This window comes from Amborella trichopoda, chromosome 13 (assembly GCF_054954075.1).
Source record: "Amborella trichopoda isolate Santa Cruz 75 chromosome 13, AtrichopodaSantaCruz75HAP2 v2.0, whole genome shotgun sequence".
Lineage (NCBI taxonomy): Eukaryota > Viridiplantae > Streptophyta > Magnoliopsida > Amborellales > Amborellaceae > Amborella > Amborella trichopoda.
In genome coordinates this window covers 33,471,940-33,544,028 of record NC_142348.1, presented here as the reverse complement: position 1 = coordinate 33,544,028, position 72,089 = coordinate 33,471,940, and positions in this window count along the sequence as shown.

Sequence of the window (72,089 nt, the reverse complement as noted above, 5' to 3'; positions counted from 1 at the left end):
CACAAGAGAGCTCGGGGTAAAGACTTGATGGAAGATCGAGTCCTTCATCCTCCCTAGCCCTAGATGACTCTAGTCCTTGGCCCTCATCCTTTGCCACACCTGATGGAGACAACTCTCTCATGTGCAAGAAGAGCCAACTAGCCGCAGTCCCGATCACAGTTTTGACATGAGGTCCATCAAAACCTCATAGCTAAACGCAATAGGGGTCTATGAATTCTGACCAAGAAAGTGACAAAGGCAGTCGAGGCAATCACCTCTGATGAACCTCTTCGCCTGAATCCCTCCTATCCTCTTCAGATGACGAAGCCCAAAGAAGAAGTCCAAGAGCCTCGCACTGTGGTTAGCGTCGTACAATACGACCAAGCCACTCAGTAGCCACAGTCCTAAGAACGTCGAGGGTCTTTCCTCAGGCCATCGGCATACAAGAGTTGAGTCTAGTCGGGGCATGATGACCCCATGCTGACCGATCTACAACACGCGACCCGTTAAGTTCGCAAGCCCTCAATTACAACAAAGGCTGACCGCCCTGGAGAAACCGTCAGCATAATGATCATAAATGAACTTGACTCGTAGGAAGACCGTATGAACAAATTCGAAGATATGGTGCGCGCGATGATGGAGAAGATTGATTGTATAAATGCTGCATGACAATCAGCTAACCATGAGGTCAATTCCCACCTTTCAAATGGTGCACCTCCACGACAGCCCCTTCCCTCTACCTCATAGGACAATTCTATCCCCCACCCCGTCTCAAAGGCAAACATCGATGCTATGGTTACCCATAGCTTCAAGAACAGACAAATCTCGGGGATACAAGGTGAAACTCTTATCAAAGGTCGTACCCTTCATACATTGACTAGGTGATGTTTCCCTCAGATTACAGGAAAGGGAAGTTTCCCCTATTCAAGGGACCACGTCATTGAATCAGCATATCGCCCATTTTCAGGCAGCATGTCGAGAAACAACGACTGATGGGAGACTCCTTGTCCGTCAGTTTGTTGAAACCCTTGACGACCCAGCTTTTCATTGGTATGCTCGACCCCCCAAACTCGTTTCATACTTGGGAGGAAATGGAGAAACTCTTTCAGCAGCGCTTTTATGAGGTCGAGAGAGAGGTTCAAATCATTGAACTTCTCACCCTGACCCAAGACCCCGATCAGCTTGTGGACCAATTCATATCAAGATGGAGAATATTAGCTGCTCGCCATCCCAATCCCATGCCAGAGAAGAACGCAATTCAAACTTGTGTGCGGAACATGCGACCCAAAATTTCTCTACATGTCGAGGCCTCCAATCCGACTTCCATGTTAGAGTTGATCTCTAAATCGGTCGGCATAGAAAGCCTATCACGCCACCACGGCGGGTCAAGACAACAGCCTGCAAGCTCAGGGAACAACAGGGGCAATGGTACTTCTCGGATTAACACCCAGGGCAGCCAACAAAAAGGAGTAATCAGTGTAGCCGTCACGATCAGTGATCCAAAGAAGGTTCCCTCCCAAACTTTGGACCTCTCCAAAGGGGTGAGTGGAGCAAAGTTAATGCCTCAGAAAGGCAAGCAACAACAGTCGTACAACTGAGTGCCCCCACATATGAATCTCAATTGGGATGACTATTGGGTCAGGCATAGGAACAAGGTTTACCCCTTTGAGAAGGAATGAGTCCCTGCGTTATTTCAATTATTGCTGGAACAGAACATGATCAAGCTTCCAGAGACCAAGATCCCTGATCAAGTTCGACTTGATACTCAGGCAAATTACTGCGCTTAACTGCTTCACATTAAAGGATATCATTGAGGCCCTGATTCAGAAGGGTGAGATAAAGCTCGAGGACCTAAAGAAGGCATTCGGGGCAGTAGAAGCCTCCCATGCAATAACTGTCTAAGAAGAAGATGAAGCCCCTGGTATCCTTCACGCCTTTTATGTTATAATGCTTCAAGTAGGCCTAATCACACCAAACTGGCAAGACAACCTCGATGTCTTTCCCGGGGAACTGAAGACCATTGGTGCCCATACCACCAGATATGGGGCCACTACCTATGGGAATGCACCAGTTTCCGTAATATACTCGCAAAGAAAATAAGGGAATGCCAAGAGTCTTACGACATCCCAATAAATGCTCCCCAAGTCACTGCTCCATTGGTGTAAGAAGACCTCCCAACACAAGACTCGCATAATAATGATTCAAAGCCTGCTGAAACCTCAGCTTCCCAACCATGAATAGTCCATCATGGGCTAAGTAGACTCAAGTCTTTAAGGAGAGAAGCAGTTCGCTAAGCTATTGCAGTTCACAAGCCTAGCCTGACGAATCAAGCACCACCTCAGAAAACCAGAAGAAGGCAGGCATCAAGGGCTACTCGTCGGAGAATAAGACAGCTCAACCGCCAGTCGAGTAGGAATTTCTCAGGCCTCTTCCCCCACTGCCAACTTTTATGGACTTTATTTCTGGCACGATCCCACTTCCTTCTTCATTCCATCAAGAGGACGTCCCCGAGTCATCTTCTCCTCGGAGCACGTCCAATGAGGGTGACAACATTAAAAGAACTCCCCAATGGTCTCAGCAAGGGAAAGACCTAAAAGACCCCCTTCACATGTCCAATTCTGGTGATCACGTAAAAAGCTACCCAAATCGGTCAAATGAGGGGAGCGACCTTAAAAGTCCCCCACTTTCTAACCTTTCTCCTCCTTCTTCTTTTGCTTCTCATCCTTCCTCTTCTATGTCTCCTACGAGTACAGCCTTGCAATGTCCCGACTTCGGGGCCCTTGATCAAGAATTCAAAGGGATCAACATAAGCAGGACACAACAGAAACGGTTGAAAAAGACCCTGGCCTAAGCAACTGGATTTTTATCAGTTGTTGATGCCTTAGCAACTAAAGTCAAAGCAGAGCCACCTTCTTTAAAGAAGCACAAAAGTCAAAGCCAAGGAAACCTCAGTGACCTTCTGAGCCTGACTTCGAGCAGAGATTGAGAGAATCAAGAGGGAAAAGCCTCTACTCTCAAGAAGCTTTCCACATGGTACAAGTCTATGAAGTGCCAGCCAGCCAGCAAGGGGAAAACACTGCAGTCACCTGTGTAAAGGTAGTGCAATTTGTATGAGGACTCTTCTCACCCCACAATCGCTAAATCTCAATTTCCCTTTAACTTCCAAGTCAAACTCTTGTAGCCTGATATGCAGTCCATGTTTGAGGAAGACCCTTATGTTTTTCAATTCGAGAACAGCACAGAAATTAGGACCCACCCTGGAGCTCTATTGGAGGTATGGATGTCAGGATCATTGGTCTCCGCACTTGAGGTTAATGAAAGGACCTAAGAAGACAATGAGGAAGAGTTGCAAGAGGCCCTAGAAGAATGGGAACAAGGTGGTGAAGCCACATCAGACAAAATCAAGGAAATAAATCTAAGGGATGAAGCCGACCCTAGGCCTACATTCATCTTGACAAATATGTCTACAGAAGAAAAAGAAAATTTCACTACTTTCTTACAAGAAAACTGAGATGTCTTTGCTTGGCATTTTCATGAGATGCCTGGTTTAGACCCTCAAGTCGTTGTTCACCATCTCGGCATTAATACGGCTGTCGAACCTGTCAAGCAGAAATCAAGAAGGTTTAGGCCTGACCTCGAAATGCAAATAGATGCCGAAGTAACCAAACTCATTTGGATTGGTTGATAGAGAATCAAAGTGAATTTTCCAATGAGTCCCGTCTCTTCTCGAGAAACAAAAACAAGTGGGGTATTTCTTAAATAAGAAGGCTTCATTCGTGAGGTCAAGTACCCAAAATGGATAGCAAATGTTGTTCCAGTTAAGAAGAAGAATGCCCAAATCGGGGCCTGCATTGACTTCCGCGACCACAATACTGCTTGCCTTAAGGATGACTTCCCATTGCCATTCACCGAGATGCTCATCAACTCTACGACTCGTTGTCAAATCTTATCCTTCATGGATGGGTACTCTGGGTAGTATAATCAGATACGAATGGCGCCCAAAAACGAGGAAGCCACTGCGTTCTTAACTCCAAACGGGGTCTTATGCTACACAATGATGCCTTTTGGATTGAAGAATGCTGGTGCTACATATCAGAGGGCAATGACAACCATCTTCAGAGATATGATGCACAAAGAGGTGGAGTGTTACGTGGATGACTTGGTGGTTAAATCCGAAGAGAAAGATGGTCACATGAGAGACCTTGAAAACGTATTCGTGCGACTACTTCTTCATCAGCTTAAAATGAACCCACTGAAATGCGCTTTTGGAGTGCATTCGAGAAATTTCTTGGGGTTCATTGTTAGGCACCGAGGACTTGAAGTTGAGCCAGTCAAGATCAAGGCAATCCAAGAAATGCCATCACTAACCATATTGCGAGAGCTATGCACTCTTCAAGGGCAGCTAGCATACATCCAGAGGTTCATATCAAGCCTCTCAGGTCACTGTAAACCCTTTACGCACCTCTTAAAGAAGGATACTCCATTCATCTGGGATGAAGCATGTCAGGCAGCCCTTGATGACATCAAGCAATATTTACTCAACCCTCCAGCGTTCTCTACACCAGTGTTCGGAAATCTCATCCTATATGTGACTGCTCTGGATGAGTCACTCAAGGCAAAACAATGACGAGGGAAAAGAAACGACACTATATTATCACAACCGCAGGATGCAAGGGGTTGAGAAGAATTATCCCCCTATAGAGAAGATGTGCTTGGCCCTGATCTTCGCAGTACAAAAACTCGGGCTCTACTCGCTTGGTCATGAAGTGAAGCTTATGTCAAAAGTAGATCCTGTAAAGTTTCTCATGAAACGCCCATGCTTGTCGAGACGTCTTGCTAAGTGAGCGTTATTCCTGATGGAATTTGACATCACGTATGTCCCACAAAAGGCCATCAAGGGCCAAGCTTTGGCCGATATTCTCGCAGCACACCCTGTACCGACGAAATCTCCTTTATCGAGTGACCTCCTCGACGAAGAAGTATTATCTGTAGAACTTGCTTAGGCGTGGGAGAAGTATTTTGACGAAGCCTTCCAATCAGACCAAGGAGGCACTGGAATGGTATTCCTAACCCCGAAAGGAGGAGTATTGCAACTTTCTTTCTCTCTCGCCGAGGTTGGTTCCCATAACGAGGAAGAATGTCAAGCCCTTATAATTTGGTTAGAGATAGCCTTCAATTTAGACTTGGAGCAGATCAAGATCTATGGCGACTCTGAGTTGGTTATCCGACAGATCTATGACGTGAGAATAGACACTCTCAATATATGGCCCAGTTTGAGGATGTATTCTTAAGTCACATCCTCCGGAGGCTAAACTCGCAAACTGACGTGCTTGCAAAACTTGGGGCTACAATTCAACTATCCTCATCAAGACCCACACTTGTTTGGGTGGTAGAATGGAGACACATTGAATTAAGTACCAAGGCAGATGCGGATGACGAGAGAGTGTCCCCTTTATCCTTCGGAGCACTGTTATCAGCTAAAGAAGTAATTAAGAATGAAAAAGAAATCGCACGGAGTCAAGGAGCTAAGGTTCGAAACTAAGAACTAGAATTCTTCGACCTAATATGCATGGAAATTGAGCAGCTAGAAGATTGGAGAGAGCGCATTACTGGCTTCCTAAAACATGATAGGCTCCCGGAAGATCATGCCGAATGCAATAGTGTACGTTGAATGTCTACGAAGTATACCCTCCATGAAGGAGATGCTCTCTTTAGACAATCATTTGACGGAATTCTTCTCAGATGTGTGGACATGTAAGAGGCAAATAAGGTTTTAGAAGAAGTACACGCAGGCATTTGTGGACTACACTAGTCAGGTGCTAAGCTCTATGAATGGATATGTAGATTGGGGTATTGCTTATTCCTTAAACTATGCTAGAAAGTGACAGGTGTGCCAAATACATTCAAGTCTTGTTCACTAACCTCCAGAGCCATTACAACCTACAGTGGCATCATGGCCCTTTTCACAATGGGGCATGGACATTGTAGGACCCATTGACCCTCCTTCGACAATGGGTCATGTCTTTATTCTGGCTACGATAGATTATTCTCTAAGTGGGCTGAAGCGGTCCCCCTAAAGAAAGTTCCTGGGACAACAGTGGCCAACTTCGTTAGACATCACATCATATACCGGTTTGGATTGCTTGACCGAATTATATCTGACAATGGCCCTCAGTTAGGGAGTCATCACATTGATCGCTTAGTTAACCAGTTCGTTTTCGAATGGAGGTACTCGACTATGTATTGCCCTTGAGCCAACAGATTAGCTGAGGCCTTCAATAAGACTCTGTGCAATGTTTTACGAAAATATGTATCAAAGTCAAAGAGGAACTGACACAAGAAGCTTCCTGAAGCCTTGTGGGCCTATCACATTATCACAACAAGTGTTACTAATTCCACTCCTTATTCCCTGGTTTATGAGGATGAAGCAGTTCTACCTCTCGAAATTCAAATCCCTTCACTGCGAGTCATTATAAATCAAGGGCTCACCGAAGATGAGAAATTCAAACTCTGGTATCAAGAATTGGATGCACTCAATGAAAAGAGGCTAGAGGCTTAGCAGAACCTCGAACTCAACCAAGGGATAATGAAGAGGGCTATTGGCAAGCCAGTCAAGGTCCGCTCATTCGCCCGTGGGGATCTAGTTCTGGCCATCAAGAGGCCAATTGTTATGCATGGCCAACGTAAATGGAAGTTCAAACCCAAGTGGGAAGGTCCCTTTATAGTAAAAAAAGTCTCGCTAAATGGAGCCTACATTCTGGCACATCCTGATGAAGAGGAGGCAATGCCCCATATCAATGGGTAATATTTAAAGAAGTATTATTCGTGATGCATATTCAAGAAAGGAGACTCAATGGAAAGCAAGCAAGACAGTCCCAAAAATTTTTTAACTCTTTTTATTGTAGTAAGAAGCAGTTACAAGTTACAAGCCAAAAAGCCCATTATTAGGGAGATTACAAGTCTCTTCTATTTGAGACTAAGAGGACAGTTACAAACCAAAACCCCGTAATGTTGCTCTTGCATCTAAGGATAAGAGCACAGTTACAGGCTAAAGAAATGCTCTCTTCATGAAGAAGAAGCAAACCCACCAAAGAAACACCCTCATCATGAAGAAGAAGCAAAACCACTTAGAGAGTCAGCTTCAATTCATCTAACGAGCGTCACCAAAGAGGATGGTTACAGGCCAGAAGAAGAAGCCAACCATTTCTAAGTCAGCTTCAATTCATTTGATGAGTATATCAAACATGCAAAGCAAACTTCTCTGGTAAGGAACTGGCCTATGATGAAGAGCATACCCTGTTCATAGGGGATGCCCTTCCACAGAACAACATGGCCTTCACTATTGTGCTGGAGGACTTGGCTTCCAACAGGCATCATAAGCTGGGCTTTACCACTTGCCTACCCAAGGCAACGCTGTACGTGAACATCACCCCACATGACTCATCGTCGTGAGCAACAGTTACCATATGCGACTCATTGCCACACGTGAGCAACGCCGTGCGCATCATGACGCTGACCATCCACTAATAAGCACCGTTTGAGGCCAGTGCCAGTTGTGTCTTCCAAAAGCTAATGCCGACTATGCAACTAATTCCCAATGTCAGCTGTCTTTCTTGAGGATCATCACCAGCTGTGTTTCTAAAAAGGTCAGCATCGGTTGCATCTTTAAAGCTTATCGCCAATCATGTATCTTAAAGGTTAACGCCGGCTTCGTTCATGAGTCAACACCGACTATGTTTTAAGGTCTCTCAGCACTGTGATTGTTCACCTCCCGGTCGCTTTTTCTTTTCCCAGATGTCTCCTAGATTCCCGAGACCCCTCATTTTCAGGCTAAAGTCCCTTCGCCTCCCCGACCGTTGCACAATTTTAAAAGGCCACCGTCCACCTCTAACGACGATTTGTCTCCCCTGACCATTCGGATTCTCACCGAAGCTCTCCTCCACTATTGGAAATCCTCTACAAACATCTCCCCAATACACCGAGAAACCACTTACGCCAGTCCGAAAACCACGAAAATAAGTGGAAACCCCTGGATAACCAACTGTTGCCACAACCGCCTCTTTTTCCCTTCGCCAAAACTCACAAAACTATGGTTGGATTTCCCTGTTTCCCCGAAAAACTCCTTGTGCTAGCCGCAAAACTTCTGCAACTTCAATTGAGCCTGCCTCCTTGCTCGACTGGAACCTCCCCTGCTTACTGGAAACCTCACCCTCACCGTTAAACGTTTTTTTACCTTAAGATTTCTTTCTGTGAAATTAGTAAAAAAGGGGTTTAGCCCCTTTTTATAGCCAACGCTTCCCTCAAATTCCCTTTGCAAACTGAGAATCCCAATCATGTCCAAGAAAGCCAAACATCAATGGGCCGGATCGGGTCGAGTTTTGACCCAAGGCCTGAGCAAGTTTTATCGCCACCCATGAAATTCTTTGGGTTAGGGCCCCGAACACTAACCCACACTCAGCACTAGCTACGTTTTCGATAACCCCACTACCGGTTGTGTTTTTAGTAACTTAAGCATCGGCTGTGTTCTCAGCAAATCAGTGCTGGTTGTGCTAGATAACACAGGCTGTCCTCAGCACTGGTTGTTTTTTTAATAAACCCCAATGTCAGTTGTGTTTTTAATATCTTCAGTGCCGGTTGTGTTCTTAGCAAATCAGCGTCGACTATGCTCAAGAGATAGCACAAGCTGTCCTCAGCACTGGTTGTGTTTTTAATAAACCCCAGCGTCGGCAGTGTTTTCAATAACCCCAGCTTCGATTATGTTTTTAGTAACCTCAGTGTCGACTGTGTTTAAGAGCTAGCATAACCACCCTTAGCGCCACTTTTTTAAACCTCAACGTCGCTCGGGTATTTAAGCGACAGTGGTTGGTTGTCCTCAGCGCCGGCTGTGTTTTCAAAAGGCTCACCACCAGCTGAGTGTTCATGAAGCAGTGTTGATCGTTCTCAGTGCTGGCTGTGTTCAAAATAGTCGATTGCCGCATGCCTCATTCTAAAGTCATGTGTGTCCTACCATTGTTATCCCCAAGTAGAGTTGCACCCTGATTGTGATCTATTATCCCTAGCGGAGTGGTACCCAAGTCGTTCAACTCTGGCCATGACTTCTCATCCCTAGTAGGAGTCATACTCGTATTGCGCCCCATTATCCCCAGTGGGTCTTCCACAAACCTAAGATTCGAGTACCATGTTTCACCTATAAGGGACCCATGCTATGGTCCATGTTGCACGACCTTAACTGCACTGCTTTGGCCCAGGTGCACGACCCTAAACGGTATGGTCCAAACTATATGACCTTAAACTGTAGCAGAGGCCTAGTTGCATGACCTTAAACTGCATGGTCCTAGTGGTATGACTTTGAACTACATAACTACGGTCCAAGCTATATGACCTTAAACCATAGTGCACGTCCTAGCCACATGACGTTAAACTTCTTTGTACAGGTCTAGGAGGCATGACTTTAAACTCGGCCCCTTACACACGCACACACCTTTTTACATGCATTTTCACGCACGTCTTCCCTAACCGACCCATTCATGTGCGCGCATTATCTTCATTACCTACCAAGTGAATCCATTCATTTCATTTCATTATCATTCCCCAGTGAGTCTAATCCGTGCTCACATAGTAGCGAACTATCCCGCCACCCATACTCGTCATAAGCTAGTGGGTCACCATTTTTCACCCACCTTTCATACATCTTCCATCTCTCATAGGTAGCCTTGTGCCATGTCCCCAAAGTGAGCTAAAACCATTACCATAGTCCCTCCATGGCCTCAACAGGCTGCTATCCATCTCCATTTCGGTCTGAATGTATGACCTTAAACTGTAGTGCACATCCTGGCCGCATGACAATAAAAGGCTCTCGTAGGTCCCGGAGGCATGACCCTAAATATTCCTTCACAAAAAAGAAAATAAATAAATAATGGGCATGGTGTATACCTGAATAAGGTAACGCCATCAGTAAAAATAATAGACGGGCATGGTCACGAAACCATGAGTAAGAGAGTTCTATGAAAATGAAAACCCGGGCACGGTGAAATCCTGAAAGGGCATCGTGAGTAAAAATGGATAATAAGGGTGGACATGGCCGAAAGATCATGAGTAAAAGAGCCCCAAATAAAAGGAAGTTAGTGAAAACCATCTCTACTGTACCGCTTCCCAAGTTCAAGTGAAAATCTACGATGGACTCTTGGACTAATAAGTAGGTTGATGCAGTACTCGCCTCAACAGGCAGCTTCAGCCCACATTCAAAGAAAAAAATCCCTGATGCCACAACCTCAGGACTAAAAAATACAATCTTCAAGGAAAAGATTCTGGTAGCCTGAGTCTATTAACGAAAGCGACTCGAAGGATAGAAGACTCGCCAAGAGGGCAAGACAAGTCTCATGAGGAAGAACATTATTCCCACAAGGTCACAAACATATTCCAAAAAAACAAAAGAGTACCACGAAGGTAAGAAACTGACAAAGCCAGGGCGAACCTGTCAGAGACTTTAGTCTTCCTCGCCAGAATTCCCTCTAGCTGACAGGCCCAGACTTTTGGGGTAGGCTAACAAAAAGCCCCCGACTGGACCCAACAGATGGGGCACATAGAGGTATATTGACTGTCAAAAGCAAATCTGGTGTAGCAGCAAATAGCGCCAACCAAAAAAGAAACAAAAGACAAAATGGGAAAAATTCCCTTCACCATGGCACTCAATTGCCAGACGAGCCAGATTCTGATTAACGAGGTCCGTACAAAATCCTCAGCTTTAGAATCACAAACAGCCCACACGAGGGTGAGGACTTGGACAGGATCCCTCAAAAAAGTCTCTTCTTCCCGTTATGTTTCCACTGATGGATATGTACTTTGCATCAAAACGTCTGAGCATCCTAGTTGTAGCATTGCGTGAATCTCCTTGACGTTCATGTGGTCTTGGGGCAAGGAAGAAAAAATTAATAAAGCCGAAGGAAATTTTCTGAATGTTGTCCTTCTTGCTTCTCTCGAAGCACAACATTCGGTAGGCCAAGCTGTTTGAACACATTTTTCGGCACCTTGGTCCACGATGCGAAATAAATAGGAACCGGGTCAATAAAGCCTCAACATACAGTGGAAATTTTGATAGTCTCAAAATGGTACCAGGACTGGTCAAGATCTTCATACGCACTTCAAAAGGCCATCTGCTAAGGTTCATCACAATTAGACATATCTAAGGTAGTGAACACAAAGAAACAATTTAAGCAAAATCGACCTCTAGCACCCTGGAATGGACCCTGTAACTAGAATTGTATTTTTGGCATGTTAAACAGTTGTGGGACCACTGCGATTGGATCTGGCACGGTTGAAAACCCATATGAGTCAAGTTTTGGCTTAATCGGACACTCTAGGACAAAGTTATGGGTAAATTATTGAAAAAGGGTGGGCCACACACTATTCCCGTGTGGCCACCAGACACTAAAACACCATTAACGGCGGTTGTTTTTATAGTCGCGGGTAATGACTTTCGGGGCCTATCGAATTGTGCTAAAATTTTGTGAGCATGTTCGTCTCATCAAGATGAGCGTTTCGATAAGTGGTATGCCCCATGACGACGCCCAAGCAGGGAGAAAAACTAGAGAGAAGTTGCTGATCCATGAATAAAATTACAAAAAAATCAGCAGCAACTAGCCTCGTTCAAGCGGCTAAATCACGATGCTCGCATACCCGATCGACATGAAACCAATTGCATTATGTGCGTAAGGTTTGAGGCTATCTCTAGTCCAAACCCTACGTACAATGGACGATTGGATTTAACACATGGAGGCGTTGAAGGTGCTGTAAATTCTGACAGTTGGATTTCAAGATTCCGGTCAAAGATTTAAGACGAGAAAATCTTCACCTAGACACGAAATCGAGTTGCGTTTGTAGCAACATGATCGTGATGGCATGCTCAGTGTGATTTAACGAAGAAACAGAAGAAAAACATCAACGAATGAACGCACTATCGATCCGAAGTTTTCAAGATTCATCCAAAATTCAGTCTCAAGATCATGACTTAAAAACATGATTCATGGCTCAAAGTTGGTATCAAATCGATCGTCTTGCCGAGCCCTACAAGAAAACAATCATCTTTCGATCAAATGGGCATTAGAGCAATCCCGGATCAGTCATGGAAGATCACGCAAGTTCTCGGGCTGGAGCAAGGACTGTTATGAAATTCCACACATTGTTAGGTAGGGGCAAAATAGTCCTTTTGCACCCATTTTTAGAATTTCTTTTAATTCAATTAAATTTTATTCTTTTTAATTTTAGGTAGTTTTTTAGCATTCACCCATGTTTGGGCCCAATTCTATATAAACATGCAAATCCAAATTGTAAAAAACCAAGAGTTCATTCTTCATCGATTCAATAAAGTTTTCAATTCTCGCTTAAGCTTGTGAGTGCGTCTTGGAGTGAGAGAGAGAGGAGAGAGAAGAAAAGGGTCAGTACCCTTCGATAAGGTAACTTTCTCTCTCCTCTTCCTCTTCTTTTCTCTCTTATTATCTTTTCTTGTCTCTATCTCTCTTTCTGTCTCCTCTATTTTCTCTCTTCTCTTTTCTCGTCTCTATCTCTCTTTCTCTCTCCTCTATTTTCTCTCTTCTCTTTTCTCGTCTCTATCTCTCTTTCTCTCTCCTCTTCCTCCACTTTTCTCTCTCATCCTTTATTTTCATCTTTATCTCTCTTTCTCTCCCCTCCCCTCTTTTTTCTCACCTCTATCTCTCTCCTCTTTTCTCTTTTCCCATCTCTATCTCTTATTTTCTCTCTTTCCTCTCCCTTTCTCTTTCCTGCTTTCATCTTTATCTTTATCTCTTTCTCTTTCTTCCTCCTCTGGTCTATCACATCTCTCTTTCCCTGATCCTCTTTCTTCATTCACTCATGGTGGACCTATCGTCTAGTGTGATGCCTTTCTGATCTTGAGACATGAACGGTGAGCCAAGCCTTAGCCCGATAGGCGGAAGCCTAGCGCCGCTCGGGTTCTCTTTCTTCCTTCTCTTCTATCACACCCGGTGCTAGCCTAGCGTCTCCTGAGTTCCCTTTCTTTCTTCTCTTCTGTCACACCCGACGTAAGCCTAGCACTGCCTGGGTTCTCTTTCTTTCTTGTCTTCTATCATCGATGGTGCAAGCCTAGCGCCGCTTGGGTTCTCTTTCTTTCTTCTCTTCTGTCACAACAGGCACAAGCCTATCGGCGCTTAGGTGCTCTTTCTTTCTTCTCTTCTGTCACAGCCGGCACAAGCCTAGCGTTGCCTAGGTTTCTTTCTTTCTTCTCTTTTGTCACAAGCAACTCAAGCCTAGCACAGCTAAGGTTTTCTTTCTTTCTTTTCTTCTATCACAGCCGACGCAAGCCTAGCACCGACTGGGTTCTCTTTCTTTCTTCTCTCCCGTCACAGCCGACGCGAGCTTATTGCCGCTTGTGTTTCTCTCTCTTTCTTCCCTTCTTTCACAGCTAGTGGGGGCCATCGCTATCTGAGTTTTCCTTCTCCTCTTTCTTCTGAGAGTAGATGTAAGCCCATTGCCGCATGCATTCTTTCTCTCTCTTCTTTCTTTATTTCACAGCCGACGGAAGCCATCACCGTCTGAGTTTCTCCTCTCATTCCTGTCTGCGTCCTTCTCCTCCTTTCCTTCCCTTTTCTCTCCTCTTCTCCTCTCATAGTATTCTCTCTTACTCTGTTTCTTCTTCTTTTTTATCTTCTTCTCATCTTCTTCCTCTATTCTTCTTCCTCTCTTCTCCCTCCTTGTTCTTGTTCTTTCTTTCTCTTACTCTCTCGTTTGATAAAGAAGCGTTGAGACAAGCCATTGTGTATAGCTAGTCAGTATTGATACAATCGTCTAGTTGTAATTCCATTGAGCCGGTCAGAGCTACCAAGCCCATTTTACTCCCATGACAGGTCAATTACTTACTAGTCAGATCACTGGGTCGATCTCACCGCTCGATTAAATTTTTCTCACCCCAATCTTCATCCTCTCATTCTCTTCCTCCTTTTTAATGTGCACGCTTCAGTACATTCACCCAAAGGTAAGGTGGGGTCCTTGACCCACTTGTCTTATAACATTTGTCGTATCTGTGTGATTGCAGAAACAGGAGAATACAAGCCTAGGGACGTGATTTTGAACCAGTTTTACTACTGGGGGGCTTTCTTTGTGATCTAAGAGGGTGCCCATGCGAGCCAACCCGAGTAAGTTCCAAACCCACCTTAAATTCCTCTCTTATCGATTGGTCCACCTGTCCTTGCTCTTGAGCAAGGTTCCCGAGAAAGCGATCCCAAAGTCCCGAGTTCCCCTAATACTCTAGATGTGTGCCGCCCGATCATCCAAATTCGGAGGGCGAGATCGAGGCACCTAACTAATTATAGCTTCAAACTAAGAGCATTCTTTCAGCTCATGGCCCCATACTTGATGATATGGGCGCAAGAGGTTTTCCCTACCCTGGGCAAGGAGTTTAGGCTACCTGGCAGGCTACGTAGTGACGAGACCCTGTTAGAGCATTGTCTCGAAGAGGGCCTGTAGAGGGTCTAGCTCAGTTCTTCTTAGGGCTTGCGTCGGGAGTTCTTTTGGCACTGGTCGAATAGGGACTTGAGAGTGTCCATCTGGGTTACCATGAGCTTCTTGGCATTGCTGCATCTTCTTTACCAAGAGTTCGTGGAAGCCAGTGCATTTGCTCACATCATGGCCTCGTATCAGGTAATACGAGCACTAGAGGTTCTCAGTTCCTAGAGGCATGAACTTGGGTTACCTTGTTGGCTTTGACGCGATATGTCCCTCTTTGAGCATTATGGAAAATAGTGCATGCAGGATAGCTGGTGCCCCATCATCTTCTTGTATTGTCATTATGTGAGAAGCCTCAGTTGCCCCGAACACTTTCTTTAACTCTTTGAACTTTATCTGATCCTTGTTAATAAGGGCTTCGATAGTGTTGTTGAGCTCATAGCAGTCTTGAGTGGGTTGGCCAACTTTCTGTGATAGGCGCAGTACCTCTCATGTGTCTTCTGTCCAGCTTGTTCTGGCATGCTAACCTCTAGTAGCTGGATCCTGTTTTGCTCCAGTAGTAGTCGAAGCAGTGTAGGGACCCACTCCTTGTCAAAGGGTTACACCATATTTTGGTGTTGGATCCAAAAATTGCTTCAATTAATATTTTTGGGAGGAGGGACCTTGTTGTAAGGCTGCTGCTTGCCCTCCGCTTGAGACGTTTGTTCCTTGGAGAGGTATAAGGTTTGAGGAGTGGCTTTGTTAGGGTCAGTCACGGTGACGACTGCACTGATTACTGTTTTTTGCTGGTTGCCCCGATTGTTGGAGCAGGAGTTCGAGCCAGAGGGTTGCTAACAAGACCCTCCATGGTGTTTGGACAAACCCTCAATACGAACTGCTTTAGAGATGAGCTCTGACATGGAGGGTGAATTGGAGGCCTCGACATGTAGGGCAATCTCAGTAAGCATGTTTCATATGTAGGTTTGGAAAGCTTCTTTCTCAGTCATGAGAGTGGCATGAAAGGTTGCCAGCTCTCTCCATTGAGCGATGAACTTGTCAAGTGGCTCACCAGGGTCTTGAGTAAGAGTGAGGAGCTCGATGGTTTCCACATTCCTTTGTACTTCATATATGCATTGGTAAAACAACTGCTCCATTTCCTGCCTAGTGTTCACAAAGTTTGGAGGCAGCCGAGCATACCACTGGAAGGTTGGCCCTTCGAGAGTCTCGACGAACTGAAAGAGGAGGATTCGCCTGTCAGTCACCATCTCACGACAGGCTGCTTGGAAGTGGACAGTATGTTGGTGCAGGAATGTAGTACTGTTGAACATAGGGAGCTTCCCTTTTTTATAGTTTGGGGGAAACAACACTTGGTCAATGTTCGAAGGGTACGACTTCTGGTAGTGCGGCGCCTCTTGCATGCCTAGGACATTATTTTGAGACTGTGGGCCACCTTGGCATCTATGTCGGTTTGGGAAACCCCGTGAGAGGCAGAGCGGTCATGAGAGACCGATGGGGGAGTTTGCCTAGGAACTGTGTCTTCACTAGATGGAGAATCGGTCTCACGGTGAGAAGGGGACCTGGAGGCTTCTAGGCATTCCAACTTTTTGAGGATGGACTGCATCATTACCTCAAATCTGGTCATCTGCTTTTTTTGGGCATCCTTAATCACCATGACACTAACTGTTTCTTCTGAAAGGTCAGAGTCCGGTGCAGTAATGGATGGCCGGGGTTGGCAAGTCGTGCGTGGCAAGACAATTTGCGGGGGCTTAGCATGCCCCTACTGGACTCGAGCCTTGTATGCCGATCTTGTGATGACCACTTCTTGACGGTCTTGGGACCGTGGCTTCTGGGCAGTGATCACCTAATAGTATTCTTGGACTGGCTAAGGCTCTGGGATCTGCAGAGGGAAGAAGGGATTACGAGGTTGGAGTTCACCAAAGGTGGTAACCTCAACTACATTGGGGGCTTATTTTGTCAGAATTTGCAAACCTTTCTTCTTCTTAATCTTGAGGCTGCTATGGACCTCTTTCCATAACCGAGCCTGAGATTTGGACTGCCCCACTTTTCTTGAGCAGGCAAGGGCCGCATAAATTAGCTGAAGCAAAGAATGAGGTCTATGGACAAGGGACAACCTGGGTCACTATGTTTGAGGCTACAGGGTCCTGTTTGACATCAGGTCGTTTCCTCGAATTCCTTTGTGGGGCCCCGTGTGCACCGCTGACCTGAGGCTGGCTCAAGATGGTACTCTTAGGGAGGACCTTTGAGTACCATGTCTCGAGGTGCTTGCCTAGTGAAGGAAGAGTGACAGAAGAAGGAGTTGGTTCATGACTCTACCTGAGTCAAGATCGGGGAGGAACCTGCAAATTCGGTGCATGTGCACCCTTAGTGTTAGCTGCCCGGGTGACTTGAGGGTCTGCCTAAGATTGCTCAACTGGTTTGACCTTAGAAGGTTGAGACTCACAAGCTCGTGTCTATGAGGGACCGGGTAGTAATCTATCTTTCACAGGGTGAAGCTGTGTGTGGTGAGAGGGAAGACGAAGTGGTCGACCCTCATGTGCTCGAGCTGACGCCGAACTGGAGCTGCCCAGAGCTGTGGGATGCATGGCGGGTGTAGGGTGTAGCTCGAGAAGGCCTATCTCTGAATACGAGTTCGAGGCAGCATGAAGGTTTCCCCGAGGTGTGGCTCAAGTGGTAGAACCATGAGATTTTAGGTCTATGCGTGGGGTGGAGACCCTAGGATTTTCGCCTTCGTGTGCCGAGCCTCCAAGTGTAGAGGTTTGGGGTAGTGAAGGAGTTTGAGGGGCAGTCTTGTGACGACCCTCAGAAGCAATGGCAACTTGATTGCCTTTCTCGAGAGTGGGCAGAGCAGCCTTCTGGCATAACCCAGCAATATGAATGGCAAGGGACTTACCAGTAGCAAGTGCATGCTATGTGTGGTAACAAATGTGCTACAAATGTAAGAGGCCTTGGTGGAGGGTCCACCAGGGTGAGGAAGCGGGGAGTTAGAGACCTTTAAGTCCCTTCTCGCACAAACTCAGAAGGAGTGTAAGGAAGGAAGCATGAGTAGTTCACTTTCCTGGGACAGTCATGAGTGCAAGGATGAGAAAATCCCCGACTCGGATGAACGGATTGAATAACCGAGATGTCATAGAAAGTAGTACAGAAAGTGAAAGAAGATACTGATCAAACAAGAGCGAAACCGAGGAAGGGGTAATAAGTCCACAATGGAGTCGCCAAGCTGGTTAGGTGCCTTGATCTCACCTCCCCGGATCGAGGTGATCGGGTGACACGTGTCTCGGGTTTAGAAAACACAGGACCTGAGATCGCTCCCTCGGGAACCTTGTTCAAGAACAAGGGAAGGTATCCAACTACTAAGAGAGGAATTTTTGATGTGAAGTGGGGACCAACCTCACCTTGGTCGATGACTTACTCGGTCTGACTCGAGCTGGAGCCCTCTTAAATCACGATGGAAAGCCCCCCAACTGGTTCAGAATTGCCCCCATTGACCAACAATCTCCGTGTTTTTTGTAAAACACTACTATAGTTAATTTACGAGACAAGTGGGCAGAAAGGTCCACCCTTGTCATAGGGCAATGCACATTTGCATGGCTAAGAATGAGAGAAGTTAGGGTGATGAAGTGGAAGGTTTGAACAGGGAAGAAAAGAAGAGGGTACTCGATGAGGGGACGAGGCTAGCATGATAGTTGGACCAGTGTAATGACCGACTCGGAGTGGTAGCAAGACGAGCATGGCATTTTGGACCAGCACGACGACAATACGACTCGAAACTAAGGCCGACATGACTGTCCTCAACTGGTGTGGCAGCCAGACAGACATAGTACTTGGGACCAGCACAACAGCAATACTGCTCGACAGTCAAACCTCTAGGGCAACACTAGATTGAGTCCACCTTCGGTCAAGTGAGAAGAGAATGGAGAGAATGCATGAGACGGTGAAGAGATGGGGTCCCGACGACACTAGGCATCACCACCCATAACCGTAAAGTAGCAATGTCACGACCCTTAGACGGTGCTAGGCACTACCACTCACGGCTAGAGGGTGACGCTAGGCATCACCGTTGGGCAACACGAGAGAGCAGCACACCCATGCGTGGTAGGAGATAGCCTCTTGTGAAGCTCATGGCGATAGCCATCTGTGGGGCACGTGGTGACAGTTCTTGCCAAGGCACACGACGATAGGCGTGGGGCACAAGAAGAGCCTGCGCACGGCGATAGGCACAGAGCACACAAAGGAAGCTCGCGGACGGTGTTAGGTACCTAACATGGGAAGGAAACTTGCAGATGGTGATAAGTGTTGCCGCAACCTCCAGCGGGCGGCAATAGGCATCGATGTTTGTGATAAGCGTGCAGCAGAGGGATACCCCTTGGGGCGGCAATACGTTTCGTCGTCTGCGTTCTTCACTGAGGCGTCGAGGATACATCTACGGACGGTGATGAAAAGCGCCGTCTGCAAGCCTCGCTGAGCAATAGAGATGAACTAATAGAAGGGGGAAAAGAGCTCGTGCATGGCATTGCCATTGCCATGCGCAACCTGTGAAACCCCATGAAGGGGAAAAATAAGAGAAAGAGGCATGCACGACACTGCCAATGCCGTGTATGGCCTCTGAGGGAGGCTCAGATGAATAAGAAGAAGAAAAAAGAAAGGAAGAGAGAGAAAATTTTCCTTGATCCTAAGGGTACCCATCCAAAAGTTTCTCTCCCCTTTCTCTCTCCAAGGTGACCCAACAATGAGAAGGAAAGGGAATTCTATTGAGTCAAAATTCACTTTTGTGAAGGGTTTTTAAGCCTTTGAGTACAATGATGGTACGTGGTATATATAGAATTGTGCCCAAATATGGGTGGATTGATCAAAATTAAACCTAATTGCTGGAAATTAAGATTTAACTAAATTAAAAGAAATTAGAAAATAGGGTGGAAAATGACAGATTTGCCCATGTCTAAAAAGTTGTGGAATTTCAAGACATTCCCTATGTTGCCCTAGAACGTGCATGATTCTTCATGGATGATTCAGGTTTGTTCTGATGCCCATTTGATCAAAAGATGATTGTTTTCTTGTAGGACTCGGCATGGCGATCGATTTGATACCAACTTCGAGCCATGGATCGTGCTTTTAGGACACAACTATGTGACTTGAAATTTGAATGAATCTTGAAACTTTAGATCTATTTTATGCTCTTTCCTTGATGTTTTTTTGTTATTTCTTCACTGGAACACACTGAGCATGCCATCACGATTGCGAGGCAACAAACGCAGCTCGATTCCGTGCTCGGATGAAGATTTTGCAACTTTGATGTTTTGGCTAGAATCTGGAATTTCGACTACGGAATTTGCAGTCAATTGGTTTCACATCGATCGGGCTCACAAGTGGTGTGACTTGGCCGCTAGAGCGAGGCACGACACTGCTAATTTTCCCGCACTTTCTTCACGGATTAGGAACTTCTCTCTAGCTTTTCTTCGCACTCGGGCATCCTCTCGGGGTGTAGCATTAATCGAAATGCTCGTCCTGACGAGATGAACATGCTTACCAAATTTGAGTGCAATCCAACTTGATACGGGTGAGATATAAGTGTTGAAAATCATTGGTCGTGACTGCCCTTTTAATGGAGTTGAGTTGCAGGGTGGCCGCACGGGAATAGCATGCAGCTCTTACTGTTTCGCTCTTTTGCCTATCACTTCTTGAAATGTTCATTTAAGCTGATATTTGACCCTTGGGGATTTTCAATTGAATCAGATCCAATAGTGGTTGTCCTACAGCAAATTGAGACACCGAAAATATAGCTCTAGTTATAGGGTCCATTTCAGGGTGCTAGAGGTTGATTCTGCTGAAATTGTTTCTCAGTCTGCACTGCCTTAGACATGTCAGAATATGATGAAACTTGGTAGGAGACTTTTGAGAGTCTTTATGAAGATCTTGACCAGTTCTGAGGTTATTATGAGACTGTCAAAAATTTTACTGTTTGTTAGGCTTTATTCATCGGGGACCCATGATGATGGAAAATGTCTTTCAACAACTGATAATATGAGCCACTGTGTTATTTACCACTATACAATGGGACACCCATTGGTAGTGGGTACTTTTATACTATTTTATACTGTGATACTGATACTGTGAGCCACTGTGATACTGACCACTACGCAATGGGATACCCATTAGTAGTGGGTACTGTTATACTATGAAACACTGTTATACTATTATACTGTGATATATTGTGATACTGACCACTACACAATGGAACATCTATTAGTACTTGGATACTGTTAAGTTAGTAATTACTAACTATGCCCCAACCCCAATGATAGAAATGGGGTTGGTAGGTGAAATTGAGTAACAGGGAGGGTCGCACCCCTCATATGTTATGGGCACTACGCAGTGGGACACCCAATGGTAGTGTAATGCCCTTTCGTCAGAAGGACGTAAGGAGAGGGTCGTGTCTTGCAAGGACACCGCCTATTGAAAAGCCCAAAGCATGCTAGGGATGTGTGTGTATGTGTGTGTGAGGACAATATGAAGTGAGTTACCCACTTGTCATTGTCTTGCCTACTGATTGACGGTAGAAGATCCAAGATACATGATTAGATTGGCCTGATCAATGGGGCTTCTACTTCAGGAGTAGGCTACTCTAGCTTCTAGTGTGTGCATTATGTGCTTTGTAGGTGTTTTTGTTATCCTAATGATGAAATGACTGATGGCATATGTATTGTACGTTATTCTGATAACTGAACTGTACTCATTCTTATACTGCTAAAATACTAAAAGGCATGGATAAATATAATCTCATGATGCCTGTGTGAATGATGAACATTGCCTATTTGTTAATATCAATTATAAGTCAGAATGTAATAGTGTGGATCTACTTACTGGGCTATTAGCTCATTCCGTTCATTTTCATCCTTGTAGAGTGAGAGGTTTTGACCCCAGGGAAGAGGGCAGCTGATCGGTGTGTTGGGATGCATAAAACTTGGAGTTGGTGAAGGGACTTTGGAAGCTTTCAATAGTAGGTGTTTGGTAGCAGTGCCACTTTGCTGTTCATTGATGTTTACCTTGTATTTTGTGGGCCATTAATGCCTTGAACTATTTGTAATGAAATTTTGGAGAATGGTTGTATATGGAAATGACTTTGCATTTTGGTTTAATCTTTGTTTTTGATGAATGGATTTTATTTTTCTTTTGTGGTTTGATCTTGATTCCACCTTTTATAATCATTGAGCCACTCCCACCTGAGTGACGTTTTCCACCTCACGTCGTGGTCCCGCACTCTGTCGCCCTCCGGCTCGTACAGTATGGGGTCAAGGGGCGGGGTCGTGATACCTTCACTTTTAGAGAGAGAAAGAACCTATTTCATATGATTCACATCCTCTCTCTGGCTTCCCATTTTATAGGGGGAGGAAGGGGTAACCATTGTATTTCTCCAACGGATCTTGGAGTATCTCCAACAGGTTTCTGAAGGGTTACGTTCATATGGATATGACTGTTAGACGAAGGGTCACGTTCATATGGATATGACCGTTGGATATATGCAATTCCCATAAATGTATACTAAGACACGTAAGGCCTCATAGCCATATGTGTCAACATCTCCCACTTGGCTATGACGGCCGATACGTACTCTCACTTTTGAGTATGACCTTTAAGAAAATATCTTGTCATGAGGTTTTTCTTATGCTTTTGCGAATATGCCTCTCGTAACAAACTTCTATCCTGAGGATTTTCACACTAATGGGGATTTCTCACTCATGAAAAATTGTCTGACTTAAATATTTTTAAGTCCCATTAAGCTAGTGTGCTTAGACAGTAGTTCAACACTTAGACCCTTTGCCAATGGATCAGCTATCATTTCTGATGAGGGCAAGTAACTAATAGTTACTTCACCTTTCTCAACTACATAGTGATATTGGACATCTATATGTCTTCCTTTGGAGCTATTTGCTCCACTTTGAATTAATTTAATAACGGCTTGATTATCACAAAATATTTCGATCAGTCCGTCGATTATTTGCAGCTTCAAGTTTTCTATGAAGCACTTTATCCAGATGACAAAGGTACAAGCCATGCTACATGCAATGTATTTTTTTTCTTATATGTACCTAGGTACACACCCTTGCTTCTTGCTAGACCAAGAAACAACAGCCCCTCCAAAGAGGAAAATATGTCCTGAGGTGGACTTACTATCATCCTTATCCCTAGCAAAATCTACATCTGCATATCCTATAACTTTAAGCTTATCTACTTGAAAGTACAATTTTAGATGCTTTGTTCCCTTAATGTATCTTATAATTCTTTCTACTGCTTTCCAATGAGCTATGCCTAGATTACTTTGTATTTACTAACAAGTCCTGTGGTAAAACTCAAATCTGGCCTTGTACATCGTACTACATATATCAAGCAACTAATAGCTTGTGCATAGGGAACGTTAGGCTTTTTTTGTCCTTTTAGTAAGCAATCCTTCCTATACAACTTTACTCCTTTTTCAACAGGAGTAGACAATGGCTTACAATTTTCCATTTTAAATTTTTTGAGAATAGAGTCAAGATATCTCTCTTAGCTCAAGCACATCTTTTTTTATTTTCTATCTCTAGTTATTTTATGCCTAGGACATAAGATGCTTCTCCCATATCCTTCATCTCAAACCGAGAAGAAAGCCATGACTTAGTCTTATCAATCATTTCTAAGTCATTTCTAACTATTAGAATATCATCTACATATAATGAGAGTATTGTGAATTTACTCCCACTCTTCAAGACATACACACAATGGTCTAATCTAGTTACTTCATATCCCATCTGTAGGATGGCATCAATAAATGTTAAGTATCATTGTCTTGAAGATTGTTTTAAACCATATAAAGACTTATTTAATTTGTAGACTTTATTTTCTTCGCCTTTAATTATGAAGCCCTCAAGTTGCTTCATGCAGATGGTTTCCTTTAATTCACCATTCAGGAATACAGTTGTTTGAACACATTTTACAGTGGAAATTTTGACAGTCTCATAATGGTCCTAGAACTGCTCAAAATCTCCATAAGCACTTCAAAAGGACACCTACCAAGTTTCATCGTAATCAGACATATCTAAGGCAGTGAACACAAAGAAACAATTTCGGTAAAATCGGCCTCTAGCACCCAAAAATGGACCCTGTATCTAGAACTATATTTTTAGTTCATCAAACAATTGTGGGACCACCGCCATTGGATCCGGCATGGTCGAAAACCATTATGGGTCAATTTTCGGCTTAATCGGGTACTTTAGAATAAGGTTATGTGTAAAAACCGCAAAGGGATAGGCCGCACACTATTCTCGTGTGGCAGCACACTATTCTCGTGTGGCCACTCTGCACCAAAACACCATTAAAGGTGGCTGTTTTCACAGTCACAAGTAGTGACTTTTGGGGCCTATATTTTATTATTTCTAAGTCGGATCGCGCTCAAATTTTGTGAGCATGTTCACGTGCATTTTTGTGAGCTTGTTCGTCTCATCGAGTTGAGCGTTTCAATAGGTGGTACGCCCTGTGACGATGCCTGAGCGGGGAGAAAAACTAAAGAGAAGTTGTTGATCCGTGAATAAATTTTAGAAAAACCAACAGTAGCACACGTCATTCAAATGGTTAAATCATGATGCTCGTGAACCCGATCGACACAAAACAAATTGCATTATGTGCGTAAAGTCTGACGCCATCTCTGAGACGAACGCCTCGTATGATGAACAGTTGAATTTTACACACGGAGGCATCAAATTTTCTGTAAATTTCAGCCATCAGATTTCAATATTTTGGCCAAAAGCTCAAGACAACAAAATCTTCGTTCGAACAATAAATCGAGTTGCGTTCGTTACAACGTGATCGTGATGGCATGCTCAGTGCCCTACATCAAAGAAATCACGGAAACATATCAAAGAACGAGTGCACTATCGATCTGAAGTTTTCAAGATTCATCGAAAATTCAAATCTCTTGATCATGACTTAAAAACATGATTAATGGCTCGAAGTTGGTATCAAATAGATCGTCATGCCGAGATCTACAAGAAAACAATCATCTTTCGATCAAATGGTCAGCAGAGTAATCCCGAATCAGTCGTAAAAGATCACGCAAGTTCTCGATCAGTAGTAGGGACTGTTTTGGAATTCCATACATTGTTAGGCAAGGGCAAAACAATCCTTTTGCAACCATTTTTAGAATTTCTTTTAATTAAATTAAATTGTAATTATCTTCAATTTTTGGAAGTTTTTGGGCGTCCACCCATGTTTGGGCCCAATTCTATATAAACATGTAACGCCTAATTGTAAAAAAAGGCTGGTTCATTTTACGCATTGATCAATAAAGTCTTAATTCTTGCTTTTAGTTTGTGGGTGTGTCTTGGAGAGAGAGAGAGGAGAGAGAAGAAAATGGTTGATATCCCTCGATAAGGTAATTTTCTCTCTCTTCCCCTCTTTCTCTCTCCTCTTTTCTCATCTATCTATTTTTTATCTCACCTCTTTCTCTTTCTCTCTCCTCCCCTCTTCTCATATCTATCTCTTTCTTTCTCTTCTTTCCTCATCTTTATCTCTCTTTATCTCTCATCTTTCCTCATCTCTATCTCTTTCTCTCTCCCCTTTTCTCCCTCGTCTCTATCTCTTCTTTTCTTTCTCGTCTCTCCCTTTCTCTTCCTTGCTTTCCTCTTTATTTCTTTCTCTCTCTTCCTTCTCTGGCCTATCATGTCTCTATTCTTCTTTCTTTCCTCCATCCATCCATGGTGTACCTCTTGCCTGGTGTGATGTCTTTTTTTTGTTTCTGAGACACAGGCAGTGGGCCGAGCTCTAGCCAGAATGGCGGGCCGGGTCTATGACAAAATCTCGTCTCTCTCTTTTGTTCCAAACAACGCAAGTCCATCGTCATCTATGCTCTCACTCTCCCATTGCTTCGATCTCAAACAGCGAAACTTTAGTGCCGCTTGAGTTTTTTCATTTCTTCTATCTTAGACGGCGAAATGTTAGCGCCGCTTGAGTTTTCTTATTTCTTCTGTCTCAGATGGCTCAACCTTAGCGTCGCTTGAGTTTTCTCATTTCTTCTGTCTCATATAGCGAAAACTTAGTGCCGCCTAAGTTTTCTCATTTCTTTTGTCTCAGACGGTGAAACCTCAACGCCGACTGAGTTTTCTCATTTCTTCTGTCTCAGACGGTGAAACCTTAGCACCGCCTATGTTTTCTCCCCTCTCTTTCTCCTAGCCCAATAGGCGAATCCTAAGCGCCACCTATGCCATTTCTTTCATCTTCCTTAGGCCAAGCAGATGGAGGTCCATTGTAATCTGAGTTTCTCCCTTCTCCCTATCACATTGCCATTTGTGTCTCTCTTCTCTCTCTTATTTCTCTCTGTTTCTCTCTTCTTTCTTCCATTCTTCTCCCTCACCTTCTCTCATGCTCTTCTTTCCTCTTCTTCCTATTCATATCTTCTTCTTCTCTTATCGTCGTCTGTCTCATCTCTCTCTCTCTGATTTCTCTTCTTTCTTTTATTCTCTCGGTTGATCAAGAAGGGTTGAGAACAAGCCTTCAATGGTAGTCTTGTCATTTAGCTGTAATGTTGTTGTGCCGGTCATAGTTACTGTGCCCGTCATAGTTACTGTACCCGCTTTATTGCCACGACAGACAAGTCATTGTGTCTAGCTTGTCGGTATTGGTACAGTCGTCTAGTAGTAACTCTGTTGAGCCTGTCTGAGCTACCGAACCTATTTTACAAGTCAATTACCTACCAGTCAGGTCACTGTGTCTGTCTCACCACTCGATAAAATTCTTCTCACCCCAATCTTCATCCTCTCATTCATCTCATCTTTTGAATGTGCACACCTGTGTATATTCACCTGAAGGCAAGGTGTGGTCTCTTAACCACCTGTCTTGTAACATTTGTCATATGTGTGTGATTGTAGAAATAGGCGAATACAAGCCAAGGGAGGCCATTTTGAACCAGTTTTACCACTGGGGGCCTTTCTTCGTGATATAAGAGGGCGACCACGTGAGCCATCTCGAGTAAGTTCTGAACCCACCTTAAATTCCTCTCTCATCGATTAGTCCACCTGCCCTTGTTCTTGAGCAAAGTTCTCGAGAGAGCGATCACAAGTCCTGGGTTCCCCTGAAACCTGAGATGCGTGCCGTCAGATCACCTAGATCCAAAGGGTGAGATCGAGGCACCTAACTAGCTTGGCAACTCCACTGAGAACTTACTACCCATTAGTCGGATCATGCTTGTTTGGCTAAGTTTCTCCTTTTATTTTATGTATCTCCACTTATGGCTTCTGGGTTCTGTAACCCATTCATCCGGATCGAGGATTTTCGTATCCCCGCATTCGTAAGTGCCCCCAGGGAACAAGTTCCTCGAACTTCATTCCTAATCCTTCTTTTGAGAAAAGACCCCGGGTCTAGGTCCCAGGTCTTAACCTGGATTGGTGTGAGGAGAGACTTAAAGGTCCCTAACTCTCTGTGTCCTAGCTCTAGTGGAACCTCCAGTAGCACTTTTGTTGCCGCACACAGCATGCAGCCTGCCACCGGCAAGTCACTTGATGATCATATTGCCGAGGTACGCCGGAAGGCTGCCCAGTCCTTTTCTGCGAAAGGAAAACAAATTGTCATTACTTTTGTGAGTCGCGACAAGGCTACCCCCCACATTCTTGCACCACCACGAGTCTATATCCCTAGAGGCTCAACACATCGAGGTGGAGACCCTGGGGCTTCGACCTCTCGCACACATCATAAGGCTCGTGGGTCATCCACTCTAGTCACACCTCGAGACATTATATTATTTCGTGTCTGTGTCTAGGATCAGACCTCCTAAGACCAGGTCCTGTGCACGTTGCTCATATGCATCCCACTGCTCGAGGCAATGCAATCATTGCGCTAACCCAAGTACATAGGAGGCGACCTTCTCACCCTCCTACCCAGCACACACAAGCACACGCTGTAAGGGGCAGGCCTCCACCTGTTCTCTTACAGAAACTTGCTCACATATCTCAACCTCCTACAGCCTGACCACTTGCTCGAGCTCAGGTTGACCCTCAGGTAACCCGTGATTCTTCTTTAGGGTGCGCACAAGCGTCGCTGTCACAAACAGCCCCTCGCCCTCAACTCAGGCATCCTCATGAGTCGACCCTACTCTTGCCTACTCCACCTTGTTTGAGCAAGCCTCTCCAGCCATGGTACACGAAGACCTTCCCCAAGAGTACCATCTTGAACCACCCCCGTCATTTTGGTCTTGTCTTTGGAGCTCATAAGAGAGCTCGGGGCAAAGACCTGATGGAAGATCGACTCCTTCTTCTTCCCGACCTAGGTTAACTTGAGCCCCTGGCCCTCATCCCTTACCACACCAAATGGAGACAACACTCTCTTATGCAAGAAGGGTAGATCAGCCACCGTCCCAATCACAGTTTTGGCGTGAGGTCCATCAAAACCTCAAAGCTAAACACGATAGAGGTCTGCGAATTCTGACTAAGAAAGTGACCAAGGCAGTCGGGGCAACCAGCTCTGATTACCCTCTCCATCTGAATCCCTTCCACTCTCTTCGAATGATGAAGCCTGAAGAAGAAGTACATGCGCCTTGCATTGTGATTAGCATTGTAGAAAATGACCCAGCTACTCAACAGCCATGGTCTAAACACCGTCGAGAACCGGTCCTCACGTGATTGGCATATAAGAATTGAGTCCAGTCGGGGCATGCTAACCGATCTGCCGCGCGTGACATGTCAAGTTTGCAAGCCCTCAACTACAACTAAGGCTGACCTCCTTAAAGAAACCATCAGCGTAATGGTTATAAACAAACCCGACTCGCAAGAAGACCGCATGAACAAGTTCTAAGATATGGTATGCACAATGATGGATAAGATGGATTGTATAGACGTCGCATGACAATCAGCTAACCATGAGGTCAATTCCCAGCACTCAGATGGTGTACCTCCAAGAAAGCCCCTTCCCTCTGCCTCACAGGATAATTCTATACCTTACCCCACCTCACTGGCAAATATTGATGCTATGGTAACCCATAGTGTAAAGAACAGACAAATTTCGGGGATACAGGGTGCAGCGCCATGTCAAAGGCCGTACCCTTCATATATTGACCAGGTGTCGTTTCCCTCAGATTACAAGAAAGGGAAGTTTCCCCTATTCATATCACCCACTTTCAAGAAGAGTGCTGAGAAACCACAGCTGGTGGGAGAGTCCTTCTCCGTCAGTTTGTTGAAACCCTTGATGGCCCAACTTTTCAGTGGTATGCTTGACTTCCCCCAAACTCGGTGCATACTTGGGAGGAAATGGAGAAACTCTTCCATCAGCACTTCTACGAGGTCGAGAGACAGGTTCAAACCATTGAGCTTCTCACCCTGACCCAAGACCCTGATGAGCCCATGGACTAGTTCATATCAGGATGGAGTAATTTAGCTGCTCGCCATCCCAATCCCAGGCCTGAGAAGGAAGCAGTTCAAACCTGTGTGTGAAACATGCAACCTAAAATCGCTCTACATGTTTAGGCCTCCAATCTGACTTCCATGTCAGAGCTGATCTCTAAATCAGTCCACATAGGAAGCCCATCATGCCACCACAATGGGTCACGACAACCATCTGTAAGCTAGGGAAACAACCGGGGCAATGGTAGCTCTCAGACTAACCCCCGAGGCAACTAATTAAAAGGATTGATCATTGCAGCTGTCACGATCACTGATCTAAAGAAGGCTCCCTCCCAAACTTTTAACCTTTCAAAAGGCATGAGCACAACAAAGACAACGCCTCAGGAAGGCAAGCAACAACAGTCGTACAACCGAGTACGCCCACCTGCAAACCTTAATCAGGAAGATTATTGGACCAGGCATAGGAACAAGTCCCTGCGCTATTTTGATTATTGCTAGAATAGGACATGATCTAAGTTTCAAAGACCAAGTTCCCTGAGCAAGCTGGGCTCGTTACTCAAGCAACTTATTGTGCTTACCATCGAAAGATCAATCACCCCACAGGTGACTGCTTCACGCTAAACGATCTCATCGAGGCTTTGATTCATAAGGGTCAGATTAAGCTTGAGGAACTCAAGAAAGAATTTGGGGCAACAAAAGCCTCTCACATAGTGACCGTCGATGAAGAAGACGGTGCACGTGATATCCTTCGAGCATTCTTTGCCATCATGCTTCAAGAAGGTCTTATCACACTGAAACTGGCAAGGCAGCCTCGACGCCTTGCCTGGGGAACTAAGGACTGTTGGTGCCCCTACCATCAGATAAGGGAGCATTACCTGTGTGAATGTACCAGTTTTCATGATATAATCACAAAGAAAATATAGGAATGTCAAGAGTCTTACAACGTTCCAATAGGTGATCCCCAAACCACTACTCCACTGGTGCAAGAGGGCCTCTCGACACAAGACCTTTGTAATAATGATTCAAGAGCAACCTTGAAATGTCCAGATTTCGAGGCTCTCAACACAGAATTTGAAGGAATCAACATAAGCATGACGCAACGGAAGAGGTTGAAAAAGACCCTGGCCCAGGCAGCTGGATTCTTAACAGTTGTTGATGCCTTGGTAGCTAAAGCCAAAACAGAGCCACATTCTTCAAAGAAGCACAAAAAGTGAAAGCTAAAGAAACTTCAGTGGCCCCCTAAGCCCGACTTTGAGCAGAGGCTGAAAGAATCAAGGGGGAAGAGATTTTATTCTTAGGAGACATGTCATATAGTGAAAATCTCAAGATCATCACCCAGCATAGGGCAAATGAGCCTCAGATCGGGGAAGACACTACAACCTCCCCTACAGAAGTCAGACACTTTAGAGTTTCCTAGATTGCCACTTCGCCCTAATCCAAATACCAATCTGCCCATCCTACAGCTCCTTAGGCTCCTTCCTAGTCCAAATACCCCAAACAATCCACCTATTCTCCAATTCCCTGGGATACCTCTTACTTCATCGCTTCCGAAACCTCAAACCTCCATCACCCAAACCATGCCCGCTACGCAATCAATTCAGCCAGTAGGCCCAAATAAACCTCTTCCAAACCTACTCCTCAACCCAGCAAACCACCCAAACCAGTGGCAGGACCAGGAGCACAAAGCCTTGACCAAGAAAAGGCAAAATATGACATGGTAGGGCATCTGAGGAAGCTTCCAACCCTTCTCAGCATCTATGACGCCCTTATGCTCTCAAAGGATTATCGGATGACTTTAGTTCAGGCTCTCTCTACCCCAGAAGTGTATGAGACCGAAGTACAACCCATTGAGGTGGACCTGACGGTTTTAGGAGGATGTATGTCGATCACCTTTTCAGAGGATGATCTACAATTGGGAGAAAAGTTTCACAATCGCCCTCTCTTTGTGATCGACGAATTACATGCATGGCCCATTAACTGAATTATGTTCGATGGAGGGTCGACAGTCAACCTTATCCCAAGGAGGATCCATACTTGATTGGGATTAGAGTCTAAAGATCTTTCTCCGACCCACGTCATAGTTCAAGGGTTCAACCAGTCAGGAGAGAAGGCGGTTGGCACAGTTCGCCTTCATTTTAAGATCGGTGAGCTAAACGATTACGCTCAGTTTCATGTAATCGACACTGACACTTCTTACAACATTCTCCTCGGTAGGCCATGGCTTCATGACCAAGAAAGGCAAGGCAGAATTCTCCCTCTATCTCCTCTCCCCACAACAGGGTTAGTACAGATCAGTGGCCAGCCACAAGTTCTTCACCTCTCTAGTTTCACGAGAGGAGGACACTTTGAGAAAGGACAGTCCTCTTCCCCTCAAGAGCAGGATCCCCTAGTAGAGTTAAGAAGCGAAGTTCATAGTCTCCAGAGCCAATTGGAGGTTATGCATATTGCTTCAAAACATCTCAAGGAGTTCATGCCGGAGACCAAAAGCTATGATGGGTTTGAAGTGAATGCTCCACTAATGGAGGTTAATGGAGGCCAAAGCCCCTCCTGATTGGACTATTTATAGTGATCAGGCTCACAAAATAATGAGAAAAATGAATTATGAGCCATTGGCCAATCAAACGTTAAGAGGAGAAAAAGCAATGACTCCCCATTTCAAAGTTATTGAAGCTACAGCAGCCCGTCACGGGACTAAACAATGCCAAGGGTATTAACCCCTTGGGACAATAAATATGTCGAGAGGCGCTCAAGCCCAAAAAACGTACATGACATGCATCAAAGTTAAGAGCGGAATGAAATCATGCAGCAAAGTCAATCAGAAGAGAAAAAGAAGCATTTTATTCATGAGTTCAAACTTTTTATAAGTTGTGGCAAAAGAAAATACATTTTAAAAAATGATCAATGATCTTATTAATCTCTACTCTGCATGCTACAATAGAAACCTCGGTGTCCTGGACATGTTCTTCAGTTCGACCACCACTTGAATCTCCTCCTCCATTGCCACAGCTTCGGACTCAATGGTATGAGTGAGTTCGGATAAATCCGCAATCAAAGAGGCCACCATGGATCTTCTCTGAATCATCTCCTTCTCAAGTTCAGCGAATTCCTACCTTAATATTCGCCTTTCTTCCCTTATTTTGACCATCCTCTTAAAGCAATCATGCGACTCCCTCTTGAGATTCAGCTAACGGCTAGTCATAGTGGCCCTCTTCTTGTTTATAGTGCAAAATAGAAGTGATCTAACAATGTAGATCTCTCATATCTGAAACTTTCAACTGATAAAAAATAACTGAAAAAGCAATGGTAGAGAAAGTGGGAACAATCGAATTCAGATTTGCCCAGAAACGAGAAGATTTGCACTCAGATTTGTGGTGGAGCCAGCATGATCCGAAGCATTTCAAAACACAATTTTCAATCAGAATGAATCAAATCCAGATCAAAATAAAATAAATACAATAAAATAAAAGAGGAAATGAAGGAGAAGAAAATACCGAACAGGGCTGGATGGCCCGGGCTTCTCGAGCCTTCAAGGGCTCACAGTATCAGAACCGGTTCCTTTTACCCTCGTGGTTCAGATGTCGATCAGCAAGTCTATGGTAGTAGTAGGGTGGCTGTGCCCTAGAAATGGTTTAGATCTAGGGCTGTTGTGGGTCTAGGTTTACTCAGGCTTAAGATGAGTGTTAGGGTTTTCACAAGGAAGGTCTCTCTACTCTCCTACGGTTTCTCTTTCAGCCTAAAGTTTCTAAAAGTCTTGTCCCTCTTCAAACCTCTTTTTTTTCATCCTTTTATGGTCACCCCAAAGTGAGTTCATCTGAAAGAGGCATTTGTTGGGGCAGAGTTATCCCATAACCAACAAATCCCTTGGTCAAACCAATCTTTAATTTTTTAAAAATTCGGATTTGACCGACTCGGATAGCATCATCCCGTCAAACCACCCACAAGATAATCCTAAAAAAATGAAAAATGATAAAAGCACGTTTGGGGAAAAACAGGTCTGGGCGGCACTGGTCGTGTCGTCGGGGCGGCACAACCGGTGTTGCCCAAACCAAAACTTATCCTAATTGAAAATTTCCTTTTCAAGTTAATCTCTTGTGAAGCTAACAGAAAACATTTGGGTCAAAAAGGATTTTTTTACTATTTTTAATGATTTTTTTGGTAAGATAGGGCATTTGTAGGATGACTTGGGCGACATGCGCTATTTCGCCTTGGCGGAATGCCCCATGTTGTCTAAACCAAAACTTGTCCAAATTGATGTTTTTCAATTTGTGTGTCTTCCTCAGCCTTTTCTGAAGCTCTCAAAGAAAATTTCGGTCAAAATGGGTTTTTTTTACTATTTTTAATGATTGTTTTTGTAAAACAGCATGTTTATTGGATTTCGGGTCAAAACAAGCATTTGCTGGGTTCTGGGTTGGCAAAATGGTTCCGGCTCACAAGGTAAGTTGTGTGACCTATGGATTTTGGGTTTACTAGGCTGATTTGATCCTAAGGGTCTAAGAAAACAACAGAACTTTCCATATTTAAAGCGAGTGTCTACAGTTGCCCCTCTTTGACACTCCCTGTCCTTCGAGGGACAGGAGAGTGGCAAAGAAGTAGACACAATGTCATTCCCGATCCTTCGAGGGGCAGGCGAACGTGCACTCCCTGTCCTTCAAGGGACAAGTGAGTAGCAATAGTAGACTCTCTGAGGCTCCCTTTCCTTCGAGGGGCAGGAGAATGGCAAAGATGAATGTCATCCTGACGTCACATGGGAAGATGGCACACCAACTATCCCTCCAAGCGATTGCACTCCCATGCTCACCCACCTAGGGCATTTTGCTCCTAGGGTTTTCGATGTGAGGTGTCGGTGAGTTATGCAAGCTTGAAGCTCGAGGTGGATTTTACGGCCATGCCACTTGACCTCAGGGTTTTCTCAGTTTGAAAATTTCAACCCTGACAATTTCTTTGATGTCCTTAAGGGTAAGGCTGTCTATAGGGAAAGGCTTTCTATAGGACGAGACATGTCTGATCAATTTCGAATAAAGATGCGAGGCAACAGCACGGTAATCGCGGCAACACAGTGTTCATCATAAACGGGTGTCCAAGCTCCTTTGTTTTTTACAAGTCTTTTTAGAAATTTTTGAATGTAGGAAGGGATTTGAATCAGAACCCGGAGCAGGGACAGGCTACGATTTTAACAAAAAAATGAAATTTTTTGAAAACACGAGACATATGGTGAAACTTTTGAAAAGAGAAAGATATTTGAAAAACAATGTTGGTTAGCAATTTCAACTCCTACAACCATAGAGCCCTCTAAGCAGTTTAGCTTCATGTAGCGATGGACGATGCACTCAACCTTTTACGTCAAACGGGATAGACTGTACCTGTCTCGACTCTTTTATGTCACAAGAGTTTGACGTTGAACTGGATAAACCGAACTTTTACGTCATACGGGGCTAGACGTTTCCTGTCTCGGCTCTTTTATGTTGCACGAGTTTGACATATTAGCTTGGCTTTTAACGTTGCACGAGTTTTACGTGTTAACTCATTTTTAAATGTCTCACAAGTTTGACGTGTTAGGTCATTTATTTAACGTCGCACGAGTTTGACGTGTTAACTCGGCTTTTTAATTTCGCACGAGTTTGATGTGTTAGATCGGTTTTTTAACATCGCACAAGTTTGACGTGTTTGCTCGGCTTTTTAACGTCGTAGAAGTTTGACGTGTTAGCTCGATTTTCGAATGTCGCATGAGTTTGACGATCTAATTTCTGGTTGGCAGTTTAGGCTCATGCCACCGTGGAGCAAAAGATTTTTTTGAAATTGGTTCGCAGTTTAGACTCATGCCATCGAGGAGTAAAATTTTTTAATTTTCTTTCTTTTTTTATTTTTGAAATTGGTTGGCAGTTTAGGCTTATACCACCGAGGAGCATGTGGAATTTTTTGAATTTTTTTTTTATTTGGAAAGATTGGTTTAATTGAAAGGAAAAAAAAGATTTTTAGCAAAAATATTTGAGCAACACAAGTGGTGTCGCCCGGACGACACCAGGCGTATCACCCTCACAGGCTTGGTGACACCAAGCGTGTCACCTACACCTCAGAGCAGGGCACACTACCAATGGGTTTCCCGTTGCATAGTGATCATTATTATGGTCTCAAGTCATGGTCAAGCACTCCATTCATTCATGCTAAATCAATGCATTGTGACATATAAGTCAATTCATCATTTCGTAAGAATGTAGTCATACCAAAATCATTCAACAGCCATGTAACATCATAACGTTTAGCACAAGACATCTACTACATGAGTATTCACATGGAATTCATGCTTAAACATCATCTATAACAACTCGGCACTTATCATGTAACATTCAGTATAGAGCCATCGCATTAGCAATACACTCATCACTTTTTCACTTATGTGCAATTACGTGGCTCCACCCACACAACCCTATGTTATTCACACAAAAATTTTCATATAATACTCATGCCTATCATTTTCCATATAGCTTTATTTCAATGACTAAATGAGAAATTCAGCGAACGGTAACGAGGGATGAGCATAACCATGGATCGGTGGCGTGCAACAGTGATGTACCCCAATTCTCAGAGGCGTAACTCTAAATTTATGGGAAATCTCAAAATTATCAAAACATGAAACTTCAAGCTTATTCACTGATCTTTCAAAGGATGGCAGTTTCAAGACATTTGGACACCATTTGGTAGATCAAAAGTGTGGCACCAAAAGAGTCACAACGTGACTGTGGGCAGTGACATGCTTCAACATTTTGGGGCATATCTTTTGACAATACAAAATTTTAGCATAGTAAAAGAAGCCAACTGAAAATAAACATGCATATCTTTAAATCAAGATCGATTTGGACCTATTTGGGTGCTGTTTGGTCATCGAAAATCCCATGGAAAGACCCTCACAATTGCTGGAACTCCCTCATCTTACGTTTTAACATGATATCCAATTGATACATACCATTTCACAAGCAAAAGGTAAAAGTCATCACAAACCTTATTCATATCAAGCAAATTAAGCAAGCTTACAAGGAAACTACCTTATAACTTTATCAGGTTCATTACTCAATGCTCAATCACTCATTCAAGCCCTTTTTATTCATTTGTTTTCATACTCCTCATTCTATCATTCTGCTTTTCATAGCAACTTGAGTTTAGGTCGTATGAAGTGAAGTGATGCACGGCACTAAACCCACTTACTTGGTCCCTGACGATGTCTTCAACCCCCTCCAATGACCTTTTCTGACGTCCTCCACCTTCAAGTAAGATCCTTAGGGAGAGAGAGTATAAGGGAGAATGAGGAAAACTGTGTTGCCAAGGGAATGGGGAAGGCTTCAGTACCCACGGTTGGGGGGATCCACTGTGGCTGATGGTAGGTGAAAGTCCCTGCGGCTAATGCAATCACATGCCGCTCTGACAAGTTGGGCAACCGTTACATTTGACCAAGACACTCCCGGCACTGCCCTCAATTCATGTACGACATTTCTCTCTTGCTCTCTTTTCACTGACAGCACTGGGTCACAGCTGGCAATAGTTCACAAACGACAATGCGACATGTAGGCGATGCCCCAATTTCACTCACGGCAATGCCCTTCGCACACGGAGTTACCCTTCCTTTCTCGCTTCACAACCGTTGCTGGGTCTTGAATTCACAAACGGTGATGAGTCCCTTTTACACAGCAGGTGCTACATCTTCTTACACTACGGGTGATAGTCTCCACACACATGGTGTTACTGCCAGCACGCACAGCGATGCACAGACGGTGTTAAGCTCATATATACACGTGGCGATGCTCCAAACAATGTTAGGCCTCTGCCTTTGCCTCACCCTCCATCGCCATGCGCATCATTGGGATGGGAGAAAATTGTGGTCCCTACACAGGGTCTGCATCTAGAGTAAGAAAAAGAACCCTTTTGAGCCTTTTGTTCAGGCCTCCTTTTCGACGTTCGCCTCTTTACAAAGCGGCACCTTTGAGTAGAGCCATGGCCGGCAGAAGTCCACTTCTTCTACCACTTGGTAATGCCGTCTGTTTAGGTTTGGTCATGAGGATGATGGGTTGTTTTCTCTTGATCTGACCCTTTGGCTCTTTTTTTTTTAAAAGCAGCCAAACACATGAGGTTTTCTACAGAGGAGACTCTGCCTTGTCCCCCGGGGCATCTGTTCTGACTGACGCTGAAAGTCAGTGGGTGGTTGGTGAGCCTTCTTTAGAGCCTCCAGATCCTTGCTCCGAGTGTTTAGCCCTTGTGGTTGGGGGACCTGTCTTCGATGTTCCCCCACTTACTTCAGCAAGTTTGCCAGATTGGGCTTCGTTGGTGCTGGGCTTTAGAGCACGGACTGTATGATGGATGCTCCAGACAGGTCTGGGGGGTTTGAAGGAATGCCCCCTTTCCGACCTCCAAGAGGGGATTGAGGGTGTGAGGGCCTGTGCGGCCAACCTGTGAACCATGGGCTTGGATGAGAAGACTTTCGACCAGGTACTGGAGCTGCTTCAGAACCTCGTCGATTGGGGGGCTGAGGCTCATACGGCGGACATCTCGGCATGAACATCTTGCCCAACGCATCTAGCCTCCTTGAGGGCAAAGCTGTCAACTCAACAAGCCTTCGTGAGGGGTCATGAGGAGAAGATGGAGACAATTGCTTCCTGCCATTCCCAGATTGTTAGGGAGGAGGAGGAGATAAAAGAAGAGATCCAGAGCATTGTAGAAAAGATCGCTCTGCTGCAGACTTGCACGACCGACTTGAAGGGGCGACTGCAATGTTATCGGGAGGTGATAGATATGAACTCCCGTCGCTTGGAGCAGTTGAGCTCAAACATAACTACAGTCACCATATTATCTGAGTCAGTCACCATGGAGATCACCCTTGGCTAGGAGATGATGCAACCTGCGCTGGAGAGAGTGCAGGAAATGAAGGTGAGGATGCGAGAGACGCTCGACCGCTTTCAACATACTCTCTTTTCATTGTAAACGGGTCCTCGATGCACCCCGATTTTGTAACCACTTTTGAATATGAATAAGATAGTGAATTTTATTATTCTTTCTATTCGATGTGTCCGAGGTGTTCTTCTTTCTGTGCCCTTTTATTTTGAATTTCACGTCTCCCCACTTTTTGAGAGACAGAGGGGCGCTAACAGCAAGAACTAAGGACTGGGAGGGTGTTACGGACCCCTACGGGTGCGTGGTTGTTTTAGGAGGTAGTTTTAGAGTCATACCCCGACAACTTCAATAGGGTCCTCTTTAAAGTCCGTCCCTTGGGACTGACATTAGCGCATGCCTTTAGGTCTTTGTGCCTGTATTGGGAGAACCCTGAGGGATTCTTGTGGTGGTGCACCAACTTCCCCTGGCCTGAAGGGCCTGCCTTAGACAAATTCAAGCAACGTAGGTCGAAGTGATGAGTGTTGGAAGATACTTTGCATCATCATGGGGCCCCCACCCAATAAATCCTAGCAAACAGTGAAAATATTGATAGTCTCATAATAGCCCTGGAACCAGCCAAGTTCATAAGGTCTCCCAAAAGTCTCCCACCAGGTTTCATCGCATTCCGACATGTCTAAGGCAGTGCAAACTGAGAAGCAGTTCCAACAGAATCATCCTCTAGCACCTTGAAATGGACCCTATAACTAGAGATACATTTTCGATACCTCAATTTGTGCTTGGACTACTGCCATTCGATCAAAAACGGTTGAAAACTACCTTGGGTCAAATTTCAGCTCGAACGGATACTCCAAGAAGAAGTTATAGGCAAAATAAGGAAACAGGAGGAGCCACATGCTATTCCCGTGCGGGTGGTCTTCAAGGATCTGACTGTCATTCCTAGTTTGTCGAGGGCAGTTCGGGGAAGCGTCACCTATATAAGGTGGTAAACCCATTTTTTTTCTTTTACCGAAGGTAAAACGTTTGTGAGGTTTAAATAGTGAGAGAATGAGACTTTTCGACTTAAGGGATTCCGGCAAGAACACAAAGCACATGCTGTTTTTGGGAGTCCGATGAGCGGCAAGAGATTTCGAAAAAATGCTAGCAAGGAGTTGCAGTGACGAGGCGAGTGATAAGGATAGGAGAATTGGGGGGTTGCTAGGATTTTGACAGTAGTCTTTGAGTACCGGAGAAGGGGGAAAAAGGAGTCCAAGTTACAACAGGGAGCTGTCGGTGAACTTCCGCCAGTTTCGGGGATTTTTCGATGGTGTTCCACCTTTGGGAATAAGAAGGGAAGGTGCTACAATGGGTTTTCGGCAGGTGGAGGGTGTTTTCTCGATGGGAAACCGAGAGGTCACAGGATGGCGAATGGCCAGTCACAGGGGAGACAAAGGGTCTCGGGGAAGGTGATTGCACAATCCAAGGGTCACAGGAACCGAAGGGTCGTAGGCAACCGAAGGGTCATTGGAACCGAGGGGTTGTAGGTAGTTGAATAGTTGCTGGGGAGATGAAGGGTCTCGGGGAAGTTGAACACTGGCGGGAACTGAAGGGTCACAGGGAGTTGAATAGTCGATGGGGAGACGAAGGGTCACAGGGCATCTGAACAGTCCTGGCCAACACTCACGGCGATAGGTTGCACACGACGCTCGTCGGGAGCGGCAAGAACCATGCCCCCACACCCACTCGGCGATCCTCTCATGGATGGCGATAAGTCATACCCGGCCATGGTCATGCTCGGCGATGAGTTGTGGGCAGCAATTGTCGCGCACGGCACTGAGTCATCTGCGACAATGGTCACGCACAATACCAAGTCATATGCGGTGATGATCACGCATGACACTGAGTCATGAGCGGCGTTGAGTCACACGCAACAATGATCACGTGTGGTGCTAAGTTGCACGGTGTTGAGTCATGCGCGACGATGGTCACGTGTGGCGATGACTTGGGTATGCAAAGGGTGGTGACCAATGGTAAGGTCAGGCTTATGAAGCCTGTTGGAAGCCAAGTCCTCCAGCACAACAGTGAACTCCATGTTGTTCTGTGGAAGGGCACTCACTGTGAAGAGGGTGTTCTCTCCATGCTAGGCCAGCTCCTTACCATGAGGGTCTGCTTTGTATGTCTGATATACTTGATCTAAAACCCTTCTACCTTTCTCTAATGTGGGAGCAGGTTTTTGGTCTATAACTGTCCTCTTTACCTCAAACTCAAGAGCGCCTTTTCGGCCTATAACCGTCCTCTTTTCCTTAAATGCAAGAGCGGCGCTCAGGTGCAGTTGCATGATAGACTTGTAATCTCCCTAATAATGGGCTTTTCCACTTGTAATTCCTTCTAATGCAATAAAAGGGTTAAACTTTGTTTGGAGTGTCTTGCTTCATTTTCTTTTCCTTTTCTTTTCTTTTGTTAGGTCACCATTGTAGAGTTGCCGGGGCAGAAGTTAAATGAGAAGTACTGTGCCTATCATAGGAAAGTAGCCCACCCCACTCACGACTTCTACAAGCTCAACGACACTATTGAGGCCCTTATCAACAAGGGTCACATAAAGCCCGAAGACTTAAAAAAGGCATTCGGGGCAGTTAGGGCATCTCACATAGTCACGATCCAAGAGGACGATGGATCACCCGCTATCCTTCGTGCATTTTTCTCTATAATGCTTGAAGAAGGGATCGCCACCCCAAAGCCAACAAGGCAACCCAAGCTCTTGACTCCAGGGACCGAGTACCTCTGGTGCCCGTACCACCAGATACGAGGTCAGAACATCAGCGAGTGCATTGGCTTCCATAAACTCTTGGTATAAAAGATGCAGTCAAGAGGTTCAGGGTGACCCGATGAGATAGCCTCAGGTCCCTCTGCCGCTTGTGAAAGAAGACCCCTTAACGCAAGCCCCACAAAATACTGAGCAAGTCCCTCTGCAGGCCCTCATTGAGGCAATGCTCCAGCAAGGTCTTGTCACCTCGAAGTCAGCCAGACAACCTAAGCATCTTGCCCTGGGCACAGAAAAACTCTTGTGCCCCTATCAGTAAATGTGGGGTCACGAACTCAAGGAGTGCACTGGGTTCAAGGTCATAGTTATGGAGAAAGTCCAGCAAGGCCACATCATTTGTGAGGTTCTCTCAGGACACGTCTAAGTCCTTGCTCCCATTCAAGAGGAAGCCCCGCTACAAGCCCCTCATGAGCATGCACTGGACCTTTCACAGCCCTCAACCTCTCAACCCTGGGAAGTCTATCATGAGCGAAGTAGGCTCAAATCCCTGAAACGTGAGGTAGTCTGCCTTGCTAGGACCACTCACCAGCCTGATAGAGCGGTCCAAACACCCCCTCAGGGATCCCGAAGGAGACGATGAGCACCTAGGTCCGCCTGCCAAAGTAATCATCTTCCTTAACCACTAGTCGAGGAAGAATTCCTCAAGCTCCTTCCTCCGCTGCCGACCTTGCGAGACTTCATCCCTGGCGCAGCTCGCCTCATCTTATCGTCCAATCATGCAGACGGCGCAGAGTTATCAATATCTCAGGAGTCGGTCAAAATGGGTGATGATGATAAAAGCACGCTACAACGGTCAAAGCCGAGGCATGACCTTAATACCTCCTGCAAACATCCAATTCGGGTGACGAAGTAAAAAGCCTCACAGAACGTTCTGACTCTTCTTCTCCTACCCCCTCCTCTATTCCTTCTATATGTATCGCTCGACGATGCCCAGATGTCGACACTCTAAACAAAGAATTCAACAGCAGTAGCCTCACCATGTCGCAACAATAGCACCCCAAAAGAAATGCATGCCCCATGAGGAAGTGGCAAAACCACTTGGGGAAGTTAGCCTCGGTCTCGCCAGGGAGAATTGTTATAGGCCAAAAGAAAAAGCCAACCACTTTCGAGTCAGCTTCAAATCATATGACGAGTATATCAAACATACAAGGCAGACTTCTCTGACAAGGAATTGGCCTATGATGGAGAGCATACCATGTTCATAGTGGACGCCACGCCCTTCCACAGAACAATATGGACTTCACGATTATGCTGGAGGACTTGGCTTCCAACACACCGTGGTGGCAAGGCCTCCTCGTTTTCCATCACTCTTGACCCCGGCAAGAGATCTTCGTCGTGCACAACACAATGACATGTCCTATCATCACCACAAGCAGACCAAGAATATCGCCGCGAGCCTCATGCCCCCAAGCATGGCTATCGCCGTGGATAACCCAGGGACGTGCGAAGGCGATGCTACATGTGACTTAATGGCAAGCGTGACTTTGAAGCATGCCAGTTGCCAATGTTCTCAATTTCTGGGGGGCATTGACGGCTCTTCGGTTCCCCCAATAGTCATCCCTTGCCAACGATCCACCTTCCTACGACCTTTTTCCTTCACTTGCAATCCTTCGCGTTTCACCGGAACCACACTCCTGCCCACTGGGAAAAGCCTTCCCACCTTCTGCTCGTTGCTGGAGTTAGCGCAAAACCACCAGAAGTCCTCAGAAAAATCTCCCCAAAGTCCTTGCAACCTTGCAGCTTACCCACCTCTATGGTTTCCCACTTCAACAGTTCACCAAAGCTCACCGAGATTTTGTTAAGTTTCCGGTGACCTCAATGCAAAACCTTTTCCTTCTCCTCCAACAACCAAAGAGCTGATAAAGCCCTCTGAACTCTCTACAAACTCCACTTCAGCAATTGAATGGTCGGAGTATCACTCGAACTCGGTAGGGCACCTCTATAAATTATGCTAAGTCCCCTAGAGACCCTCTTCCTTGCTCAGAAAGCCTCGACACTTGCTGAAAAGTCTTCGCAATCACGCTGCGAAGCTTCGCACCTCCTGAAGCTCTCTAGAAACATCCCTAAGGACCTGTTTCTGCAAGTTTTGGCCAGGAAGGGCTCACCGGAACCCTCGCCAGAAAGCTTTGGCTCTCTCTCTTTAAAAAGATTTCTATTGTTTTACCCTTTGGTAAAATAGTAAACTGGGGTTTTACCCCTTTTTATACCCTGTAGTATCGCAAACTACCACCGACAAACAAGAAATGATCCTCCAGTCCCCAGCTCTTGATGGCTATAAGATCAGGTCGGTGCGGGCAAAGCCCGAGACCCGAAGCATCATCGTCGCGTGCCCCATCAAGACTTTTACCAAGCCCCTCTACCGAAGACTATCGCCGTGCATCTCGTCTAGAGAATATCGCTGTGCATCTTGTCCAGGGGTCATCGCCGCATGTCTCCTCCACAGATCACCGCTGCATGGGATGTCAAGGGCTACTCCCGCGTGCTTCACCGATGGACTTAACGCATCACCTAGGCTTGTTAATGAATGTGCCACTCCACACTTAGTGTCACGCATAGGCCTTGGAACTCCCCTTTAGTCCATCATCTCTCATCCTCAGGAACTTCATTCCCGGCATCACAATCTCACTCCTTATATTCCCCCATAGAGTTACATCCCCTCACTGCTACCACCACAATCCGTGCTACATGACTTTAAACTGCATTGCCACAATCCTTGCTGCATGACTTTAAATTGCACTGCCACGATCTGTGCTGCATGAATTTAAACTGTACTGCTACGGTCCATGCTGCATGACTTTAAACTGCACTACCATGGTCCGTGCTGCAAGAATTTAAACTGTACTGCCACGGTCCACGCTGCATGACCTTAAACTGCAAAGTCCTTGTCACATGACTCAAACCTGCACGACCATGGTCCGAACTATATGACCTTAAACTATAGCGGAGGTCTAATTGCACGACCTTAAACTGCAAAGTCTTGATCACATGACTCAAAATTTTACGACCATGGTCCGAACTATATGACCTTAAACTATAACGGAGGTCTAAACTGTAACTCGCATTGCAACAAATAGTCCATATGCATAACTCAACTAGACCCCCAACAGAGTAAGATGTATGCAAGGGTTGTACTCACCCGGTCATCTCCAAAAAGTTAAGGCCATTATTACCCCTTCAACCCACGGTGGGGTTCATCTGTGCTTTGGCCGGTCAGAGTTCCATGCACATCGATATTCATTATCCTCGTGGAGTCACACTAGCTCTCTGAATCCCCAGTGAGGCCTCTCCCATTTACTACTCCTCGTAGGGTCACCACCTTTATCTACATCTCTTTGCATGTGTATAGCCTTAACTATCTTTATCCCTAGGGAGTCAGATTGATATCCACATACCTACCCCCCATGTATCCCTACTGACATGGCGGCTCGTTCTTGGTCCATGTTGCATGACCCTAAACTGCATAGCCATGGTTCAAACTATATAGCGGAGGTCTAGTTTCACGACTTTAAACTGCACGATCCTGGTAGCATGACCTAAAACTGTATAACCACGATCTAAGCTATATGACCTTAAACCATAGTGCGCGTCCTGGCCGCATGACGTTAAACTACTTTGCCCAAGTCTAGGTGGTGCGACCTTAAAACATTTCTCTATTAACTGCACACCCCTTTCACGAGCATCTTCGTGCACGCTTTCCCTAACCGACCCATTTGTGTGCGCGTACCCTCTTCTTCTCCCCAATGAGCCTGCCTAGACGCACATGCCCTTTATATGCATCTCCACACACGTCTTCCATAGCCGGCCCATCCATGTGTACAGGCCACCTTCACCATCTTTCATCATCCCCCAGTGAGTCTTACCAATGCTCTCCAAATGGAATGCCATCTTGGCACCCATATTCACCATCAGCTAGTGGGTCACCACCTTTCACCTATCATCCATTCAACTCTCCATAGGAAACTTCGTGCCATCCTCCCAAGTGAGTCAAAGTCATCACCAGACTCACTCTGTCGCCTCTATAGACTGCCATTCCTTACTGCTGTGGCCTAGCTGTATGACCCTAAACTATAGAGCGAGTGCTGGCCGCATGACATTAAAAGGCTTCGCACATTTCGCTAAGGCACGACCCTAAAACACGTCTTCTCTGGTGTACACCAAGAATGTCGTGAGTAAGAATGACAGACAGGCATGGTCATTAAACCATGAGTAAAAGAGTTCCATGGAAAAAGAAACCAAGGCACAGTGAAAAACACAAGAGGGCACCGTGAGAAAAAATGGATGAAAAGGGTGGACATGACCACGGAGTCATGGGTAAAAGAGCCCGAAAATAACAGAAGTTGGTTAAAACCATCCTCACGGTGCCACTTCCCATGTTCAAGTGAAAACCCGCGAAAGGGCGCTTGGATCGACAAAGCAGGTTGACGCAATTCCATAGCCTCAGCCTCAGCCGACTCCCCATTTTCATGGCTCATCAGGGAGTGAGAGCCTCATAAGATCTCCCTAGTTTTATGACTCATCAGGGAGTTAGAGACTCATAAGATCTCCCCGGTTTCATGGCTCATCAGGGAGTGAGAGCCGCATAAGATCTCCCCATTTTCATGGCTCATCAGGGAGTGCGAGCCGCATAAGATCTCCCCAATTTCATGGCTCATCAAGGAGTGAGAGCCTTATAAGATCTCCTGGTTTCATGGCTCATCAGGGAGTGATAACCACATAAGATCTCCTCAGTTTCATAGCTCATCAAGGAGTGAGAGCCGCATAAGATCACCTCAGTTTCATGGCTCATCAGGGAGTGAGAGCCGCAAAAGATCTCCTTAGTTCAACAACAACAAGATTCCTTGAGGGATGACCAAAATATCCCTTTGAAAATGCTAAAAGCCATCGTGAAGGCAAGAAACTGACAAAACTAGGGTCTAACCATTCATAGACTTCAGGGTAGTCTTCGTCAAACCCCCTTTCGGGTTGGGTTAGAAGCCCCCGACTGGACCCCGCTAGATGGGACCTATAGGAGATACCTTGAGCATAAAAAACAAACCTGGTGTAGCAGCAAGCAATGTCAATCGAAGGTTCGTAGCATTCGACCTTCAAAAAGGGTTTAGTTCTCTACGAGGAGGCCCTAACAAAGGCCTCATGCACCAGAACCACAGATTGTCTCTTGAGGGTGTGGAATTTGACAAAGGTCCCTCAAACTTCCAAAATGATTGCACTTCTTGATTCTCTTGAAGCACAACATTTGGTGGGGCATGCTTTTGGAAGGTATTTTTCATCAACATGGGGCCCCTGCTTAATAAAGGCCTAGCAAGTAGTGGAAATTCTGACAGTCTCAGAACAGCCCCAGAACTAGCCAAGGGCTTCATGAGGTCACTCAAGAGTTTTCTGTCAAGTTTTGTTACATTCTGACATGTCTACGGCAGTGCAGACTGAGAAATAGTTTCGGCAGAATCGGCGTCATGCACCCTGAAACGGACCCCTATAACTAGAGCTACATTTTCAGCTTCTCAAATTGCTAAGGGACTACCACCATTGAATTTGGCATGGTTGAAAACCTCCAGGGGTCAATTTTCAGCTCAAACAAACATTCCAAGAAGACGTTATAGGTGAAAGAGTAAAACAAGAGAAGCCTCACGCTATTTCCATGCGGCCACCCTGTAACACTACGTCATTGAAGGGACAGTCATGACCAGTGACTTTTGATGCCCATATCTCACTCGTTTTAAGTCATATCATGTTCAAATTTGGTGAACATGTTTGTCTAGTTAAGACGAGCGATTCGATATGTGGCACGCCCCGTGACGATACCCTAGCACGAAGAAAAGCTAGAGAGAAGTTGCTGATCTGTGAAGAAAATCTAGAAAACTCAGTAGCGTCATGCCTTGCTCGAGTGGCTAAATCACACCGCTCACAAGCCTGATCGATGCGAGACCAATTCCATTGCGAGCATAAGGTCTCGGGCCTTCTTTGACCCGAACCCCGTACAGGATTAACAGTCAGATTCTGCACACAAAGCCGATAAACAAACTGCAAATTTCGTCGCTGGAATCCTTAGTTCCAGTCAAAATTCCAAACTTGCAAAATCTTCAATCAGCCACGGAATCGAGCAGTGTTTGGTGCCTCGTGATCGTAGTGTCATGCTCAATGTGATCCAGCAAAGAAAACACAGAAAAACATTAAGGAACAAACACACTATCGATCCAAAGTTTAAGGATCTACTCAACTTTCAAGTCAGATGATCGTGCACCTAAAACACGATCCATCGCTTGAAGTTGGTATCAAATCGATCACCATGCCAAGCCCTACAAGAAAACAATCATCTTACGATCAACTAAGCATCAAAATGACCTTGGATCAGCCATGCAAGATCACGCAAGTCCTAGGGCAACACAAGACTGTTTTGGAATTCCACAACTAGTTAGGAACGGGCAAATCTATCAATTTGTACCATATTTTCTAATTTCTTTTAATTCAATTTAATCTTAATTTCTGACAATTAGGGTTACTTTTGATCATCCACCCATGTTTGGGGCATACTTTTATATATACGTACCATCATTGTACACACAAAAAAAGAAGAGACAGAGGCACACACACACAAGAGAGAGTTTTCACTTAATACAAGTTTCTCTTTCGTACCATTGTTGCGTCATGCTTGAGAGACGGAGTGAGATGAGAAAAACTTTTGATCGGTACCCCTAGGTTTGAGGTAAGCCTTCTCTCTCTTCTTTTTCTTTTCTTCTTCTCTCTCTCTTCTCTCCTCTCTTCTCCTTCTTCTTCATCTGAGTTCCTCGCAGGGGTCATGCATGGTAGTGGCGGTGTCATGCATGCCTCTCCCTTGGTCTCACAGAGCGCATATGGCGATGGTAGCACCATGCGCGAGTCTCCTTCCCCTTCTACTCGTCTGTTCCGTCCTTCAAGTAAGGTCCAAAGACGGTGCTGCCCATTTTCACCCACAAACGTAGCTTTGACGTCTCGGTGAAGAACCCTGACGGTAAGGTTTGTTACCACCTGCTGGGGTCTCTCCCTGTCGCACATCTAGTGTAGACGGCGATACCTATTGCCACCCGCTAGGGGCTTTGCCAACACCTATCGCCATCCGCAAATCCTCCTCTACGTGCCCAGTGCTCATCGCCATTCTCCCTGAGTCCCACGTCTATCGCCGTATGACCAAGGAGAAACTATCGTCCTGTGCTTTGTTAGGAGCTAGCGTCGTCCACAAGGGATGTGTCGTGTCCTTGCATTGCCCACCGCAATGCCTATTGACATCCATATTTCCCGTTTTCTTTGTTGTCTCATTCTTTCCTCTTAACCTCTTTCTCCTCTCACTTGACTGAGGGTAGACCTAGCCTATCACCGATGTGCTAACGTCGATTTCAAGTAGAATTACCGCCATGCTAGACTTGAGAACCATGCCCATCTTGCTGCCACTCTGAGTCGGTAATTTCTAGTTGTCATGCTAGTCTTACCCTTATGTCAAGCTCTCTTCTCTTTTCGATCTTTCACCTAAGATTGCACTTCATCGCCTTCTCATGTGAACGTGCATTGCCCTAATACAAGGGTGAGTCCTTCGATCCACTTGTCTTACAAAATAACCATAGAAGTGTTGTGCAGAAAACAAGAGGATTACGGGTCTAGCGAGGTGATTTCAAACCAGCTCAAGCAGTTGGGGTGCTTTCTTCATGATCTAAGAGGGCGCCCACACGAGCCAGCCTGAGTAAGTCCCAAACCCACCTAAAATTCCTCTCTCATTAGGTGGTATACCTACCCTTGCCCTTGAGCAAAGTTTCAAGAAAGTGATCTCAAATCCCGGGTTCACCAAAAACTTGAGACATGTGCCGCCAGATCACCTAGATTTGGAGGGCGAGGGACCTAACCGATACTGTCAAGTATTTTGAAGAGATTCTAAAGAGAGCATCTCCTTCAAGTAGAGTGTACTTGGTAGACATTCGATGCACACTATTGCGTTCGACATGATCTTAAGGCAGTCTACCATGTTTTATGAAATTAATGATGGACTCTCTCCGATCTTGTACCAGCTCAATTTTTACACATATTGGGTCGAAGAACCCTGGTTCCTGTATTTGAACCTCAGCTCTTTGACTTCGTGCCATTTCTCTTTCGGTCTTAATAACTTCTTTGACTGATAGAAGTGCCCTGAATGGATAAGGTGGGCACTTGAGGAAGATAATTCTCTCATCATCCATGTCTACTTTGGTTCTCAATTCAATGTGTCTCCACTCTGCCACCTAGACAGGTGTCGGCCCTGGTGAGGACAATTGGATTGTAGCCCCGAGTTTTGCGAGTGCATCAGCCTGCGAGTCTAACCTGTTGGGGATGTGACTCAAGGATACATCATCAAACTAAGCCATATACAATTTTGTAGTATCGTGATAAGGCTTGAGAGTGTCTTTTCTCACATCATAAACTCCTTTGAGTTGTCGTATCACCAACTCAGAGTCACCATAGATTTTGAGCTGCTCCAAGTCTAGATCGAAGGCTATCTCCAACCCAATTCTAAGGGTATGATATTCCACCTCATTATGGGAACCGGCGTTGGTGAGAGAGAAAGATAAAGGCAGTACCCCTCCTTTCGAAGTTATAAATAACACTCTGATGGCTCCTCGATCAGATTGGAAGGCTCCATCGAAGGACATTTCCCACGTGTGAGCAACTTCTGCATATAATATGTCTTCATCCGAGAGGTCGCTTGATAAAGGTGATTCTGTTGGTACTAGATGTGCTACAAGAAAATTGGCCAAAGCTTGACCTTTTGTGGTATATAGGTAATGTCGAACTCCATGAGAAATAATGCTCACTTAGCAAGGCGTCCTGATAAACATGGGCGTGACATAAGAAACTTTACAGGATCTACTTTTGATATAAATTTTACTTCATGACCAAGTAAGTTGTGGCGTAGCTTTTATACTACGAAGATTAGGGTCAGGCACATCTTCTTTATAGGGGGATAATTCTTCTCGACTCCTTGCATCTTACAGCTGAGATAGTATAACACGGTCTCTTTCCCTTCATCATTATTTTGTAGCAATAACGCCCCAAGTGACTCATCCAGGGCGGTCACATACATGATGAGAGGTTTTCCCAGCACCAGTGTACACTGGAGGATTGAGTAAATATCGCTTGATGTCATCAAGGGCTACCTGACATGGTTCATTCTAGATGAATGGGGTATCCTTCTTCAACAGGTACGTAAAAGGCTTACAACGACCTGAGAAGTTTGAGATGAACTTGTGGACATAAGCCAGCTTCCCTTGGAGGGATCGCAGCTCTCACAATGTTGTTGGTGACAGCATTTCTTGGATCGCCTTGATCTTAACTGGCTCAACTTCGAGCCCTCGGTGTCTAATAATGAAACCCAAGAACTTTCTTGAACTCATGCCAAAAGCGCATTTCAGCGGATTCAACATGAGCTGATGAAGGCGTAATTGTTCGAACACCTTTTCCAAGTCTCGCATATGAGCATCTTTCATTTTGGACCACCAAGTCATCCACAAAACATTCCACCTCCTTTTGCATCATGTCCTTGAAGATGGTTATCATTGCACTCTAATACGTAGCACGAGCATTCTTTTATCCGCAAGGCATTATCGTGTAGCAGAAGACCCCTTTTGGAGTCAAGTATGCGGTGGCTTCCTCATCTTCTAGTGTCATCCGTATCGGATTGTGCCCGGAGTATCCATCCATAAAGGAGAAGATCTGGTAGTGAGTTGTGTAGTCAATGAGCATCTCCGTAAGCGACAACAAGAAGTCACCCTTTGAGCAAGGGGTATTTAGGTCGCTGAAGTCAATACAAACCCTAATTTGTCCATTTTTCTTCTTGATTGGGACACAATTTGCCAGCCACTTTGTGTACTTGACTTCACAAATGAAACCCGCTTGCCTGTGCTTGGTCACCTCAGCATCTATCTGTATTTCGAGATCAGGCCTAAACCTCCTTGATTTGTGCTTGATAGGCTTGATGGATGGATCGATGCCAAGAAAGTGGATTGCAACTTGAGGATCTAAACCAGGCATCTCATGGTAATGAAGGCAAAGACGTCTCGATTTGCTTGCAAAAAGGCAGTAAAGCTCTCCTTCTCTTTCGGAACTATATTTGCCGAGATGAAAGTGGGCCTGGGTTTCGTCTCTAAATTTATCTCCTCGAGTTCATCAGCTGTGGCTTGACCACCTTCTTCCCATTCTTCTGGGGCCTCTTGCAACTCCTCATCATTGGCTTTGGAGGTCTTCTCATTAACCTCCAATGAAGATACCCATACTTCTGACATTTCTTCCTCTAGTTAGGCTTTGTTATGGAACATGGCTCTTGCACCCTCATCATGTTTACTAATGAAAGGATCAACTTCGAGCAGGGTCAATGTATCCAGTAAAGGGAATCCACTCTGAGGTACCTGGGATGAAACTTCATGAGGGATTTCTTGATGTTCTCATGTATCTTTCATGGGTCTAGGTTGTGTGGTAGATTGCAATGTTTTCTCCTATCTCATGCTTATTTGCGCCATGCTGGGTGATGCTTCTGAGATTTTCACTCTGTGACAGACATCTTGAGAATAGAAGCTCTGTCCTCTAGATTCTCTCTGCCTCTGCTCAAAATCGGGCTCAGGAGGCCACTGGGGTTTCTTCGCCTTTGACTTCTTATGCTTCCCAATAGAATAGGATGGTTCTGAATTAGCTTGAATCGCCAAGGCGTCAGCAATTGCTAAGAATCCAGCAGCCTGGACTAGCATCTTTCTCAACCACCTCCATTGCATCTTGCTTATATTGGTTCCTTCAAGTTCTCTGTCAAGAGCCTCGAAGTATGGACATTTCAAGATTGTACCTACATGATACACAAAAGAGAAAGGGGAAAAAGAAGAGGAAGAAGAAGAAAAAGGGTTAGTATGTACGGGACTTTTATGGTCATTCCCTTTATTGGATCGATTTGAACAGCTTTTTACATCATCATCAGAGTTGGACGTGTGCAGGGGGTCGTTTAGGTCTTTTCCCTGCTTAGACCGTTGGGGAGTGCTTTTGACGTCGTCACCCTCAATGGATGTGCCTCGAGTAGAAGATGGCTAAGAATATCCTCTTGATGAGATGAGGAAGGAAGGATGAATACGCCGGGGATGAAGTCCTGTAAGGTCGGTAATGGGGGAAGAGGCCTGAGAAATTCTTGCTCGACTGGTGGTTGAGCAGTCTTGTTTCTTTAACGAGCAACCCTTGGCGCCCGTCTTCTCCTGGTTTCCATTGAAAGTGCTTGATTCATCTGGCTAGGTTTGTGAACAGTCCTAGCTTGATGAACTACCTCTCTCTTTAAGGACTTGAGTCAGCTCTACCCGTGGTAGACTCTCCATGGTTGGGAAGTTGAGGTTTCAGCATGATTTGAATCATCATTACCTGGCTTGTGTCGGGAGGCCCTCTCGTACCGGTGGAGCAGTGACTTGGGGGTCTCCTTCTGAAACGTTACAAGTTTCTTGGCATCCCTGTATTTTCTTCGTGATTATGTCATGAAAACTAGAGCACTTGTTTAGGTCACGAGCCCATATCTAATGGTACGGACACCAATGGTTCTCAGTTCCATGTGCAAGGCATCGGGGCTGCCTTGCCGGCTTTGGTGTGATGAGGCCTTCTTGAAGCATCACGATGGATAAGGCGTGAAGGAGATCGGGCACTTCATCTTTCTCCTAGACTGAATCAGAGCCTCGATGAAGTCCTTGAGTGTGTAGCATTCCTATGTGGGTTGGTTTATCCTCCGATGATAAGCACAGTAATTTGCATGGGTGTCAAGTCCAGGTTGCTCAGGGAATTTGCTCTCAGGCAACTCAATCATTTTTAGCTCTAGTAATAACTGGAGTAGTGCAGGGACCCATTCCTTTTTTAAATGATAAACCTTATTCTTGTGCTTGACCTAGCAATCATCTCGATTAAGGTTCGCGGGTGGAGGTACCCGGCTATATGACGGTTCTTGTTTGCCAGCCTGAGGCGCTTTCATTGTACGTACCCCTTTGGAGAGGTCCAAAGATTGGGAGGCATCCTTCTTTAGATCATAGACAGTTGCGACTGTATTGATTACCCCTTTTTGTTGATTGCCCCAGGCCTTGGTCTGAGAACTATCATTGTCCCTATTATTTCCCGAGCTTGCAGACTGTTGTCATGATCCTCCATGGTGTCGTGATAGGCTTTCTATGCACACTCACTTAGAGATCAGCTCTGACATGGAGGTTAGATTGGAGGCCTCAACATGTAGAGCAATCTCAGGTCGCATGTTTCACACACAGTCCTTCTCAAGCATGGGATTAGGATGGCGAGTAGCCAAATCTCTCCATCTTGCTATGAATTGATCCATGGGTTCATCTGGTTTCCAGATAAAGGTGAGAAGCTCGATGGTTTGGAGCTCCCTCTCGACCTCATAGAACCACTAGTGAAATAGTTTTTGCATTTCTTCCCAAGTATGTATTGAATTTGGGGGAAGCCAAGCATACCACTGAAAGGTCGGGCCAGTAAGGATTTCAACAAACAGACGGAGGAGGAGTCTCCCATCAACTGTTGTCTCCTGACATGCCGCATGGAAATGTGAGATATGCTGGTGTAGGGATGTTGTACGATTGAACAAGGGAAGCTTCCCTTTCTTGTAGTCTGAGGGACATAGAACCTGATCAATGTAGGAGCAGTACGGATTTTGGTAAAGCATTGTACCCTATATACTTGGGATTTGTCTGTTCTTCGGGCTATGGCTAACCATGGCATTGATGTCTGCCTGTGAGATGGGGTGAGGGATGGAATTGTCCTGTGAGGCAGGAGGAGGAGGCTGCCTTGAAGCTGCATCATCTAAGTGATGGGAGTTAGCCTCATGATGGATACATTCACTAGGGACCTCATGCTATCCATGCAATCAATCTTCTCCATCATCGCTCGCATCATTTGTTCGAACCTGTCCATGCGTTCTTCCTTGTTGTTACAACCATTACGCTAACCATTTCCTCAGAGCGGTCAACCTTAGGTGCAGTTGAAAGCTTCCGAGCTTTGCAAGTTGTGCGCGGCATATCGGTCAACAAGGGCTCAACATGCTCTGACTGTACTCGAGTCTTATATGAAGATCGCGTGAGGACTAGTTCTCGATGGTCTTGGGACCGTGGCTGCTAAGTGGTCGGGTCATCTTCTACAACACTGACCACTGTGCAAGCTTCTCGTACCTCCTCTTCAGGCTCTGTGAGCTGAAGAGGGTAGAAGGGATTCTTGTGAAGGCGGTCATTGAGAGAGGCTGCCCCGACCGTCTTGGTTGCTTCCCTAATCAAGATTTGCAGACCCCTATGACCTCCCTCCAAAACTGCAATAGGGATTGCAGCTGGTCTGCCCTTTTTGCACAAGAGAGAGCTGTCTCCATTAGGTGAAGCAATGGCTGTGGGTCAGGAACTGGGGTCATCCTGCACTGAGGAGGATGAAAGACATGATCACCCATCAGGTCTTTGCCCCGAGCTCTCTTATGGGCTCAAGAGGCATGACCAAGCTGATGAGGCTAGCTCAAGATGGTACTATTGGGGAAGGTATTCGAGTACCAGGGCTGGAGGTTTTTGCCTCGAAAGAGAAGGGGCAGGCAGAGGAAGGGTCGACTCATGACGACGCTTGAGTCAGGAGCGAGGACTGGTCTATGAAGGTGACGCGTGTGCGCCCTTTGAAGAAGGATCACGAGTGACCTTGGGGTCAGGCCGAGCTCGAACAAGTTATCTGGCCTTAAGAGGCTGAGCGCTGCGAGCTGGTGTCTGTAAGAGAACGGGTGGAAGCCTGCCCCTTACAGGGTGCGCTAGTGTGTGCTGAGTAGGAGGATGAGAGGGTCTTCTTCCGTGTACGCGGATTGGCACAACGACGGTGTTTCCCCGAGTCGTGGGATGCACATAGATGATGTGTATTGGACCCGGCCTAAGGAGGCCTGATCTTGGATATTGACTCGAGGTAAAATATAAGGGTTGCTCCGAGGTGTGGCTCGAGTAGATGACCCACGAACCTTAGGGTATGTGCACGAGGTGGAAACCCTAGGGTCTCTGCCTCGATGTGTCGAGCCTCTAAGAATAGAGACCTGAGGTGGTGTAGGAATGTAGGGGGAAGCCTTGCGGAGACCCACAAAAGGAATGACAACTTCCTTGCCTTTTGTTGAGAGGGACTGGGCAACCTTTCAGTGTACCTCGGCAATCCGACCAGTAAGTGACTTGCTGGTGATAGGGTGCATGCTGTGAGTGGTAGCAGGTGTGCTACCAATGCAGAGTGTTTTGGTAGAGGCTCCACCAAAGCTAGTAGATGGGTATTTAGGGACCTTTAAGTCCCTTCTCACACCTATCCAGGTTAAGACCTGGGAGTTAGACACTGGGTCTTTGCTCAGAAGGAAAGTTGAGAACGAAATTCGAGGAACTTGTTCTTGGGGGAAGCACGTGAATGCGAGGATGAGAAAATCCCCCGATTGGGATAAATAGGGGAACCTAGGACTTGAGACAGTACTCTCAGAAACCTTGCTACATAACAAGGGCAGGTATACCAACTGATGAGAGAGGAGTTTAATGTGAGGAGGGACACACCTCACCTAGGTCCATGACTCACTTGGGCTGACTCATGTGGGCACCCTCTTAGATCATGATGGAAAGTCCCCCAATCTTACAACTTGTTTAGAATCGCCTCCCTTGACCAGTACTCTCCTGTTTCTGCAATCACACTCATATGGTTAATTTTACAAGACAAGTGGGCCAAGGGACCCCATCTTGTCTCTGGGGGAATGCACACAGGCATGCACATCCAAAAGAAGAAGAAAAGAGTAAGAGGATAGATATTTGGGTGATGAAAAGAGAATAAAAAGATAGAATAGAGGGAAGAGAAGAGAGGAAAGAGAAATTTGACCCGGTGGCTAGACTGACATAGTAATTAGACCAGCAAGTGATGAATCCGGTGTGGTAGCAAGACGAGCACGGTAAGTTAGATCGGCACGACAGCAATACTACTCAATGACAGAACCAACACTAAACAGCCAGGCACAATGGCTAACCTATCATGGCAGCAAGACAGGCACCGTAACTTAAACAGGCAAGGTGGCAATTTTGATCGATGACGGGACTAGTGTGACATCACTAATCTTAGCATCCCTTGGTCAAACAAGTGAGAAACAGAGAGCAAGAAGAAAGGAGAAGAGAAAAGAATAGGAGATAAAAGAGAAGAAAGAAGGAGAAGAAAAAGAAGAAGAGAAGAGAAGAGAAAAAATAGGAAGAGAGTGAAAGAGAGAGGCAAGGGAAGAGAAACATGGACGGTGATGGGGTTCCGCCGTCCATGACAGGGATGAGAGAAAGGGAGGGAGGCATGGACAGCGATGAGGTTCCCCCATCCATGACAGGAGAGAGACAAGAAAGACAAAGCATGGACAACGATGGGGTTCCGCTGTCCCTGACAGAGAGTGAAAAGAGAAAAGAAAGCGTGGACAGCGATGGGGTTCCACCGTCCATAGACGACGATTGGGTTCCGCTGTCCACGACAAAGGAGAGAGAAAACATGGACGGTGATGAAGTTCCACCATCCATGATATAGGGGAGAGAAAATATGGTCGGTAATGAGGTTCCACCATCCATGACAGAGGAGAGAGAAAGGAGAAGAAAACATGGATGGCGGTGAGGTTCTGTCGTCCATTGTAGAAGAGAGAAAGGATAAGAAAACATGGATGAGGATGAGGTTCCGTTGTCCATGACAAAGGAGACAGGAAGTATGGACAGTGATGGAATTCTACTGTCCATGATAGAGGATAGAGAAAGGAGAAGAAAACATGGATGGCGATGGAGTTTCACTGTCCATGACAGAGGAGAAAGAAAAGAGAAGAAAATATGAACGGCGATGGGGTCCCGCCGTCCATGACAGTGGATGGCGATGGAATTTCACCATCCATGACAAAGGTGAGAGAAAAGAGAAGAAAATATGGACGGCAATGGGGTTCTGCCATCCATGACAGAGGATAGAGAAAACATGGACGGTGATGGGGTTCCCCCTTCCATGACAGAGGAAAGAGAAAAGAGAGAAAAACATGAACGATGATGGGGTTCCACCATCCATGACAGAGGGAAAGAGAAAACATAGACGACAATGGGGTTCCACCATCCATGACAGAGGAAAGAGAAAGGAGAAGAAAAAATGTACAATGATTGGGTTCCATCGTCGATGATAGAGGGAAAGAGATAGGAGAGAGAAAAGAGAAGACACACGCGACGATACGCATCGCCATGTGTATCAGAAGGGACTCAGACACGACCGGATCTGCCACTCTAGGAAAATGGCCTAGTTCAATGTCTTTGTCAGAGAACAGAGGGAGAAATGTCTTGCACAACGATGAGCATCACCGTGCATGGCATAGAGATAGGGAACATGGACAGAGGCCCGGCCTGCCACTCAGGCTAGGTATTAGCTCACTGTGTATGTAACAAGAGATCAAGAGAAGAAAGAGGATGTCATGCTCGACGATGGACCCCAACATGCATGACTAGAGTGAAGAGAGAAAGGAAAGATTAGAGAGAAAGAAAGACAGAGAGAAGAAAAAGAAGAGAGACAAAGAAAGAAGAAGAAGAGAGATAAAAGAGGAGGAGAGAGAAAGAGAGAAGAGAGGAGGAGAGAGAAAGAGAGAAGAGAGTAAGATATATAAGAGAGGAGGAGAGAGAAAGTGAGGAGAGAGGAGGAGAGAGAAAGAGAGAGAAGAGAGGAGGAGAGAGGAAGAGAGAAGAGAGGAGTAAAAAACTTAGAGGAGGAGAGAGATAAAGAGAGAATAAAGGAGGAGAGATAAAGATAAGAGGAGAGAAAAAGTTACCTTCATCAAAGGGTACCAAAATCTTTCTTCTCTCTTCTCTCTCTCTCCAAGACAAGCCCACAATGTCAATGTAAAACTCTCAAATTTTATTCATGAAATTGAAAACTAAGGGGGGAAGCCTTTTACAATTAGGTTTAGCATGTACTTATAGAATTGGGTCCAAACATGGGTGGATGCTCAAAATCTAGCTTAATTGATGATAATCACAATTTATTTTAATTAAAGAAAAATCTAAAAATGGCTGCCAAATGATGGTTTTGCCCCTGCCCAACAATATATAAAATTTCAAAATAGTCCCTGCTGCTACCCTAGAACGTGCATGATCTTCCATGGATGATACACGGCTGCTCCAGCGTACATTTAGACGAAAGGTGATTACTTTCTTATTTGGATCGGCATGACGATGGATTTCATACGAACTTCGAAGCACGGAACGCGTTTTTAAGCCTTCGATCGTGCGACTCGAAATTTGTATCGATCTTGAAAACTTGTGATCAATAGTGCGCTCATATCTTGATGTTTTTCTTTGGTTTCTTTGCTGGACTACATTGAGCATACTGTCATGATTGCGTTGCAATAAACGCAGCTCAATTTTGTGCTCGAACGAAGATTTTACAATCTTTAGGTTTTGACCAGATCTTGAAACCCCGACACATGCAAGGTTTGGCCCAGATGTATCCTTGGACCTCACCCATGCAATGGAACTGGTCTCGCATTGATCCGTTATGTGAGCACCGTGATTTGGCAGCTCGAGGGAGGTGTGTCTTTGCTGAATTTTTTGTAATTGCCCAGCCCAGCCCTTTTTGGCCCAAAGTGAAATTTCCTTTTTTTTTGTCAATTTCTTACCGTTTGTGATGATTTTTTACCATTTTGTTTGGGCGACACTAGGCGTGTCCCCCGGGCGACACCAGATCCTCAAAAATGGCATTTTTTGGCTAGAGGATCCGTTGGTTATGGAAAGATACCCTTCCTAATAGATCCTTGGCCTTTATAAACTCTTTTTCATGGTCATTTTGAGGAGAGACTTCATTTTAGACACAGACTTCTCGTTAAGAAAAACCCTAATCTCAAAACCCTAACCCTAAGCCTGAAAAACCTAGACTTAGGGCCCAACAACCCTAGTTCTAAAACCATCTCTAGGACAACAACCCTTTTTTATTAGAGATCTGTTGGTTAACATCCGAATCAGAGAGGCAAAGACGACACCGGATCGGATACGGGTGAGGCCTTGAAGTCTTGGGAGTCTCATGCCATCTGACCCGATTTGGTATTATCTTCTTCCCCTTTCTTTCTTCTTAGTTAACTGTTTTGACTTTATTTTGACTATTTTTTATCTGCTCATTGCTTTAAATTCTTGTTTTAGTATTTTGGATCATGCTGGCTCTACCACAAATCTGAGAGCGGATCTGACCCTAGATTTGAATTCGATTTGTCCCACTTTCTCGACCAATTTCTTTTAATCAATTTAAGGCGTCATGATCCGAGAGATCTACATCGGAAGATCTGTTCGATTTTCATCGTAAATAGTTTGATGCTCACCGTGGGGCATTTTGAGATTGATCCAAGTGTCAAAATATTAGTTTTATTCACTGTTTTCATTCATAAAAAAGTCTCAAAAACTAGCAGTGACCAGGATCCAAGGTTTCGGTGCTACAAAAGCCTGTCTGTCCTAGGCAACATCACAGTGCTACCCAAGTCCAGGGCGACACTCCCCGTGTCGTCCAAATTTTGAAGTTTCATAATCTTTTGAACCTTTGCAGTCTTGTTCTAGGGACTCTTTTGTAACTGTTCAAAAAAATTTAGATCAAAATAAAATTTTTGAAAAATATAAAAACATATTTTGCTTCAGATGGGTCTGCTTTGATTCTGGCATTCTGATTTTATTTTTTAGTTTGTTAATTTTGATTGAAATCATGTTTTCCCTACTTTCACCATGCTTAGTTTAACTTTCTTTCATCAAAGTTAAAAAGATAAAAAATTAATATATATATATATATATATATATATATATATATATATATATGTATACATTGAGGGTTGCCTGCACCCTCCTTGAACCATGCCCCATTCGAGTCACCCTCGACTTGGGCAGCACTTGACTTAGCACAGATTGTGCTTGGTCTAACGGTTTTGAATGTACCTTCTTAAAGGTTGCTTACCCCACCATCTATATTGTGCTTTGAGTGAGCTTCCCTTTGAAGCATGCATCGCAAGGCACGATTAGTGCCAAGTGCTCACTTTATTTCTTCATTGCATTGTGTGCTTGAAATTTATTTTTGATTGCGTGCTTCTTTACACACTCCAGCACACACCGAACTGGGATTGCCCAGGAAACCAACAAACAAATATATTTGAAACCCCCAAAAACCTCGTTAATGGCATGAGGGGAACCTAGCTTTGAGAGTCGAAGCGATTGGGATTCGCATAACTTTAACTTTCAGCGCCCCTCTGTAATCCTTTGCCTCAAAGGAACTCCGCGTACAGTAGGACCTGGTGAAAATCCTATAACAGCAGGCCAGGACCTATGTGGGGAGCTATATTAGCCTAGTCGCGTTTCAATAGTTAGGAACCCACTCTCAAGCCAACCCTACCTATAATCTAGGTCAAAAATTTTCGTGTGTTGTGCTTGGTTATTTCTGTTGGTTAATCTTAGATCTCAGTCCGAGCTCCCTTTTTGTCTTAGCTGAACCCTCTGGGTCAAAGTCCAAGCTTGTACCTAGCTTAGCCCTGGTCCGAACCAGGTTTCAGCTTGGTCAGAACTTAGGCCCCCTCTGGGTACAATCCTAGACTTGGACCTAAAGAACTTTGATGATCAGACCAAGTATGGACTTGGACTGGATCAAAGATGAATTGGGAACAAGCATTCATCTTTGATCCAGTCCAAGTCCATACTTGGTCTGATCATCAAAGTTCTTTAGGTCCAAGTCTAGGATTGTACCCAGCTTGGTTGAGGTCCGAACCAGGTTGCGCCTTGGTCCAAACCAGGTTTCACCTTGGTCTGAACTGAGGCCCCCTCTTGGTCCAAGCCGGAGGCTCGTTCCTAGTTCATCTTTGAGCCAGTCTGGGTCCATACTTGGCTTGATCATCAAAATTCTTTGAATCCAAGTTCAGGCTTATACCAGCCTAGTCCAGGATCGAACCAGGTTCACACCTTGGTTCTAACTGAGAACCCCTATTCTTGGTCCAAGCCTACGGCTTGTGCTTGTCTCAACCTTGATCCAGATCGGGTCCACACCCAGTCTGATCTTCAAAACTCTCATGGTCCAAGCCCAGGCTTGCGCCCAGTTCTTTCCAGGTCTAAACCAAGCTCACACCCAAGTCCGAACCTAGACCCACTCTTGTTTTGAGCCGAGATTTGTACCTATCTCGTCTAAATCTCTATCTAGGTTCTAACATAGGTCTAAGATTGGAGTTGCCTCTAGAGTTTGACTAGGTTTTACCTTAGTTCAAGGTTTGAACCAAAACCCATTGAGTTTAGCAAGTCTAGGTTCCAGTCTAGTCTTAGCCTAGGTCTCAGTTAAGGTTTCTCCCCCAGAGTCAGACTATCTTTCCTAAGTCATCGAGTCTAGATCTTCTCTAAGTCTAGATTCTAGAACCGGGTCAGAAGCAATCACCATGTCAATCACTCAAGGCGGCTATGATGATCGCTCCACAACTGACTCTAAGCCTAACCAGCCCAAACCTAGGGACCAGTATGGCACGATCCCTTGGGATTAGCATGAGAACCTCTTTACAATTGAGGACTTAATTTTGGAGCTATACTTCAAACGGTGCAACCAACGAATATGGGTCAGGTATAGGTATCATACTATTCAAACCTGAGAAGATTTTAATGCCAACAGTCATCAGATTGAATTTCTTATGTACCAACAACATTGCTGAATATGAAGCCTTGATAGCCGGGCTCAAGAACACCATGGAAATAAAAATCCTGCAAATACGAGTGATTGATGACTCCTTACACATCATAAACCAAGTTCAAGGGATTTGGAAGGTGAAAGAAGAAAAGCTCAAATCATATGAAGAAAAGGTCAAAAAGATGATTCCATATTTTAAGAAAATCACCTTTCAGCACGTAATTAGGGAAAATAATTGGTTCGCCGACACCCTTGCGACCCTTATTTCAATGATTGATATTCCTTTAGAAATCACCACGTTGTCATTCTAGATCAGAAACAAATATGACCCTTCCTCACCAAGGATCGAAAAAGAAATAGAGCAAGAAAATTAGAACAATGGGGAAGTGTCTCTCGTGGCTTCAGATGTGTTAGTTAAGGTAAAACCATGGTTGCACGATGTTCTGTCCCTACTAAAAGATGGTTTATAGCTCGAAGGAGCCTCCAAAAAGGATAAAGAATCTCTTCAAAGGTTTTCTATGGGATTCTTAGTGAGAGGTGATCTCCTGTTCAAGAAATCCTTCGGCGACATAATTCTACAGTGTCTCGATCAGTCAAAAATCGACCAAGTACTGACAGAGGTACAAAATGAAGGAGGTCATTCTGGGGCAGCTGCCTTAGCTCAGAAAATCAGGTGCTAAGGTTACTAATGGACCACCATGGTTGAAAATTGTTGGAAGTTCGTTAAGAGGTGTCCCAAATGTCAACTTTTTGGAGATCTCATCTATGCACTGTCTGTACCACTCAACTCAACACCGCCCATATGGCTCTTTTCCATGTGAGGTCTTGATATCATTGAAATGATTTCACCAAAAGCATCAAATGACCACTATTTTATATTAACGACTACATAGTACTTCACAAAATAGGTAGAGGTCTCATCATTTGTCAAAATTGAAGGATAACATGTTGCCCGTTTCATAAGGAATAACATTATATTCAGATTCGGTGTTCCTGAGTCAATCATTACTGGCAATGGATACAACTTCAAAAAAGAAAAGGTCACTAAGGTGTGCAAAAAGTTTGGGATAATGGAAAAAATTCTCCACACCTTACTACCCTCAAGGAAATGGACAAGCATTGGCTACAAATAAAGAACTTCGTAGAATTATAGACATAATCATAGAATTATAGACATAATAATAGAAGGTGGCAAAGATTGGCACAAAAAGCTAAATGATGTGCTATGAGCCTACCAGACAACTGAGAAGACTCCTATTGGCATGACCCCATACTCATTGATGTATGGTATGGAAGCAATGCTACCCAGTGAAGTTGACATACCATCCCTCTGAGTGCTTATTCATAAAAATTCAGATGCGAAGCACAAAATCGAAGCACAAATTGCTGCCCTCGTTACTTTGGATGAAAGATGACTACGAGCAGCAGAACATATCATTGCTTACTAGTGTAGAATAGAGAGGGCATACCGAAGAAAAGTTGTTCCCCGATAGTTCAGAGAAGGAGACATGGTACTCAAGAAAATCTTTCACACTTCTACAAATCCATAACCTTTAGGCAAGTTTAAAACTAATTGGGAGGGGCCATTTGTGGTTACCTGAGTACACACATGAAATTCTTACAAGATAAAAAATCAAGAGGGATACAAACTCAACGACCCCATTAATGCAATGTATCTCAGAAAATACTACCCGTAATGGGCTCAAAAGCATGGTGAAAACTTGAAAAGGCCTCACAAGAAAAAAACAAAAGCAAAAAAAAATAAAAAAATAAAAAATGGACATGGTAAAAACCTGAAAAGGCATCATGAGTATAAAAAAGAACAAGAAAAAATGAAAAAAGGGGAATAAAAAAAATCTCCAAGATGGAGCTTCCGATTCAAAACACTCAAGTACAAATAAGTACTTGCAAGTTCCAACAATACTGCACAAGGAGACCTTGAGGATGAAGACTCCTCCTAAACCATGCAGGTCCCAATAGAACCAACTCAGAAAGATGTGGGAAGGTGACATGAATTGAAAACCGAAGTGACTTTGATGAACCCTAGAAGAACGTCGAGACTCCTCTAGGATGGAAGCTCGGCAAGAATCCAAAGAACTCTTCATGGACCTGCGAAGCACAGGGCGAAAGCCCCAAAGGTAAAATGACAACTTCCAGACTTTTGCATTCTCGATGCTACAAGGAAATCCTTTCATTATCTTCGGGTAAAACATACTAAAGAAAATGATCACCAAAGGTGCCATAGGTTGCAAAATTGTATGGCGTGCCCCTTTTGAAAATGCTTTTTCTATGCTTTTTTAATTTGATTGTTAAAACCATCCATTTCCAAAACCCGTTTAGAAAGGACTTCCTCCATCATTACAAGCGGCTAAACTGTTAGGCAATCTGGCCTTGTTCTCGAAGCCAACTTCCTATGCCTGTTATGAAGGATTGAAACTAGTCCAGTACTTCATGGTTGTATGATTATAACTACCAACTACCACATATCGGAGATGGGTGAACCTCGCTAATGATGATATTGGCTAGTTTGGGAGCGTTTTTAAATGTGGAAAACTCATCACTGTATGTGTGTATGATGACCTACAATTAGGGGACTAAATGTGTAGGAATTCAGTTTGAAAATTGTGTGCAAAGAAAGTGTTCCACTATGCTTCGATGAATAAAATTGCACACTTACTGATGAGCAAGAACCCCCCAATAAGGGCAAGTTGAACAAAGACCCCCCAATAGGGGCAATAAAGAAAAATTTTTCATACTCCCCATAACAGGAACAAGTTGAAAAAGACCTCCCAACAGGGGCAAACACAAGGAGTAAAAAAGAAAAGAAAAAAGGGGATTCTACAATCACATGAGATCAATCAGAACAGAAAATAAAATTTTGAGTATCTCAAAACTGTGATTTTATTCATCCATTGAAATGGGCTTATTTCAAGCATTTACACCATGAAACTTGGTCCTATGACCGAAATTTCTATCGTCCCAATGGACTTCAATAAAATAAAAAATGTACTGAAAATGAGAATAATCACAAGATCAACTTATTCCTGCCATGAAAAAAAAATATAAAGAAAATAAAAACGCCTTGGCTATTCAGTCTTTGGCATCGAATCAACATCCTTGTCCTTAAGTTCTACCTCAAAGGCTATCCATCGAGCCAATTCAACTTCAACATCTTCCAAACCGATGCCAGAAACACCCTCATTCGATTTAACACGCTTATTTGAAGAAGAGGCATCATATTCTCGATAAGACACGGGATCCCGACCAGGAGCAAAAGATTCATCTTGAAGTCTCGAAGCCTTGGGACATAGTGGAAGAGAGCAAGCATGTTCCCACCAAGAAGCATAGTTGCAAGTGGTTGTAGGCTTGTCTTGCTTAACGAACCCCTCCCTAGAAGGAGACTTCTTCCCCTTCCACGACAAACATGCCTTGGCCAGAAGAGTGGAAGAGTGTTGTCGAAGAGGAAAAATAGGACGGCGATCGATCGCTTCCCCAAGAGAAGTATAATGTTGAATATGGCGAAATTGGCGAAGTACCCTCTGAGGGAAATACCCCTTTGTGAAGTATTGTTGCGCCAGAATAAGACATGAGCACCACATAGCAGGCAGAAATAGGGGTCCATTCTCAAGACCCTCGATCACTCAATCAAAGGTCGTCCAAAACCCGTCGATAATAATTGACGTCTCGAGGATGGGTGGTATCACTAATATATGCCCAACCCAGAGTGGCAGACACAGCTATTGTGGATCAAGGAGGACGGACAACGACGATATGTTCATAGGCTCAAATCTGCAAAAAATAGGAGCCAAAAACACCCCAACACCCCAACAGGTCACAAAATAGAAGCCCAGAACCCTGGAACCATCAAAGGTAAATTGACCAGGGCGACACTACTGGTGTCGCTCAGCCTGTGTGGGCGACATTAGAAGTGGCCCCTGGGCAACACCACTAGTCACTAGTTTCACTTGGACGACACCACCAGTGTCGCCCAACTCAGACCCTCCTTGTTCAGTCCGAGCCTTTTCCATTGACTTTTTATGGAAAAACTATGGGATCCAAAGGCCAAAACCATAAGAAAATTGAGTTGTAGGGGAAAAAATAAAGTAAAATTGAGTTAAAAAATATACCTGCAAAATCAAGATACTGCCCTCAATGAATCGGTCACCTCATGTTATCCAGTCTTGAAGCCCCAGTAAATGTCCACCAACATGGCCAGAACAATGGTGTAACCCACTCTCTCCCAGAAGGCATGAGCTAAAGGAATAAGAGAACTACGAACCGTCTAACGACCACCCAAAAAAAGAATGGAGCCCAACAACACAAAAAGGAAAATATGGATCTGTTAGGTGGCGCGAAACCGCCCTTGATTCCAGACCAGCAACTCCATATTGACCCATTGATCGTGTGAAGAGTAGGCAGCCCTCAACAGTCGTGCACCCCTGATGGAATGATCATCGGTGGTAGTAGAAGATTGATAGGAAATCCTGGTCAAACTCAAGCCAGAAACCCTGGCAATCTCCTCCAAGGTCGACATTGTCTCGCCCGTAGAAAGGAAGAAGGTGTTTGTTTGGTAGTTGAACCTCTCAGCAAGAGCCTCGAGAAGCGGAAATTTCATATGACAAGAGGCCATGTTCAAGATGCCCATTATTGAATTTGAAGCCAAAAAGGACATGAGCTCGGGCCATTGCAGAGCGGAAAGAAATCAATCCCTGAACCAGGGATAGATGACAGGAAAGCCATTGACAAGTCGAGGAACTTCACCCGATCGAAGGCCCTGCGAGATATGGGAGGGAAGACCTTCAAGGAAGTTCCTAACCCTAAAAGACAAAGGAAGAACCTCATCCTCTCCTCCATTATCTGCTCCCTCATAAACCTTCCCTTTGCCGTTAGAAATTGCGTTGTCCTTCCTAAGAGCCATGAAAGCTTAAGGATGAGAGCAAGAACAACTGGTAATATCAGAGGGAAGATGATGAAGAAAGAAGAAGATGAAGATGGGAAGAAGAAAGAAGAGATTGAAGGATGAGAGAAGAATGGGAAGGAGGGGGATTTTATGGAAAATAAGAAATTCAACCCAAAATCTCGTCTTGCAGGTTTCCACTTCGAACAACAAAAGACTTTAGCAACCCTAAGACCTTCCAAAATGAGAAAATTGAAAATTGGAGGTCGGTGGTCTGTGCAACACTCCTGGTGTCGCCCAACTCCGTACCCAGGCTAAGCTCCGTACCCAGGCTAAGCGACAGTGGTGTCCACAAAAATTTTCAAAAAAGGCCCTCTCTCATCCCTGCATTTTTCAAATAATAAAAAAAAAACTATATGGGCGGCACACTTAGCCTGTGGGGGTGACACCACGCGTGTCGCTCTGGCAACACTACTAGTGTAGCCCAAATTCTTTTTTGCAAAATCCTTTTTTTTTTTTTTTTAAACTCCCAGCAAACACTTAATAAAAAAAATTTAAAAAATTCATGGGCAACACACCTAGTGTCAACCAGCCTATGAGGGCGACACTCCTTGTGTCGCCCGGGCAATACCATTGGTTTCGCCCAAATCTTTTTAGAAAAACCCTTGTTTTTTCCATTCCCTCATTTTTCCATATAAAAAACAATTAATGGGCGACACACCTAATGTCACCCAGCCTGTGTGGCTGACACTACTCGTGTCGCCCAAGCCTTTTCATGCCCAAATAGTACCCAGCTAAGAGACATAATAAAAAAAAAAAAAAAAAAAATTTGTGGGGGGCGACACCACCAGTGCCGCCCGTGTGACACCACTAGAGTGGCCCAAAATTTTTTGTCAAAACAAAAAAAACCACCACACAATTTTGAGGTCTTCTAGGGGTCAATTTTGGTTTTTTCATGTGGTTTATGACTGTTTTCAAACATCTTAATTAATTCTCAAATAATTTTCAAAGGCTCCTCGGTGGTATGAGCCTAAACTGCCAACCAAAGTCCAATTCAGTTCAACATCAAACTCGTGAGACGTAAAAGAGCCAAGACAGGTACCATCTAGCCTCGTATGACGTGAAAGGTCGGGTGTATCCAGTTCAACATCAAACTCAGGCGACATAAAAGAGCCGAAGCAGGTAATGTCTTGCCCTGTATGACGTAAAAGGTCGGGTGTATTCCGTTTAACCCTGGATGACGTAAAGGCTAAGTATATCCATTTCAACGTCAAACACGTGCGACGTAAAAGAGTCAAGGCAGGTAATGTCTAGCCCCGTATGATGTAAAAGGTCAGGTGTAATCTGTCTAGCCCCGTATGACGTAAAAGGGTCAGGTGCATTTCGTCTAGCCCCATATGATGTGAAAGGGTCGAGTGTATTCTATCTAGCCCCGTATGACATAAAAGGTCATGTGTATTTCGTCTATCCCGTATGACGTAAAAGGGTCAGGTGTATGGTCCATCACTGCATGATGCTAAACTACTTAGAGGGCTCTATGGTTGTAGGAGTTAAAACTGCTAACCAACCTTATTTTTCAAAATATCTTTCTCTTTTCAAAATTTTCACCATGTGTCTTGTGTATTCAAAAACTTTATATCCTTTGTTAAAATCGTAACATGTCCTTTTTTTGGGTTCTATTTCAAATCTCCCCCTACATTCAAAACTTTTAAAGTGACTTTTAAAATAAAGGAGCTTGGACACCCGCATATGATGATCACTATGTTGTCGTGATTACCGCGTTGCAGCCCTGTCTCTCTCTCGGATTTGGCCAAACAAGTCCCTTCCTATAAAATACCTTTTCCTATAGACAACCTTAGGAAACCCTAAGGAAATCAAAGAAGATGCTAGGGTTAAAAATTTCAAACTGTGAAATCCTTGAAGTTACGTGGAATGGCCAGAAAATCGAACTCGAATTTCAAGCTTTTGTAACTCACTGACATCTCACAACGACAAACCCTAGGAGGCAAAACTCCCAAGGTGGGTGAGCTCGGTGAGCGTAATGACTTGGAGGGATTAGTTGGTGCACCGTCTGACCACGTGACCTCAGGAAGAAATTTAAAATATCCGCATTATCTTTGCCGTTCACCTGCCCCTTGAAGGACAGGGAACGTCAAAGTGTCTAATTCTTTGCCACTCACTTGTCCCTCAAAGGACAGAGAGTGCCAAAGAGGGCCAACTGTAGACACCCCATTTTAAATCTGACAAATTTTATGGTTTCATGAACCTTTAGGACCACATTATCCTAGTAAACCAAAAATCCATAGTGTAAACAACCTACCCTATTACCCAGAACAAATCTGCCTATCTGGAACCTTGCAAAAGCCCTGTTTTGACTTAGAATCCTGTAGGCGCCACGTTTTAACCAAACAAATCATTAAAAATAGCCAAAAAATTCGTTTCGACCCAAAATTTCTCTGAAATATTCACAAGGCTGAGAACACACCTGATGTGACAGATTTTAATTTGGACAACATTTGGTTTGGGTGACACTAGGAGTGTCGATCAACCTAAATTGGACAACATGTGTGGTGTTGCCCAGACTTCTGTAACACCACTGGTGTTGCCTAACCATTTTTGGTCCAAAGTGAAATATCCCTTTTTGGTGTTGATTTCTTACCTTTTGTGATTATTTTTTACCATTTTTTTGGGCGACACTAGGCATTTCACCCGAGCGACACCATTGGTGTCGCCCAGATCCGGATCACCAAAAATGAAATTTTCGGTTAGGGGATCTATTGGTTATGGAAAGATTCCCTTCACAACAGATCCTTGGCCTTTATAAACTTTTTTTCATGGCCATTTGAGGAGATACTTTATTTTTAGACACAGACTTCTAGTTGAGAAAAATCTGAAAACCCTAACCTTAAGCCTGAAAAACCTAGACCTAGGGCACAACAACCCTAGTCATAAAACCATGCCTAGAGCACAATAACCCTTTTCAATCAGAGATATTTTGGTCAACATCGGAATCAAATAGGCAAAGAGGATGCCGGTTCTGATACAGGCAAGCCCTCAAAGGCTTAGGGAGTCCCAAGCCATCCGGCCTAGTTTGATATTGTCTTCTTCCCCTTTCTTTCTTCTTCTTTTAATTTTTTGAATTTATTTTAATTAGTTTTTATCTTTTCAATGCTTTAAATTCATTTTTTAGTATTTTGGATCGTGCTAGCTCTGCCATAGATCTGAGAGTGGATCTGCTAGTTTTCGGGCATTTCTAGCCTCAAATATGAATTCGACTGTCCAACTTTCTCTACCACTTTATTTTAATCAGTTTAAGGTGTCAAGATCCGAGAGATATTTGGAAGATCTGTCCGATTTTAATCGTATATAGGAGATTGCCGGGAATAGCGTGCGACCTACCCCTTTTTAATGTTTCACCCATAACTTTGTCCTGGAACCTCCGTTTCAGCTGAAACTTAACCCCTACAGCTTTCGACCATGAAGAATCTAATGGAAGTAGTCCCACAGTGATTTGAAGCACCAAAAATAGAGTTCTTGTTATGGGGTACCTTTCAAGATGCCAGAGGCTGATTTTTTCGAAACTATTTCTCTGTTTGCACTGCCTTAGACATGTCGGATTGCGATGAAACTTGGAAGGTGGCCTTTCAAAGTCTTTAGGAAGATTCTAAACAGTTCTGGAGAAATTATGAGACTATCGAGAATTCCACTTTAAGTTAGGGCTTTATTGACCAGCTTCTCTTTTATTCTGCATTGAGGACCAAGGTGTCGAAAAATGTCTTCAAACACTTATATGTGGCGAGCAAAAGGAGAGGGATCACTTGCCCCATGGCATCTACTCATCGATAGTATTGTTTTGGATATCTGTTGTTGATTGGTGACATGGCCTCCACTCCTTCGGCATTGACTAGTAGGTATACATCGTTGGGGAGAACCTTCCGCACGACAAATGGGCCCTCCCATTTTGGCTAGAATTTTCCTCTCATTCGTCCATGCGTAATGATGGGCCTTCTTACCGCCAAACGTAGCTCACCCCTGGAAAAGGCTCTTATTCTTGTGGATCGATCGAAAGCCCTTTTCATACGATTTTTGTTGGCTTCAAGGCTTTGCTGTCCCTGACGCCTTCCGTCATTAGGCTCATCTAGCTCCTGACAGCGGAGAGTGGCTCGTTCCTCCCTCGTCTTCCCATAGTGGAGAGCCACTCCCGGGGATGGTAATTGAATTTCCAAAGGGACAACAACCTCACCTCCATACACTAGTGAGTAGGGTGTGGATTGTGTTGGCCCCCGTGTCGTGATGTGGTAGGCCCAAAGTGTCTCTGGAAGCTTCTCGTGCTAATTCCTTTCTGTCGTAGAGACGAATTTCCTTAGGGCGTCGCATAGCGTTTTATCGAATGCTGCGGCAAGTTCATTGGCTCTCAGGTCGTACATGGTCGAGTACTTCCATGTAAACCCAAACTTCTCGATTACCTTGCTAATCTGGCTGCTATGATATTCGGGACTGTTATCCAAAGTGATTTGGTCCAGAACATCGAATCTATATATAATGTGATGGTGGACAAAGTCAGCCACTACGGCACTCGGGACTTTCTTGAGGGGAATCGCTTCCGCCCACTTAGAAAAAACATGTGCGCCAAAGAGGAGGTCCGGTCAATTGGGGCCACAATGTCCATACCCCAGTGAGCGAAGGGCCAAGATTCCACCACCGGATAGAGAGGCTTGGGAGCCTGGTGAATGAAGCTGGCATGGATCTAGCAAACTGAGCAGCTTTTTGTGAACACAATTGAATCCGCACACATGGTGGGCTAGTAATAGTCTATCCGCATGATCTTGTGCTAAAGCTTGGGACCCGGTCCGTGTATTCCACACACTCCGGAATGGACCTCTGTGAGGACACGCTTTGAGTCTTCGTGCCTGATACACTTGAGTAGCATGTTGTTGTAGGAGATTGGAAACAGAGGGTCGTCTTGGCATGTAAACCGCATGGCTGACCTCTAGATTTTGTTCCGTTCAACAGGGTCATCAGGTAACCGTCTATGTAGCAGATACACCTTTATGGGGGAGTGTCAGTCAGTCACTTATTCTCTCTCTACGCACATGTGGTCCACAGCCATGCGCTCTTCGCTCTCGCCTCCCCCTTTTGTGGTGGTGGTGAGGGGAGAGGACAGATCTTGAACGTCAGCATCTGCTGCGACTGAGATAGGGTGGCGTTGCTTGGGTAACTCTTTTGCCTGACGTTCCTCCTTGGACCCTTCCATGAATTTGACCCATCTCCACTCGGTGACCCATATTGGTGTGGGGTTCTTTAACGACATCTAGTTCATTGCCCCTAACTTGGCAAATGTGTCTGCTTGGGCATTAAGCCTCCGGGGTACATGCTCCAGAGTCATCTCACCAAGCTAGGCTATTAGTGACTTAGTGATGTTGAAGTAGGGTTTGAGACTTTCCCTTCTCAGGTCGTATATTCCTTTGAGTTGTCTAATTCTAAGCTTTGAGTCATATAGATGTTTAAGTGTTTCGTATCTAGGTGGTGGAAAATTCCAGGTCTATGATGAGCGTTTGATATTCTACCTCATCATGCGATCCTACCCTCGGGAGAGAGAAGGAAAGGGGGATTAATCCTTCTCGGGGTGTGACAAATACTAACCCCGCTCAACCTTTCTCAGACAGGAAGGCCCCGTCGAAATACATCCTCCAGCTGCCTAGGCTTTCCACATTAAAAAGATCTTCATTTGGTAAATCGTCGGTCGCAGAGGTGTCTGCCGGGAGAAGGTGAGCAGCCAGAAAGTCTGCGAGGGCCTGAGCTCTGACAGCTTTTTGTGGCACATACGTGATGTCAAATTTCATGAGGAGCAGGGACCACTTCGTGAGTCATCCCATCAGGTAAGGACACGATAAGAGGTATTTTATAGGGTTTGCACGAGAGACAAGTCGAATATGCTGTGCAAGCAGGTAATGGCGATGTTTTTGCTCCACGAAGATAAAGGCTAGACATGTCTTCTCTATTGGCGAGTAATTGGCTTCTGCTCCGAGCTTCCTGCGGCTTA